Source organism: Ranitomeya imitator, chromosome 2 (genome assembly GCF_032444005.1).
Source record: "Ranitomeya imitator isolate aRanImi1 chromosome 2, aRanImi1.pri, whole genome shotgun sequence".
NCBI classification, from domain to species: Eukaryota; Metazoa; Chordata; class Amphibia; order Anura; family Dendrobatidae; genus Ranitomeya; species Ranitomeya imitator.
The window spans coordinates 295,604,234-295,676,322 of NC_091283.1; the positions used below are offsets into that span (position 1 = coordinate 295,604,234).

The following is a 72,089-nucleotide window of genomic DNA, read 5'->3' on the forward strand; positions in this document are numbered from 1 at the left end:
CAGTGCCGTCGACCAAAAGCGGGCACACCCACCTCTTCAGACAAACAGCACTCTCACGGGTGCTTGCGCCAAGTGGCGATACCACGGCCCCGTGTGGGGAGTTTGGCCATTTAGGGAGGTGTAAACATGTCGTATGCTGGACAATCAGCTGCTGCAAATTACGAGATTGGTAAAGTCATTCAGAGTAGTCCACAGGCAATACCTTTTCATAGGAAAGCTAGGTGTCGGCCGGGCAAGGTGGGGCAAAAGAATTCGAAATCCAGTTGTGGTTCATTTTAATGAAGGTTAGATCATCAACATTTTGTGTAGCCAGACGAGTCCTTTTTTCGGTTAATATTGAACCTGCAGCACTGAATACTCTTTCTGATAGGACACTAGCTGCCGGGCAAGCAAGCTCCTGCAATGCATATTCTGCCAATTCTGGCCAGGTGTCTAATTTTGATGCCCAGTAATCAAATGGGAATGACGGTTGAGGTAGAACATCGATAAGGGATGAAAAATAGTTAGTAACCATACTGGACAAATGTTGTCTCCTGTCACTTTGAATTGATGCAGCAGTACCTGTCCTGTCTGCGGTCATAGCAAAATCACTCCACAACCTGGTCAGAAAACCCCTCTGTCCAACGCCACTTCTGATTTCTGCACCTCTAACACTTCTGGTCTGCTGGCCCCTGCAGCTCGTGTGAGAACGATCACGGGCGCTGTGTGCTGGGAATGCCTGAAGCAAACGGTCAACAAGAGTTGATTGTTTGGTTGCTAATATTAGTTCCAAGTTCTCATGTGGCATAATATTTTGCAATTTGCCTTTATAGCGAGGATCAAGGAGGCAGGCCAACCAGTAATCGTCATCGTTCATCATTTTTGTAATGCGTGTGTCCCTTTTGAGGATACGTAAGGCATAATCCGCCATGTGTGCCAAAGTTCCAGTTGTCAAATCTGCGGTTGTGCTTGGTTGAGGGGCAGTTTCAGGCAAATCTACGTCACTTGTGTCCCTCAAAAAACCAGAACCCGGCCTTGCCACGCCACCAATTTCCAGTGGCCCCGGAAAAGCTTCCTCATTAAAAATATACTCATCCCCATCATCCTCCTCGTCCTCCTCCTCGTCTTCGCCCGCTACCTCGTCCTGTATACTGCCCTGACCAGACAATGGCTGACTGTCATCAAGGCTTTCCTCTTCCTCTGCTGCAGACGCCTGATCCTTTATGCGCGTCAAACTTTGCATCAGCAGACACATTAGGGGGATGCTCATGCTTACTATGGCATTGTCTGCACTAACCAGCCGTGTGCATTCCTCAAAACACTGAAGGACTTGACACATGTCTTGTATCTTCGACCACTGCACACCTGACAACTCCATGTCTGCCATCCTACTGCCTGCCCGTGTATGTGTATCCTCCCACAAAAGCATAACAGCCCGCCTCTGTTCGCACAGTCTCTGAAGCATGTGCAGTGTTGAGTTCCACCTCTTTGCAACGTCTATGATTAGGCGATGGTGGGGAAGGTTCAAAGACCGCTGATAGGTCTGCATACGGCTGGAGTGTACGGGCGAACGGCGGATATGTGAGCAAAGTCCGCGCACTTTGAGGAGCAGGCCGGATAACCCCGGATAACTTTTCAGGAAGCACTGCACCACCAGGTTTAAGGTGTGAGCCAGGCAAGGAATGTGTTTCAGTTGGGAAAGGGAGATGGCAGCCATGAAATTCCTTCCGTTATTACTCACTACCTTGCCTGCCTCAAGATCTACTGTGCCCAGCCACAACTGCGTTTCTGTCTGCAAGAACTCGGACAGAACTTCTGCGGTGTGTCTGTTGTCGCCCAAACACTTCATAGGCAATACAGCCTGCTGACGCTTGCCAGTAGCTGGCCCATAATGGGACAACTGGTGTGCAACAGTGGCAGCTGCGGATGGAGTGATTTGCCGACTGCGGTCTGTGGACGAGCTCTCGCTTCTGCAGAAGGACGAGGAGGAGGAGGGGGTGCGACAGCCAACTGTTTCCTAGACCATGGGCTAGGCAGAACTGTCCCGAAATTGATGTCCCTTGTGGACCCTGCATCCACCACATTCACCCAGTGTGCCGTGATGGACACGTAACGTCCCTGGCCATGCCTACTGGTCCATGCATCTGTTGTCAGGTGCACCTTTGTACTCACAGATTGCCTGAGTGCATGGACGATGCGCTCTTTAACATGCTGGTGGAGGGCTGGGATGGCTTTTCTCGAAAAGAAGTGTCAACTGTGTAGCTCATAGCATGGTTCAGCGTAGTCCATCAGGGCTTTGAAAGCTTCGCTTTCAACTAAACGGTAGGGCATCATCTCTAACGAGATTAGTCTAGCTATGTGGGCGTTCAAACCCTGTGTACGCAGATGCGAGGATAAGTACTTCCTTTTTCTAACCAGAGTCTCATGTAGGGTGAGCTGGACCGGAGAGCTGGAGATCGTGGAACTAGCGGGTGTGCCGGTGGACATGGCAGAATGAGAGACGGTTGGAGACGGTATTGTTTCCGCCGGTGCCCTACATGCAGTGTTTCCTACTACGAAACTGGTGATTCCCTGACCCTGACTGCTTTGGCCTGGCAAAGAAACCTGCTCAGATACTGCAGGTGGTGCGGAAAATGGTGGCCTTAAGGTACCTTCACACTAAACGACGCTGCAGCGATCCAGACAACGATCCGGATCGCTGCAGCGTCGCTGTTTGGTCGCTGGAGAGCTGTCACACAGACAGCTCTCCAGCGACCAACGATGCCGGTAACCAGGGTAAACATCGGGTTACTAAGCGCAGGGCCGCGCTTAGTAACCCGATGTTTACCCTGGATACCATCCTAAAAGTTAAAAAAACAAACGCTTCATACTTACCGTCCGCTGCCTGTCCTCGGCGCTGTGCTTCTCTGTACTGGCTGTGAGCACAGCGGCCGGAAAGCAGAGCGGTGACGTCACCGCTCTGCTTTCCGGCTGCTGTGCTGACAGTGAGTGCAGGAAAGCACAGCGCCGGGGACAGACAGCGGTAGGTAAGTATGAAGCGTTTGTTTTTTTAACTTTTAGGATGGTATCCAGGGTGAACATCGGGTTACTAAGCGCGGCCCTGCGCTTAGTAACCCGATGTTTACCCTGGTTACCAGCGAAGACATCGCTGAATCGGTGTCACACACGCCGATTCAGCGATGTCTGCAGGAGAGCCAGCGACCAAAGAAAGGTCTGGCCCTCTAGCCCCGACCAACGACATCACAGCAGGATTCTGATTGCTGCTGCGTGTCAAACTAAACGATATCGCTAGCGAGGACGCTGCAACGCCACGGATCGCTAGCGATATCGTTTAGTGTGAAGGTCCCTTTACAGTGACGGCAGGGATGTAGCGTTGCTGACTAGCTTCATTGGCCGACGGTGCTACAACCTTAAGGGACGTTTGGTAGTTAGTCCAGGCTTGCAAATGCATGGTGGTTAAATGTTTATGCATGCAACTTGTATTGAGACTTTTCAGATTCTGACCTCTGCTTAAGGTAGTTGAACACTTTTGACAGATGACTTTGCGCTGATCAATTGGATGTTGTTTAAAAAAATGCCAGACTGCACTCTTTCTAGCATCGGATACCTTTTCAGGCATTGCAGACTGAGCTTTAACTGGATGGCCACGCTGTCCTCCAACAGGTTTTGGCTTTGCCACGCGTTTTGTCCCATCTATGGGCCCGGCAGATGGAACCTGTTGCGATGTTGATGCCTGCTGCGGCCCCTCCTCCTCCACTTCAGAACTTCTGCCGCCTGCACCCTGTTCCCCCAATGGCTGCCAATCGGGGTCAACAACTGGGTCATCTATAACCTCCTCTTCTAGCTCGTGCGCAACTTCGTCTGTGTCAACGTGTAAGTCGATGGTAGAGCGTTCGTGACGGGGCAACATAGTCTCATCAGGGTCTGATTCTGGATCAGTACCCTGCGAGGGCAATGTTGTGGTCTGAGTCAAAGGACCAGCATAGTAGTCTGGCTGTGGCTGTGCATCAGTGCACTCCATGTCAGATTCAACTAGTAATGGGCATGGCCTGTTAACTGTTTCACTTTCTAAGCCAGGGACGGTATGTGTAAAGAGCTCCATGGAGTAACCCGTTGTGTCGCCTGCTGCATCCTTCTCTGTTGTTGTTTTTGCTGAAGAGGACAAGGAAGCGACTTGTCCCTGACCGTGAACATCCACTAACGACGCGCTGCTTTTACATTTACCAGTTTCAAAAGAGGAGGCAAAAGAGCTAGAGGCTGAGTGAGGAAGGTAAGCCAAAACTTGCTCTTGCTGCTCCGGCTTTAAAAGCGGTTTTCCTACTCCCAGAAAAGGGAGCGTTCGAGGCCTTCTGTAGCCAGACGACGAACCTGGCTCCACAGCTCCAGACTTGGTTGCAATATTTTTTTTCCCACGACCACCTGATGCTCCACTACCACTACCATCATTACCAGCTGACAATGAACGCCCACGGCCACGACCTCTTCCACCAGACTTCCTCATTGTTTTAAAAACTTAACCAAAGTAACGGTATTTGTTGCTGTCAAACAACTTACACGGTGAGCTATAACTTCAGTATGATTTAGATATCCGTTTACAGGTGGGTGAGACCGCAAGGAAAATCAGGCACAATATTACACACTCTGTTTTCGGTGGCACCAAATGAGAGAGATGCCACACACGCAGGACTGTCACTCAAGCACAAATGTCAATATTGATCTCCCACTTTTTTTTCTCTTTTTTTCAGGGAGAATTTAGAAACCAAATAAAAAAAAATGATTTTTTTTCAGGGAGAATTTAGAAACCAAATAATAAAAAAAAATAGACTTTCTATGGCCCACTATTTGAGAGACAGAGATGGCACACCCAGGAGTCAGGAATGGCACATAAGCAGAAAGGCCAATATTAATCTCCCACTGTTTTTTTTTTAATTTTGTCAGGGAGAATTTAGAAACCAAATTAAAAAAAAAAAAAGGCTTTCTATGGCCCACTATTTGAGAGAGAGAGATGGCACACCCAGGAGTCAAGACTGGCACACAAGCAGAAAGGCCAATATTAATCTCCCACTGATTTTTTTTTATTTTTTCAGGGAGAATTTAGAAACCAAATAAAAAAAAAAAATAGGCTTTCTATGGCCCACTATTTGAGAGACAGAGATGGCACACCCAGGAGTCAGGAATGGCACACAAGCAGAAAGGCCAATATTAATCTCCCACTGATTTTTTTTTTATTTTGTCAGGGAGAATTTAGAAACCAAATAAAAAAAAAAAATAGGCTTTCTATGGCCCACTATTTGAGAGAGAGAGATGGCACACCCAGGAGTCACGACTGGCACACAGGCAGAAAGGCCAATATTATTCTCCCACTGATTTTTTTTTATTTTTTCAGGGAGAATTTAGAAACCAAATAAAAAAAAAATAGGCTTTCTATGGCCCACCATTTGAGAGAGAGAGAGATGGCACACCCAGGAGTCAGGAGTGGCACACAAGCAGAAAGGCCAATATTAATCTCCCACTGATTTTTTTTATATTTTTCCAGGGAGAATTTAGAAACCAAATAAAAAAAAATAAATAGGCTTTCTATGGCCCACTATTTGAGAGAGAGATGGCACACTCAGGATTGGCACACAAGCCCAAAGGCCAATATTAATCTCCCACTGTTTTTTTTTTTATCAGGGAGAATTTATAAACCCCACAAAAAAAAACAGAAAAATAAAAAGGCTTTTGTATGGCCCACTATGTGAGAGAGATGGCACACACAGGGATGGCACTCTAGCAGAAATGCCAGTCTTAATCTCCCACAACTTATTTTTTTAGGGAGAATTAAAGGGACTCTGTCACCTGAATTTGGCGGGACTGGTTTTGGGTCATATGGGTGGAGTTTTCGGGTGTTTGATTCACCCTTTCCTTACCCGCTGGCTGCATGCTGGCTGCAATATTGGATTGAAGTTCATTCTCTGTCCTCCATAGTACACGCCTGCACAAGGCAAGATTGCTTTGCGCAGGCGTGTACTATGGAGGACAGAGAATGAACTTCAATCCAATATTGCAGCCAGCATGCAGCCAGCGGGTAATTAAAGGGTGAATCAAACACCCGAAAACTCCGCCCATATGACCCAAAACCAGTCCCGCCAAATTCAGGTGACAGAGTCCCTTTAAAAAAAAAAAAAAAAACAGGGACTGTCCTACAATTACTATCTCCCTGCAGTAATCTCAGCCAGGTATGGCAGGCAGCAATAAGGAGTGGACTGATGCACAAATTAAATAAAAAGTGTGGACAAACAAACAAGATAGCTGTGCAGAAAGGAAGGAACAAGAGGATTTGTGCTTTGAAAAAAGCAGTTGGTTTGCACAGCGGCGTACACACAGCAATGCAGCTATCAGGGAGCCTTCTAGGGCAGCCCAATGAGCTACAGCGCTGAGGAAAAAAAAATGTAGCTTCCACTGTCCCTGCAAACAAAAGGTGGTGTTGGACAGTGGAAATCGCTACAGCACAAGCGGTTTGGTAGTTAATGGACCCTGCCTAACGCTATCCCTGCTTCTGACGAAGTGGCAGCAACCTCTCCCTAGGCTCAGATCAGCAGCAGTAACATGGCGGTCGGCGGGAACGCCCCTTTATAGCCCCTGTGACGCCGCAGACAGCAAGCCAATCACTGCAATGCCCTTCTCTAAGATGGTGGGGACCAGGACCTATGTCATCACGCTGCCCACACTCTGCGTCCACCTTCATTGGCTGAGAAATGGCGCTTTTCGCGTCATTGAAACGCGACTTTGGCGCGAAAGTCGCGTACCGCATGGCCGACCCCACACAGGGGTCGGGTTTCATGAAACCCGACTTTGCCAAAAGTCGGCGACTTTTGAAAATGAACGATCCGTTTCGCTCAACCCTAATAGTTACCCATATGTGCAGTGGAGTTTTAGCGCGTGGTCACATCATATACCAGTCGGTGAGCCGGCACTTGCATGTAGCAGACTTGGGGAAATAGGCACTGATGCAGTGTACCTTGATCAGAGGCTCTGGCAAATTTGGCTGAACGCTGTGCTGGGATGATTTGGAATTGCCTAATTATGGTGCATCATAATGTGCAAGGACAGGTGCAGGCCGGGTGTTCTGTCTTTTAGGTACCTAAGCGATGAAGCAATAATCAGAGATACACACGCTCGTTATCTGTTCAAGTAGTCTCAAGGTCTTTATTTTCAGGGCAGGGCTTTTAAAGCCCCAAGATCAAAAGGAAATATAGAGTTACATAATAAATTGGCAAGGAGATATGTTATACAATGAGCTGTCATACACATCCTGGTACCAAGATAGATCACATGAGAAGAATGTGGGGTGGGGTGCTTTGCACATGTCTGCGTTTTATGAGATTTTGGCTGAACATTCAGGATTTTTGGGTGGATAAAAACAAAAACAGACATAGAATCGGCGATTGTGAGAAATTCTGACCTCTACAATGTGAAATGTCCGGGAAATTGTCCACAAGGAGAGACAGATGATAACATCTTGCACAATACTTGTTTTTCTGTAATTCTGTTATTTTTCTGTTATATAAACGTGAAGATTAACCATTTATTTAACAGTATCCACACCAGTGTCATAAACAGGGGATTGGGTAGCACCTAGTACAGGAGAAGAGGCAGTGGTGTCACCCACTTGCACCAATCATAGACCTAGGTGCTTAGATGACAGGCGCCTTATCATGCTAATGGGGGTTAGGCTCTTAGGCTACGTTCACATTTGCGTTGTGCACTGCAACGCACAATGCAAACCAAAACGCACGCTAAAACGCATAGTTGCATGCGTCCTTTTTTGCCGGATTTTGGACGCAAAAAAAATGCATCTTGCTGCGTCCTCTGCGCCCTAACGCTTGCGGCAAAAAAGACGCATGCATCGCAAAACGCATGCAAACGCATGTCCATGCGCCCCCATGTTAAATATAGGGGCGCATGGTGAACGTAGCCTTAGTGGTTAGGTCTCAGAACTCTCTTTCTAAAAAGTCCCAGAATGGGGAACTCCTAACTCTTTGATGGAAAAATTCATGAGTGTCAGTCAGGGCCGGACTGGGACTAAAATTCAGCCCTGGCATTTGAAGTTACACCGGCCCACTTGTCACATGGTGACTGTATAATATTTTTGTACACTTGTAGGCAGGGCTGGTTTTAGGCAAAGTGGGGCACTAGGCAAAGTTTAAAATGGGGCCCCAAATGCTAACATACAGTGGGGCAAAAAAGTATTTAGTCAGTCAGCAATAGTGCAAGTTCCACCACTTAAAAAGATGAGAGGCGTCTGTAATTTACATCATAGGTAGACCTCAACTATGGGAGACAAACTGAGAAAAAAAAATTCAGATTGAGATGAAATTTTGTTTCTGACCAAATACTTATTTTCCACCATAATATGCAAATAAAATGATAAAAAAACAGACAATGTGATTTTCTGGATTTTTTTTTTTTGCCCCACTGTATTGCACATCACACAAAAACATTTTGGTTGTATTTACATGCGCTATAAATGAGTTTGATCGACACTACTGAAGTTGTTCAACGCTTGTTTTCCGGCCTCTTTCCACCAGCTGAGGAATAATGATGGGACAGAACGATCACTAATAGATCACTAACAGATCACCATACAGTATCATGTTATCAGCAGCACATCTACAGTTTTTACCGGCGATGTGCTGCTGAGAATAAGGATTTTTGTTCCAGCAAAAACAATCTGAATATGCAGCATTTTACTTGTTTAGTAAAATATACCCCATAGTCCTCCATATATTATAATGTGCACCAAAGTCCTCCATATAGTATAATCATAGTCATCCATGTAGTACAATTCACTTCCCATAGTATTATGCACCCCATAGTTCTTCATATAGTATAATGTATTCCCCATACAGTATAATGCAGCCCACATACAGTATAGTATAATGCAGCCACCACCCTACAGAATATAATCCAGCCACCCCAGAGTATAATGTAGCTACCCCAGAGTATAATGCAGCCACCCCATAGAATATAATGCAGCCCCCTCATAGTTTAATGCAGCCCCTTCATAGAGTATGATGCAATCACCCCTCAAAGAATATAAATATAATACAGCCCCCCATAGAATATAATGTTGCCCCGAATACTATATAAAACAGCCCACCTCCCCACAGAATATAATGCAGCCCCATCAAAGAGTATGATGCAATCATCCCTCATAAAATCTAATACAGCCCCCCATAAAATATAATACAGCCCACCTCCCCATAATATATAATGTAGCCCCCATAGAATATAATGCAGCCCCCCATAGTATATAACAGCCTCCCCCATAGAATATAATATACCCCCCATAGTATATAACACAGCCTCCCCCATAGAATATTATTATTATTATTCATTTTTATAGTGCCATTTATTCCATGGCGCTTTACATGTGGACGGGGCAAATATAGACAAGTACAATAAACATGAGTAAAACAAGGCACACACAAGTACAGGAGGAGAGAGGACCCTGCCCGCGAGGGCTCACAGTCTACAGGGGATGGGTGAGGATACACTAGGTGAGGGTAGAGCTGATCATGTGGCGGTTCAGTAGACTGGGGATCACTGCAGGTTGTAGGCTTGTCGGAAGAGGTGGGTCTTCAAGTTCCTTTTGAAGGTTTCTGTGGTAGGTGAGAGCCTGATGTATTGGGGTAGAGAGTTCCAGAGTATAGGGGAAGCACGGGAGAAGTCTTGGATGCGGTTGTGGGAGGAAGAGATGAGAGAGTAGAGTAGGAGATCATGAGATGATCGAAGGTTGCGTGTAGGTACGTAACGGGAGACCATGTCACAGATGTATGGAGGAGTCAGATTGTGAATGGCTTTGTATGTCATTGTTAGTGTTTTGAACTGGAGCCTCTGGGCAATAGGAAGCCAGTGAAGGGCCTGGCAAAGAGGAGAGGCTGGGGAATAACGGGGAGACAGGTGGATTAGTCGGGCAGCAGAGTTTAGGATGGATTGGAGTGGTGCCAGAGTGCTAGAGGGGAGGCCAGAGTAGGAGGTTGCAGTAGTCGAGGCGGGAGATGATAAGAGCATGTACTAGTGCTTTTGTGGTTTCATGGTCAAGGAATGTACGGATCCGGGAAATGTTTTTGAGTTGGAATCGGCAAAAGGAGGCAAGGGCTTGGATATGTGGCTTGAAAGAGAGGGTAGAGTCAAGGATCACCCCGAGGCACCGAGCGTGCGGGACCTGGGAATATAATATACCCCCACAATAGTATATAACATAGCTACATAGTATATAACACGGCCTCCCAGATAGAATATAATATACCCCCATAGTATATAGCAAAGCCCACATAGTATATAGCACAACCCGCATAGTATATAGCACAACCCGCATAGCAGATAACAGCCCATGTATTAGTATACAGCACAGCCCACACAGTAGTATACAACACAGCCCACACAGTAGAATACAGCACAGCCCATGTAGTAGCATACAGCACAGCCCACATAGCAGTATACAGCACAGCCCACGTAGCAGTATACAGTACAGCCCACGTAGCAGTATACAGTACAGCCCACGTAGCAGTATACAGCATAGCCCAGGTAGTAGTATACAGCACAGCCCACAGTAGTATACAGCACAGCCCACATAGTAGTATACAGCACTGCCCACACAGTAGTATACAGCACTGCCCACAGTAGTATACAGCACAGCCCACATAGTAGTATACAGCACTGCCCACACAGTAGTATACAGCACTGCCCACACAGTAGTATACAGCACTGCCTACACAGTAGTATACAGCACTGCCCACATAGTAGTATACAGCACAGCCCACACAGTAGTATATAGCACAGCCCACATAGTAGTATACAGCACAGCCCACACAGTAGCATATAGCACAGCCCACACAGTAGCATATAGCACAGCCCACATAGTAGTATACAGCACAGCCCACATAGTAGTATACAGCACTGCCCACATAGTAGTATACAGCACAGCCCACACAGTAGTATATAGTACAGGTCACATAGTAGTATACAGCCCAGCCCACACAGTAGTATATAGCACGGCCCACATAGTAGTATACAGCACAGCCCACACAGTAGTATATAGCAAAGCCCACATAGTAGTTTAAAGCACAGCCCGCATCTTTCCTCCCCCCCCAAGAATGGCCCCACAGTCCAGTAAAAAAAAAAAACACTCCTCACCTCTCCTCGTGCCCACATTGCTCCCTGCTCCCGTCTCGGCGGCTGCCGCTGCACTGCCTGGCACTCAGTGAGTGCGCGCGCACCCGCAGTGTCAGAGGCAGAGCGGGGAATGATGGGAGAGGGAGCAACAGTGGACACTCTCTCCTCCATCATTGCATTCAACTGTACCGGCGTCATAGATGCTGGTATAGGTGAATGCGGCGGCGGCGCTGGTGGGGGGTGAGTCGGCGCGCAGCGGCCCACTACTGGCACTGGACCTTCTGGCATTTGCCAGAACTGCCCGATGTCCAGTCCGGCCCTGGTGTCGGTACTCTATGGAACAGTTGCCTGCCTTCTCCCTCTGGTCACCTCACTGCCTCTTTTGGTGCGGTCTATCTATCCCCCTCAGGACTTCTGGCCTTGATGTGCATACCACCCTGAGTCACTGACTTTGTCATTGACCACTTCGTCTTCCACCACTGCATCTTGGTCCTCCTGACTTGGTGACTTAACAACCTGACTTGTCAAAAACTGTGCCTCATCATCTTCCTCCTTAGATGAAATGTGTGTGCTCTAAATTTTGTGCATCATTAAACAGAATGTCCTCTTGTCCCTCTTGGAATATGCAGGTTGAGAGGCCACAATCAAGAAATTATGTTGTAAAAAGCTACACGGAGTGTCCTAGTGTGGGATCACTAACCTCCTGGGACTCAAAATGGAAGGAGGATCAGCATGCTAGAAGCATTATCTGCTATCCAACCGACCACCGGTCCGCACTGTCTTTCTTCAGAAGTGGTGTACCTTACCTTCCTGCAAAGTGGGACAGGAACCTATGTGATGTGGATGGGCAAGTACTTCAGCAACAGGCGTAGTCACATCTGTCCCGCATCCTTGGCATCTGCGTGCACCATCATTAGCACCTCCACTTCCCAGTCCCTTACCTCAAGCATTATGAATTTTCTAATTGCTAGGTCTCTAGAAACCAAGCTTATTTTTTATTCTTAAAAAAATTGGTCACCTGCAGCAGTCAACGCGTTTTTTTTTTTAGTTTGATATCATCATAATGTAACACAAAGCAGGTAAAAGTGTATGGATGACAAATTCAATCCAGAAACATTTCTCAACGCTTATTTGGAGTGTTACATACCACTGAAATGCCTCACAAAGCACATAATACTGTATGGATAACACTATAGTCTATTTTTTCACACACCCCAAAAAAAAAAGAATATGGTCAACTGCCACTGCTACATATTTAGCAACGGACTGCAAAAGCACTAAGCCCCTGTATTCAGCTAATCCCCTTGGTAATGCAACTGTCCCTCACTAGGCTAAATGAAGAATGTATCTGATACAAACAACAAAGCACAAGATTAGCCCTTACAAGGACTGTTAATATGATGGTTCAGCTTCAACACCAGTATCAACACTACAGGGCTCTGATTTGTTATACTGTGTACACATAGGCCTGTACAACCACTCTTACTCCAATAAAAACTCCCTGAGCTATGCACTAGTATCAGTGTGCCGAGCGTGGTGGCACCTGTTCTTTTATAATTCCTTATTATATATTACTGTCCAGCCTATCTATCACAGTAATGCCACTACTGAGATGGCTACGGCATTACCGTGACTGGCAGGCAATCCCCTGCATGTTTATTGGCTGTGTAACAGACACCAAACATGAGGGGTTGGGATTCAAACTTCAAATCTGAGCAACAGCTAATGTTCACCGAGTATTTCCAAGCACCCAGATACTCAAGTGATATCAGTAACACGGAGCACGTTTGCTCATCCCTAGTAATTACCTTTTCTCATTTAATTATATGACTATCTGTTATGTTATTGACAAATTGCACAAAAACATAAGTAGTGTCTCCCAGTCTGAGTTATTTTTGATGGTCAACAAAATACGATTCTCTAGTACCGTATATACTCGAGTATAAGCCGACCCGAGTATAAGCCGACCCCCCTAATTTTGCCACAAAAAACTGGGAAAACTTATTGACTCGAGTATAAGCCTAGGGTGGAAATGCAGCATTTACCGGTGAATTTCAAAAATAAAAATAGATCATTATTTCCCCATAGCTGTGCCATATAGTGCTCTGCACCGTTCATTATTTCCCCATAGCTGTGCCATATAGTGCTCTGCATGTTCATTATTTCCCCATAGCTGTGCCATATATGCTCTGCACCGTTCATTATTTCCCCATATCTGTGCCCCATATAGTGCTCTGCACCGTTCATATTTTCCCATAGCTCTGCCATATAGTGCTCTGCACCGTTCATTATTTCCCCATAGCTGTGCCCCATATAGTGCTCTGCACCGTTCATATTTCCCCATATCTGTGCCCTATATGCTCTGCACCGTTCATATTGCCCCATATCTGTGCCCCCTATATTGCTCTGCACCGTTCATATTGCCCCATATCTGTGCCCCATATAGTGCTCTGTACCGTTCATATTGCCCCATATAGTGCTCTGCACCGTTCATATTGCCCCATATCTGTGCCCCATATAGTGCTCTGCACCATTCATATTGCCCCATATCTGTGCCCCATATAGTGCTCTGTACCGTTCATATTGCCCCATATAGTGCTCTGCACCGTTCATATTGCCCCATATCTGTGCCCCATATAGTGCTCTGCACCGTTCATATTGCCCCATATCTGTGCCCCATATAGTGCTCTGCACCGTTCATATTGCCCCATATAGTGCTCTGTACCGTTCATATTGCCCCATATAGTGCTCTGCACCGTTCATATTGCCCCATATCTGTGCCCCATATAGTGCTCTGCACCATTCATATTTCCCCATAGATGCTCCACATAAATCTGCTGCTGCAATAAAAAAAAAAAGCCATACTCACCTCTCTTGATTGCAGCTCCCGGCGTCTCGTTCCGGCGTCCGGTCCCGGCGTCTCTCCGCTCTGACTGATCAGGCAGAGGGCGCCGCGCACACTATATGCGTCATCGCGCCCTCTGACCTGAACAGTCAGAGCGGAGCGACGCCGGGAAGATGGAGCGGTGCCCGGCGGCTGGAACGGGGACAGGTAAATATGACATACTTACCTAGTCCCAGCGATCCTGGCGCTCCCCGCCTGTCCCACGGTCTTCTGTGCTGCAGCCTCTTCCTCTATCAGCGGTCACCGGCACCGCTGATTAGAGAAATGAATAGGCAGCTCCACCCCTATGGGAGGTGGAGCCGCCTATTCATTTCTCTAATGAGCGGTCCCACGTGACCGCTGAAGAGGGGAAGAAGCTGCAGCACAGAAGACCGTGGGACAGGCGGGGAGTGCCAGGATCGCTGGGACTAGGTAAGTATGCCTCAGCGCCCTCTCCCCCTCACTCGCCGACCCCACCGCTACCGTGACTCGAGTATAAGCCGAGAGGGGCACTTTCAGCCCAAAAATTTGGGCTGAAAATCTCGGCTTATACTCGAGTATATACGGTAATTTATTTTTCACACTCTACAATAGGTATGATAATGGTTTCTCTCTGTGTGGGATTTTTGCTGTTTAAAGAGGATGTCCACTATGTGGACAAACCCTTCTCGCTGGAAAAGGAAAGATTGATCCAGCTTCTACTCTACAAACCATCCGAGACATGTTTAAAATGATGAACTCTTTATTTTGTCAAATTTAAAATATAAATACCTCCTAAAAAAGGGTGAAAGAATAGAACATACAAAACCAATATGGGAAAAATATATTAATTTTTATTAAATAATGTTTAAAAAACACATTAAAAGAGGGGAAAAGAGAAAACACCAGGACAATGCAAAAAAAAACCCATAGTGCAATTATTGGAGTGGGCTCATAGACATAATAATAAATAAATAGAAGGGTACAAATGGTAAATCCTCTAACACATAGCCAACATCTATTTTGCAAACATGCAAAGAGATTAAAATGAGGCAAAAAAGAGGGGAATGAGATAACACAAGTACCCTATAACATAAAACAGTCCATACCCAGTGATATCCTGCAGGCTCCAACGCACGTTTCACCTGGACGTGGCTTTTTCAAGGAGTTAAAATATAGTCATATCAAAAACTCTTTTTTTTTTCTTGGTTGAAACATGTCGAAAAAATGTATTTAAGGATCACAAGGAACATAGTGAAAATACTAATAGAATACCAAATCCGTTTCAAAAGCAAGTGCGTTCTTAAACTTGGTTCACTGTCTCCTTTTGGACATGTCAACCAATAAGGGTAAGGCCGGTGTCACACTTGCAAGAAATACATCCGAGTCTCGCATGTTAATACCCGGCCCTGCTGCCTGCACTCCGGAGCGGAGCATGCGGCTCCATGTATTGCTATGCGGCAGCATGCTCCGCTCCGGAGTGCAGGCGGCAGGGCCGGGTATTAACATGCGAAACTCAGACGTATTTCTCGCAAGTGTGACACTGGCCTAAGTCAGAGAGCTGCAGTGGCTCTAACTTCCTGTTGATGTTCAATACATCTGAAGGCAGGAACAGTGAAGCCAACGCTGATTTTGTAACAACCTCACAAGAGTCCCGGGAACATGAGTGCCAAGAACACTGGAATGACACTAGCACGGAAAGGGAGTATCAATATTTGTAATAGGCCAAACATGAGGAATGACAAGGGCTTTTTCAAGCAATGAACAACCCCTTTTAAGGAATATATATTTTTTGGTTAAAACAATTCTAACAGTCTGAACATGAAAATTGCTTTGCCTCCTTTCCAATTTTTCTGATGTTAAAGAGTTGATTTTAGTGCAAAACATTTCATACATTATGAACATGAAAAAGGTTACTCCCTTGTGTGGATTCTCTGGTGTATAACAAGATGTGATTTCTGGTTAAAATATTTCCCACATTCTGAACAGGAAAAAGGCTTCTCCCCTGAGTGGGTTCTCTGGTGCAAAACCAGAGAGGATTTCTGTTTAAAACATTTCCCACATTCTGAACATGAAAAAGGCTTCTCCCCTGTGTGAGTTCTCTGGTGCTTAAGCAAAGCTGATTTCTCGTTAAAACATTTCCCACATTCTGAACAGGAAAAAGGCTTCTCCCCTGTGTGGGTTCTTTCGTGTACAACAAGATTCCATTTCACGTTAAAACATTTCCCACATTCTGAACAGGAAAATAGCTTCTTCCATGTGTGTGTTTTCTGGTGCTTAACCATGTTTGATTTCTCGCTAAAAGATTTCCCACATTCTGAACAGGAAAAAGGCTTCTCCCCTGTGTGGGTTCTTTGGTGTACAACAAGATTCCATTTCTCGTTAAAACATTTCCCACATTCTGAACAGGAAAATAGCTTCTTCCCTGTGTGTGTTTTCTGGTGCTTAACCAAATTTGATTTCTCGCTAAAACATTTCCCACATTCTGAACAGGAAAAAGGCTTCTCCCCTGAGTGGGTTCTCTGGTGCAAAACCAGAGACGATTTCTGTTTAAAACATTTCCCACATTCTGAACAGGAAAAAGGCTTCTCCCCTGTGTGGGTTCTTTGGTGTACAACAAGATTCCATTTCTCATTAAAACATTTTCCACATTCTGAACAGGAAAATAGCTTCTTCCCTGTGTGTGTTTTCTGGTGCTTAACCAAATTTGATTTCTCGCTAAAACATTTCCCACATTCTGAACAGGAAAAAGGCTTCTCCCCTGTGTGGGTTCTCTGGTGCAAAACCAGAGACGATTTCTGATTAAAACATTTCCCACATTCTGAACAGGAAAAAGGCTTCTCCCCTGTGTGGGTTCTCTGGTGCTTAACCAAAGCTGATTTCTCGTTAAAACATTTCCTACATTCTGAACAGGAAAAAGGCTTCTCCCCTGTGTGGGTTCTTTTGTGTACAACAAGATTCCATTTCTCGTTAAAACATTTCCCACATTCTGAACAGGAAAAAGGCTTCTTCCCTGTGTGTGTTTTCTGGTGCTTAACCAAATGTGTTTTCTCGCTAAAACATTTCCCACATTCTGAACAGGAAAAAGGCTTCTCCCCTGAGTGGGTTCTCTGGTGCAAAATCAGAGACGATTTCTGATTAAAACATTTCGCACATTCTGAACAGGGAAAAGGTTTCTTCCCTGTGTGGGTTCTCTGGTGCTTAACCAAAGCTGATTTCTCGTTAAAACATTTCCCACATTCTGAACAGGAAAAAGACTTCTTCCCCGTGTGTGTTTTCTGGTGCTTAACCAAATGTGATTTCTCATTAAAATATTTCCCACATGCTAAACATGAAAAAGGCTTCTCCCCTGTGTGGGTTCTTTGGTGTGTAACAAGATGTGTTTTGTGCTTACAACATTTAACACACTTGGAACAAGAAAATATTTTTTCCACTGTGTGAATTTTTGGATGTTTAAGAAAAGACTTTTCGATGGGAAAACTGTTTCCATATTCTGAACATGAAAATGGCTTCTTTGATTTAGGAGTATTTCCTTGTTTAATGCTTATTTTGTGACTCTCCTTAGTTGTCACTAATGAATCAGAAGACAGGACCTTTTTCAAAGGATCAGATGAGAGAGCTTTGCTGTAAAGGGATGATGGTATATCTGGAGTAACGGCATTCATTTCAATTGTATCCTGTGGGATCTTAAGAACATCTGATTTAAAAACTGAAGATGTCAGCTGTCTCTCTGATTTCCTGGTACAGTCATCTGCCAAGATATAAACAAATTATTATTTTTGAATAAAATCTCTTTGAATGTCATTTAACATTTCTACTTAAATCGTCTGTAAAAATGGCAAATTACATAAAAATATTGAATTATTCACCAACACAATGACAGTTCACAGTCTAATAGAAAATCTCATAGGATGAACCAGTGGAACATGATGTTCAACTGTGTTCATTCTGCCTCCCAAATATGAAATAAAAAGCCACAAAGAAATGTTATGTCGACGAACATAATAGCACTAAAAACTTCTATTCATCTCACAAAAACAAAGTCCCCACTCAGGTCAATCATCTGTTGGTTTTTTCACTGAGGTTTCGGTAGAAGAAGGGAAATGCCCCAAAATGTATATCTTTACATAAAGATGTGTTTAGTGCATGTTTTGGGTATACCACACAGAGCAACCCCCCCCCCCCCTTCCCCCTTCTAGCCTGCTGTAAAACAAAGCTGCCATGAGCTGGAAAAATGAGTTTAATTAAGGAATGAGGAGATGTACCTTTGCCAGTGGACAATAGACTTGTGACTTCATCCCCCACACTAGAGGCTGGGCACACCTCTTTTAGCTGGTCACATATAAGGGACAAGACCAGGTGGTTCTGTCTCTTTTGCTTTGGCTGCTTCCTGGAATGATCATGGATGTGGATAAGTATACTCTGCATTCCCTTTTCTTACGAGGCCCTGTAATCTCTTGGGCCTTAGGGTTAGTAAGCTATAGATTGGGAAGGCTGATATTGCATGTGTGATTTGGGCAATCAGGCAGTTAATTGTGGATTTTTATATTGTGGTGATATTGTTGTGATATTACTGTATATTGTGGGTTATTACTGTGTGATACTGTTTGGATACCACTGTACACTGTAGTGATATTACTGTATTAGAGCTGTAGTATCCGTATATATATATATATATATATATATATATATATATATATATATATATATATATATATATATATGTATATATATATATATATATACATACACACACACATTACAGACCACCTTATCATTTAAAGATTTTTCTGTATTTTCATGACTATGTAAATTCACACTGAAGGCATCAAAACTATGAATTAACACATGTGGAATTATATACTTAACAAAAAAGTGTGAAACAACTGAAATTTTGTCTTATATTCTAGGTTCTTCAAAGTAGCCACCTTTTGCTTGATGACTGCTTTGCACTCTCTTGGCATTCTCTTGATGAGCTTCAAGAGGTAGTCACCGGGAATAGTTTTCACTTCACAGGTGTGCCCTGTCAGGTTTAATAAGTGGGATTTCTTGCCTTATAAATGGGGTTGGAACCATCAGTTGTGTTGAGCAGAAGTCTGGTGGATACACAGCTGATAGTCCTACTGAATAGTCTGTTAGGATTTGTATTATGGCAAGAAAAAAACAGCTAAGTAAATAAAAACTAGTGGCCATCATTACTTTAAGAAATGAAGGTCAGTCAGTCCGAAAAATTGGGAAAACTTTGAAAGTGTCCCCAAGTGCAGTTGCAAAAATCATCAAGCACTCCAAAAAACTGGCTCACATGAGGACCGCCCCAGGAAAGGAAGACCAAGAGTCACCTCTGCTTCTGAGGATAAGTTTATCTGAGTCACCAGCCTCAGAAAACGCAGGTTAACAGCAGCTCAGATTAGAGACCAGGTCAATGTCACACAGAGTTCTAGCAGCAGACACATCTCTACAACAACTGTTAAGAGGAGACTTTGTGCAGCAGGCCTTCATGGTAAATTATCTGCTAGGAAACCACTGCTAAGGACAGGCAACAAGCAGAAGAGACTTGTTTGGGTTAAAGAACACAAGGAATGGACATTAGACCAGTGGGAATCTGTGCTTTGGTCTGATGAGTCCAAATTTGAGATCTTTGGTTCCAACCACCGTGTCTTTGAGCGACGCAGAAAAAATGAACGGATGGACTCTACATGCCTGGTTCCCACCGTGAAGCATGGAGGAGGCGGTGTGATGGTGTGGGGGTGCTTTGCTGGTGACACTGTTGGGGATTTATTCAAAATTGAAGGCATACTGAACCAGCATGGTTCCATAGTATCTTGCAGGGGTATGCTATTCCATCCGGTTTGCGTTTAGTTGGACCATCATTTATTTTTCAACAGGACAATAACTCCAAACACACCTCCAGGCTGTGTAAGGGCTATTTGACCATGAAGGAGAGTGATGGGATGCTACGCCAGATGACCTAGCCTCCACAGTCACCAGACCTGAACCCAATCAAGATGGTTTGGGGTGAGCTGGACCGCAGAGTGAAGGCAAAAGGGCCAACAAGTGCTAAACTGTTGTGAATTCTGTGGCTGAATTCACTCCTGTGGTCACAAGTGGTACTGCAGCTTCTGAGCTTCCTCCCTCAGGTGTTCTGGTGAGCTCGTTAACTGCTTCATTACTTAACTCCGCCTGATGCTGCTATCCTTGCTCCTTGTCAATGTTTCAGTGTTGGATCTGAGCTTCTCCTGATTGTTCCTGTGACCTGCTGCTCTGTATAGCTAAGTGCTTTTTGCTTTTTTGTTGCTTTTTTTCTGTCCAGCTTGTCTTTTGTTTTGCTGGAAGCTCTGAGACGCAAAGGGTGTACCGCCGTGCCGTTAGTTCGGCACGGTGGGTTTTTTTTGCCCCCTTTGCGTGGTTTTGCTTTAGGGTTTTTTGTAGACTGCAAAGTTCGCTTTACTGTCCTCGCTCTGTCCTAGAATATCGGGCCCCACTTTGCTGAATCTATTTCATCCCTACGTTTTGTCTTTTCATCTTACTCACAGTCATTATATGTGGGGGGCTGCCTTTTCCTTTGGGGAATTTCTCTGGGGCAAGTCAGGCCTATTTTTCTATCTTCAGGCTAGCTAGTTTCTTAGGCTGTGCCGAGTTGCCTAGGTAGTTGTTAGGCGCAATCCACAGCCGCTTTTAGTTGTGTTTAGGATAGGATCAGGTGTGCAGTCTACAGAGTTTCCACGTCTCAGAGCTCGTTCTTGTATTTTTGGGTATTTGTCAGATCACTGTGTGCGCTCTGATCGCTAAGCACGCTGTGTTTCTGGATTGCCTTCATAACACCTGTCATTAGCAAACATAACAGTACAAGGAGCCCAAACTAATGATTCTCAATAGAGGGAAAGAAAAAGTTCTGACATCATTTTTTTTTTTTTTCTGCTCTGTGTTCACTTTTTTTTTTCCCCTAGACATTTGGGTGATTCTGGACACAGGTGTGGACATGGATATTCAGGGTCTGTGCTCTTCAATGGATAATCTCGTTATAAATGTACAAAAAATTCAAGATACTATTGATCAGAAATCTATGTTAGAACCAAGAATTCCTATTCCTGATTTGTTTTTTGGAGATAGAACTAAGTTTCTAAGTTTCAAAAATAATTGTAAGCTATTTCTGGCCTTGAAACCTCATTCTTCTGGTAATCCTATTCAACAGGTTTTGATTATTATTTCTTTTTTGCGCGGCGACCCTCAAGACTGGGCATTTTCTCTTGCGCCAGGAGACCCTGCATTGAGTAGTGTCGATGCGTTTTTCCTGGCTCTCGGATTGCTGTACGATGAGCCTAATTCAGTGGATCAGGCTGAGAAAAATTTGCTGGCTTTGTGCCAGGGTCAGGATGATATAGAAGTATATTGTCAGAAATTTAGGAAATGGTCAGTACTCACTCAGTGGAATGAATCTGCGCTGGCAGCTTTGTTCAGAAAGGGTCTCTCTGAGGCTCTTAAGGATGTCATGGTGGGATTTCCTATGCCTGCTGGTTTGAATGAGTCTTTGTCTTTGGCCATTCAGATCGGTCGACGCTTGCGCGAGCGTAAATCTGTGCACCATTTGGCGGTACTGCCTGAGGTTAAACCTGAGCCTATGCAGTGCAATAGGACTATGACTAGAGTTGAACGGCAGGAATACAGACGTCTGAATGGTCTGTGTTTCTACTGTGGTGATTCCACTCATGCTATTTCTGATTGTCCTAAGCGCACTAAGCGGTCCGCTAGGTCTGCCGTCATTGGTACTGTACAGTCCAAATTCCTTCTGTCCATTACCTTGATATGCTCTTTGTCGTCGTTTTCTGTCATGGCGTTTGTGGATTCGGGCGCTGCCCTGAATCTGATGGATTTGGATTATGCTAAACGTTGTGGGTTTTTCTTGGAGCCTTTGCGGTGTCCTATTCCATTGAGAGGAATTGATGCTACACCTTTGGCCAAGAATAAACCTCAATACTGGGCCCAGCTGACCATGTGCATGGCTCCTGCACATCAGGTAGTTATTCGCTTTCTGGTGTTGCATAATCTGCATGATGTGGTCGTGTTGGGGTTGCCATGGCTACAAACCCATAATCCAGTATTGGATTGGAATTCCATGTCGGTATCCAGCTGGGATTGTCAGGGGGTACATGGTGATGTTCCATTTTTGTCGATTTCGTCATCCACCCCTTCTGAGGTCCCAGAGTTCTTGTCTGATTATCAGGATGTATTTGAAGAGCCCAAGTCCGATGCTCTACCTCCGCATAGGGATTGTGATTGTGCTATCAATTTGATTCCTGGTAGTAAATTCCCTAAAGGTCGATTATTTAATTTATCCGTGCCTGAACACGCCGCTATGCGCAGTTATGTGAAGGAATCCCTGGAGAAGGGACATATTCGCCCATCGTCATCACCACTGGGAGCAAGGTTCTTCTTTGTAGCCAAGAAGGATGGTTCGCTGAGACCGTGTATTGATTACCGCCTTCTTAATAAGATCACTGTTAAATTTCAGTATCCCTTGCCATTGTTATCTGACTTGTTTGCTCGGATTAAGGGGGCTAGTTGGTTCACTAAGATAGATCTTCATGGTGCGTATAATCTGGTGAGAATCAGGCAAGGAGATGAATGGAAAACTGCATTCAATACGCCCGAGGGTCATTTTGAGTATCTAGTGATGCCGTTCGGACTTGCCAATGCTCCATCTGTGTTTCAGTCTTTTATGCATGACATCTTCCGTGAGTATCTGGATAAATTCCTGATTGTTTACTTGGATGACATTTTGATCTTCTCAGATGATTGGGAGTCTCATGTGAAGCAGGTCAGAATGGTTTTTCAGGTCCTGCGTGCTAACTCTTTGTTTGTGAAGGGATCAAAGTGTCTCTTCGGTGTGCAGAAAGTTTCATTTTTAGGGTTCATCTTTACCCCTTCTACTATCGAGATGGATCCAGTTAAGGTCCAAGCCATCCAGGATTGGATTCAGCCAACATCTCTGAAAAGTCTGCAAAAGTTCCTGGGCTTTGCTAATTTTTATCGTCGCTTCATCTGTAATTTTTCTAGCATTGCCAAACCATTGACCGATTTGACCAAGAAGGGTGCTGATTTGGTTAATTGGTCTTCTGCTGCTGTGGAAGCTTTTCAGGAGTTGAAGCGTCGTTTTTGTTCTGCCCCTGTGTTGTGTCAGCCAGATGTTTCTCTTCCGTTCCAGGTCGAGGTTGATGCTTCTGAGATTGGAGCAGGGGCGGTTTTGTCACAGAGAGGTTCTGATTGCTCAGTGATGAAACCATGTGCTTTCTTTTCCAGGAAGTTTTCGCCCGCTGAGCGTAATTATGATGTGGGCAATCGAGAGTTGCTGGCCATGAAGTGGGCATTCGAGGAGTGGCGTCATTGGCTTGAAGGAGCTAAGCATCGCGTGGTGGTATTGACTGATCATAAGAACTTGACTTATCTCGAGTCTGCCAAGCGCTTGAATCCTAGACAGGCCCGTTGGTCGTTATTTTTTGCCCGCTTCGACTTTGTGATTTCGTACCTTCCGGGCTCTAAAAATGTGAAGGCGGATGCTCTGTCTAGGAGTTTTGTGCCCAACTCTCCGGGTTTATCTGAGCCAGCGGGTATCCTCAAGGAAGGAGTCATTGTGTCTGCCATCTCCCCTGATTTGCGGCGGGTGCTGCAAAAATTTCAGGCGAATAAACCTGATCGTTGTCCAGCAGAGAAACTGTTCGTCCCTGATAGGTGGACTAATAAACTTATCTCTGAACTTCATTGTTCGGTGTTGGCTGGTCATCCTGGAATCTTTGGTACCAGAGAGTTAGTGGCTAGATCCTTCTGGTGGCCATCTCTGTCACGGGATGTACGTACTTTTGTGCAGTCCTGTGGGATTTGTGCTAGGGCTAAGCCCTGCTGTTCTCGTGCCAGTGGGTTGCTTTTGCCCTTGCCGGTCCCAAAGAGGCCTTGGACACATATTTCGATGGATTTCATTTCTGACCTTCCCGTTTCTCAAAAGATGTCAGTCATTTGGGTGGTCTGTGATCGCTTTTCTAAAATGGTCCATCTGGTGCCCTTGGCTAAATTGCCTTCCTCCTCTGATTTGGTACCTTTGTTCTTTCAGCATGTGGTTCGGTTGCATGGCATTCCTGAGAATATTGTTTCTGACAGAGGTTCCCAGTTTGTTTCAAGGTTTTGGCGAGCCTTTTGTGGTAGGATGGGCATTGACCTATCCTTTTCCTCGGCTTTCCATCCTCAGACTAATGGCCAGACCGAACGAACCAATCAGATCTTGGAAACATATTTGAGATGTTTTGTTTCTGCAGACCAGGATGATTGGGTGTCCTTTTTGCCGTTGGCTGAGTTCGCCCTTAATAATCGGGCCAGCTCGGCTACCTTGGTTTCTCCATTTTTTTGCAATTCTGGGTTCCATCCTCGTTTCTCTTCAGGACAGGTTGAGTCTTCGGACTGTCCTGGTGTGGATTCTGTGGTGGATAGGTTGCAGCAGATCTGGACTCAGGTAGTGGACAATTTGATCTTGTCCCAGGAGAAAGCTCAACTTTTCGCTAATCGCAGACGCCGTGTGGGTCCCCGACTTCGTGTTGGGGATCTGGTTTGGTTATCTTCTCGTCATATTCCTATGAAGGTTTCCTCTCCTAAATTTAAACCTCGTTTTATTGGTCCGCATAGGATTTCTGAGGTTCTCAATCCTGTGTCTTTTCGTTTGACCCTCCCAGACTCCTTTTCCATACATAATGTATTCCATAGGTCGTTGTTGCGGAGATACGTGGCACCTATGGTTCCATCTGTTGAGCCTCCTGCCCCGGTTTTGGTGGAGGGGGAATTGGAGTATATTGTGGAGAAGATTTTGGATTCTCGTGTTTCTAGACGGAAACTCCAGTATCTGGTTAAATGGAAGGGTTATGCTCAGGAAGATAATTCCTGGGTTTTTGCCTCTGATGTTCATGCTTCCGATCTTGTTCGTGCCTTTCATGCGGCTCATCCTGGTCGGCCTGGGGGCTCTGGTGAGGGTTCGGTGACCCCTCCTCAAGGGGGGGGTACTGTTGTGAATTCTGTGGCTGAATTCACTCCTGTGGTCACAAGTGGTACTGCAGCTTCTGAGCTTCCTCCCTCAGGTGTTCTGGTGAGCTCGTTAACTGCTTCATTACTTAACTCCGCCTGATGCTGCTATCCTGGCTCCTTGTCAATGTTTCAGTGTTGGATCTGAGCTTCTCCTGATTGTTCCTGTGACCTGCTGCTCTGTATAGCTAAGTGCCTTTTGCTTTTTTGGTTGTTTTTTTTCTGTCCAGCTTGTCTTTGTTTTTGCTGGAAGCTCTGAGACGCAAAGGGTGTACCGCCGTGCCGTTAGTTCGGCACGGTGGGTTTTTTTTGCCCCCTTTGCGTGGTTTTGCTTTAGGGTTTTTTATAGACTGCAAAGTTCGCTTTACTGTCCTCGCTCTGTCTTAGAATATCGGGCCCCACTTTGCTGAATCTATTTCATCCCTACGTTTTGTCTTTTCATCTTACTCACAGTCATTATATGTGGGGGGCTGCCTTTTCCTTTGGGGAATTTCTCTGGGGCAAGTCAGGCCTATTTTTCTATCTTCAGGCTAGCTAGTTTCTTAGGCTGTGCCGAGTTGCCTAGGTAGTTGTTAGGCGCAATCCACAGCCGCTTTTAGTTGTGTTTAGGATAGGATCAGGTGTGCAGTCTACAGAGTTTCCACGTCTCAGAGCTCGTTCTTGTATTTTTGGGTATTTGTCAGATCACTGTGTGCGCTCTGATCGCTAAGCACACTGTGTTTCTGGATTGCCTTCATAACACCTGTCATTAGCAAACATAACACTAAGCATCTCTTGGAACTCGTTCAAGATTGTTGGAAGACCATTCCCGGTGACTACCTCTTGAAGCTCATCAAGAGAATGCCAAGAGTGTGCAAAGCAGTCATCAAAGCAAAAGGTGGCTACTTTGAAGAACCTAGAATATAAGACAAAATTTCAGTTGTTTCATACTTTTTTGTTAAGTATATAATTCCACATGTGTTAATTCATAGTTTTGATGTCTTCAGTGTGAATTTACAATTTTCATAGTCATGAAAATACAGAAAAATCTTTAAATGAGAAGGTGTGTCCAAACTTTTGGTCTGTACTGTATATATATATATATGTATATATATAAGAAAATTAGAGCAGCACAAAGAAAGAGTCCGGGTGCAGAGCCCCCCAGGCAAATACCAAACCTGAAATATAAAAATCCAGAAAAATTGGCGGCAGCACACCGTTTGTACTGAAAAGCAGCTATTTAATCTGCCCAGAAGACTGTTTTGTCTCAGTTAGTATATAGTATAAGGAAAAGATAACGTTGAGGCATATTTAGTATATATTAATTATTAATAACCAAGTTCAGCAATAATAGTTAATATCGGACCTCAATAGAGGTGCAAGGAGAGTTCCACCTTTCATAACTATAAATTTAGTATTTGGGGGGGGGGGGGAATACTATCTTTTTACAATTTCCACATTATTAGTGGCTGAAAGGCTCTTGAAAAGTAACATGGCTTCCATTAACCAATCCACCAATAACCACTCTCCCTAAGTCAAGATGAGATGAACCCACTTAATTTACGGTGTGTGAGTGTCTCCTGGAACACAATCTGGGCACTATGTGTTGGGTAATAAAATGGTATATTTGCATTTTTTTTTCTCCTAAACTACTGAGTGCTAATTTCAGGAAAGTGCCTGTGGAATCAAAAATAGTCACTACTCCAATAGATTAATTATCTGAGGGTTACAATTTCTAAAATGGAGTCACTTTATGGAGATTTCTACTGCTCTTGTTTTCTGAAATTATTTCATATTAGGGCTTCTGCAGATGATGTGTCACATATCTTCTGATATCTGCTCCTACGATGCCTGCCTTTGTCACCAGGTGTGTCCTAATTCACATGGCAGGTGGGGCTGGTTATGGAGTTCACGTTGAAACCAGAAGCTCTGGATGATGTAGGCTCAGTTCAGCCACTAAGATTAAGGTGCCTGGGGCAATTAGTGCAATCCAGTCTGGCAGTATGGGTGTATGTGCTGTCCATCTGAAGTAATCTGCTCCCTGATTCAGCCAATTGGATAGCCCCATATTCTACAAAAGCTCGAAGCATATTGATGTAAGCTGCCAGATGCAGCCTTGTTCTCCTCTGGTTCAGTTCTCTATGCTCAGCTCTTGGCTTGTGAATTTGTTTCCTATTGAGATCCTGGCCTGTTTGTTGACTACTATTGCGTCTTCTAATTTTGTATTTTCCCTGCCTTACTGTTTCTGACCCGGCTACCTAACTATTGTTCTTCCTATTTTACACCACCGACCAGCAGGCAAAACTATGGCCCAAGCCTGGGGGGGTCTCTATGCAAGTCCAGATCCATCTAGAGATGTTAATTGGGTGATGAGCAAAACAATCCCTGGGATCGGGAAAATGGAGTAGATAACGCCAAGCCTGTTCATGGTGGCCATCTTTTGAGCGGCCAGGTGGTCAGAAACACTGCTCCCGATACATTGTGTTTGCAAACTATTCCAGTAAGATCTGGATTCAAGTAGCTAAATGGCACTCCCTTCTCAACCCTGAAATGTGCCCAGACAGTAGTGCACAACCATATATAGGATAATTTTGGATTCAAGAGAAGTTGTAAAATAATTTGTGAGATCCATCTGCTATTCAACTTTGTGAAAGTGAGAAAAATGGGGCTTATATTTTGCAAAGAATTCTAAAATTATCACCAAATAAAGTGATACACGTCAGATTTGAAAAATGGGCCTGCATTAGGAACACAAAACTGGCTGTGGGAAATGGTTATCAGAGTATTTTAGACACTAACTATTGTAGTAAAAAAACTGTGACTATAGACAATAACACATCTAAAGAAATGATCAAATTCAACAGTCTTCATCTGCTCTTGCCGCTTACACCTAAAGAACATCTCTAGAATATGCCCTATTCTCACCATGGACTACTAGTCCCGCCTGGACTACTGTAATGCTCTATTAATTGGCCTCCCCCTCACTCGACTTTCCCTTCTCCAGTCTATCCTTAATGCAGCAGCCAGGGTTGTCCATCTAGCTTATCGGTATTCAGACGTGTCCGCTCTTCGTCAGTCTGTACACTGGCTGCCCATTCATTATAGAATCCAATTCAAAGTACTTGTTCTCACCCACAAAGCTCTCCACAGTGTGGCACCCCCTTACATCTCCTCTCTCATTTCGGTCCATCGGCCTATCCGACCACTGCGCTCTGCTAACGACTTTCAACTAACCTCTGCACTAATCCGTACCTCCCACTCCTGACTCTGAGACTTCTCCCGTGCTGCGCCAATCCTCTGGAATGCTCTACCCCAAGATATTAGGAACATCCACAATTTGCATAGTTTTAGGCGCTCCCTCAAAACATATTTGTTCAGAGCGGCCTATCACGTTCCCTAATCAAAGTCATTTTAGATTTGTGGGTGTGTGTAGCCCATTCACAACTTCCATCTATCCCCCACCCCCTGAAGATGGCTGGACCATCATTGTAAATACCTGTACTTTGTATCTCCCCCACCTCATTGTAGATTGTAAGCTCTCATGAGCAGGGGTAGTAGTAGTAGTAGTAGTAGTAGTAGCAGTAGCAGTAGTTCCTCCTCCTCTCTGGAGTAGTTACAGTATGGGGCTCGGTGGTTCTTGGCAATCTAAATTATCATAAGGGCCAATATTTTCTGTCAGATGAGTTTCAAGAAGAAATATTACATAGTTAATAAGAGTAGAAAAAGTATTAGCGCCCCCATTTCAGGGGAGATTGTGCAGTAATCTGAATTCCTTAGGATTGAAAACATAATGGAATTTATGACGTGGAGTGAATCCATGAAACCAGGGCTCGAGCTATGCCAACACATCTCCTGCAGGCGGGAATAAATGTATATTACAGCCATCAGCCACGCACAGCTTAGAGATATATCATGGCACAGGTGTAATGTTTTTATGTTGTTTTTATGTTGTTTATCACAATCCTCTTTTAAGTTAGTCTGCTTTAAAAGAAATTGAAAAGTCAGGATAAAGGGGAAACTCTGTTATTGTACAGAAATTCACACTTGGCCTCACTGCACATTCAATTTTGTCAATCATAAAAGCGAAGTTTGGTCAGAAAGACTGAACCTGGTCTTGTACGGACCATATGAGCACATTCAGCAGCACAGAAGGGGAAAAGGGAGATTCATTCAATAAGATATCAGGGTTCTAGGAAGCCAACAGCATCATTACCTCCGCTTTCTATTACAGGCTCTTTATAATGGTTTTCTTCAATTGATTTTCTAACTTGTCAGCACATTCTACATGAGGTTATTTGTCTTTGTAGTTTACAGATCTGGGCAGGTACCGGTCAGAATTTCCTAATTTCAGGGGGTAGGTGGATCCTCCAGGATATACGTTCTGCAGAAAAGGTCTTTTAATGTCTAAGGCCATTTGAACAGTTTTGGATTGAAGAGAAAGTTGTGGTCTAGAGTCAAAATCGTGATACGGCTGGACTACACCACCGATAAAGCAGCCACAGACGGTGACTGAGAAGAATCTGTGACTTCTCTGCATTTAGTGGTCACTACTCACCTGGGTAGTCATATGTGGGAATCTCCTCTTTACACCGCTCATCACCCCTCACATATGTCTCTGTAGTATTAATATGGGTCAGATCTTCACCCTGAAACAAATATTGTAAAAGTCACAGACAGATGGAGAAGTCACATCTATGATCAGCTCTAATCCTGCCATTTCCACCGTTCTCATTACACAAGTATAAAACATATAATAGGCAGGTAGGAGGGGCAGGGAGTCTCCACGTGGGTAGCATCCAGCTGGAATCCAAGCGAGTTTGCTAGCATGTGTCTGGTGGGTGCCGATCCTGCAGGTGCATTCAGCAAAAGCAGGAAATTGTAGGATACGCCATATGCGATCGGCCGCGCTCACGGGGGGATCGTGGCCGGGTGTCAGCTGACTATCGCAGCTGACATCCGGCACTATGTGCCAGGAGAGGTCACGGACCGCTCCTGGCACATTAACCCACGGAACACTGCGATCAAGCATGATCGCAGCGTTCCAGCGGTACAGGGAAGCATCGCGCAGGAAGGGGGCTCCCTGCGTGCTTCCCTGAGACCCTTCGTACAAGGCGATGTGCTCACCTTGTACCGAGCGTCTCCTCCCTGCAGGCTCTGGATCCAAAATGGCCATGGGGCTACTTCGGGGTCCTGCAGGGAGGTGACTTACCAGTGCCTGATCAGAGCAAGCGCTGGTAAGCCTGCAGCCCTGCATGTCAGATCGCTGATCTGACACAGTGGTGTGCAAAGTGTCAGATCAGCGATCTGATAATACATGGTGATGTATGTAAAGTAAAGTATGTAAAGTAAAAAAGTTTTTAAAAAAATATTCACATGTGTAAAAAAAAAAATTAAAAATTCCTAAATAAAGAAAAAAAATACTGTTCCCATAAGTACATTTCTTTGTCTAAATAATAAAAAAAAAACAATAAAAGTACACATAGTTAGTATTGACGCATCCGTAACTACCTGACCTATAAAACTGTCCCGCTAGTTAACCCCCTTCAGTGAATGCCATAAAAGAAAAACAAGGTAAAAAGCATCGCTTTATTATCATACTGCTGAACAAAAAATGGAATAACACGCGATCAAAGACGGATATAAATAGCCATGGTACCGCTGAAAATGTCATCTTGTCCAGCAAAAAACGAGCCGCCATACAGCGTCATGAGTGAAAAAATAAAAAAGTTATAGTCCTCAGAATAAAGTGATGCAAAAATAATAATTTTTTCTATAAAATAGTTTTCATCGTATAAAAGAGCCAAAACATAAAAAAATGATATAAATGAGGTATCGCTGTAACCGTACTGACCCAAAGAATAAAACTGCTTTATCCATTTTACCAAACGCGGAACGGTATAAACGCCTCCCCAAAAGAAATTCATGAATAGCTGGTTTTTGGTCATTCTGCCTCACAAAAATCGGAATAAAAAGCGATCAAAAAATGTCACGTGCCCGAAAATGTTAATAATAAAAACGTCAAATCGTCCCGCAAAAGACAAGACCTCACGTGACTCTGTGGAACAAAATATGGAAAAATTATAGCTCTCAAAATATGGAGAGGCAAAAACTATTTTTTGCAATAAAAAGCATCTTTTAGTGTGTGACAGCTGCCAATCATAAAAATCCGCTATAAAAGTAACTCAACCCCCCCTTCTTCACCGCTTAGTTAGGGAAAAATAATAAAATTAAAACAATGTATTTATTTCCATTTTCCGGTTAGGGTTAGGGCTAGGGTTAAGGTTAGGGCTAGGGTTAAGGATAGGGTAGGGGCTAGGGTTGGGTCTAGGGTTAGGGCTGGGGCTAGGGTTGAGGCTAGGGTTAGGGCCAAGGTTGGGGCTAGGGTTAGGGTTTCAGTTATAATTGGGGGGTTTCCACTGTTTAGGCACATCAGGGGCTCTCCAAACGCGACATGGCGTCCAATCTCAATTCCTGCCAATTCTGCGTTGAAAAAGTAAAACAGTGCTCCTTCCCTTCCGAGCTCTCCCGCGCGCTCAAACAGGGGTTTACCCCAACATATGGGGCATCAGCGTACTCAGGACAAATTGGTCAACAACTTTTAGGGTCCAATTTATCTTGTTACCCTTGGGAAAATAAAAATTTGGGGGGCTAAAAAAAACATTTTTGTGGGAAAAAAATTATTTTTTATTTTCACGGCTTTGCGTTATAAACTTTAGTGAAACACTTGGGGGTTCAAAGTTCTCACAACACATCTAGATAAGTTCCTTGGGGGGTCTAGTTTCCAATATGGGGTTACTTGTGGGGGTTTCTACTGTTTAGGTACATCAGGGGCTCTGCAAATGCAACGTGACGCCTGCAGACCAATCTATCTAACTCTGCATTCCAAATGGCGCTCCTTCCCTTCCGAGCTCTGCCATGCACCCAAACGGTGGTTCCCCCCCCACATATGGGGTATCAGCGTACTCAGGACAAATTGGACAACAACTTTTGGGGTCCAATTTCAACTGTTACCCTTTGGAAAATACAAAACTGGGGGCTAAAAAATAATTTTTGTGGAAAAAAATGATTTTTTATTTTTTATTAGGGTTAGGGGTGTGTCAGGGTAAAGGGTGTGGTTAGGGTTATGGTTGGGATTAGGGTTAGGGGTGTGTTGGGGTTAGGGTTGTGGTTAGGGGCGTGTTCGGGTTAGGGGTGTGGTTAGGGTTATGGTTAGGGTTGGGATTAGGGTTATGGGTGTGTTTCGGTTAGGGCTGGAGTTAGATTTGGGGGTTTCCACTGTTTAGGCGCATCAGAGGCTCTCCAAATGCGACACGGTGTCCGATCTCAATTCCAGCCAATTCTGCGTTGAAAAGTAAAACAGTGTTCCTTCCCTTCCGAGCTCTCCCGTGCGCCGAAACAGGGGTTTACCAACATATGGGGTATCAGCATACTCAGGACAAATTGGAAAACAACTTTTGGGGTCCAATTTCTCTTGTTACCCTTGGGAAAACAAAAATTTGGGGGCTAAAAAAATTCATTTTTGTGGGAAAAAAATGATTTTTTATTATCACGGCTTTGCGTTATAAACTGTAGTGAAACACTTGGGGGTTCAAAGTTCTCACAACACATCTAGATAAGTTCCTTGGGGGTGTAGTTTCCAATATGGGGTCACTTGTGGGGGGTTTATACTGTTTAGGTACATCAGGGGCTCTGCAAATGCAATGTGATGCCTGCAGACCATTCCATCTAAGTCTGCATTCCAAATGGCGTTCCTTCCCTTACAAACTCTGCCATGCGCCCAAACGTTGGTCCCCCCCCCCACATATGTGGTATCAGCGTACTCAGGACAAATTGGAAAACAACTTTTGGGGTCCAATTTCAACTGTTACCCTTGGGAAAATGCAAAACTGGGGGCTAAAAAATAATTTTTGTGGAAATTTTTTTTTATTTTCACGCTCTGCGTTATAAACTGTAGTGAAACACTTGGTAGGTCAAAGTGCTCACCACACATCTAGATAAGTTCCTTAGGGGGTCTAATTTCCAAAATGGTGTCACTTGTGGGGGGTTTCAATGTTTAGGCACATCAGGGGCTCTCCAAACGCAACATGGTGTCCCATCTCAATTCCTGTAAATTTTGCATTGAAAAGTCAAATGGCGCTCCTTCCCTTCCAAGCTCTGCCATGCGCCCAAACAGTGGTTTACCCCACATATAGGGTATCAGCGTACTCAGGACAAATTGGACAACAACTTTTGGGGTCCAATTTCTTCTCTTACCCTTGGGAAAATAAAAAAATTTGGGGCGAAAAGATCATTTTTGTGAAAAAATATGATTTTTTTTATTTTTACGGCTCTGCATTGTAAACTTCTGTGAAGCACTTGGTGGGTCAAAGTGCTTACCACACATCTAGATAAGTTCTTTAGGGGGTCTACTTTCCAAAATGGTGTCACTTGTGGGGGGTTTCAATGTTTAGGCACATCAGGAGCTCTCCAAATGCAACATGGCGTCTCATCTCAATTCCTGTCAATTTTGCATTGAAAAGTCAATTGGCGCTCCTTCCCTTCCGAGCTCTGTCATGCGCCCAAACAGTGGTTTACTCCCACATATGGGGTATTGGCATACTCAGGACAATTTTTACAACAACTTTTGGGGTCCATTTTCTCCTGTTACCCTTGGTAAACTAAAACAAATTGGAGCTGAAATAAATTTTGTGTGAAAAAAAGTTAAATGTTCATTTTTATTTAAACATTCCAAAACTTCCTGTGAAACACCTGAAGGGTTAATAAACTTCTTGAATGTGGTTTTGAGCACCTTGAGGGGTGCAGTTTTTAGAATGGTGTCACACTTGGGTATTTTCTATCATATAGACCCCTCAAAATGACTTCAAATGAGATGTGGTCCCTAAAAAAAAGGTGTTGTAAAAATGAGAAATTGCTGGTCAACTTTTAACCCTTATAACTCCCTAACAAAAAAAAATTTTGGTTCCAAAATTGTGGTAATGTAAAGTAAAAACGTGGGAAATATTACTTATTAAGTATTTTGTGTGACATATCTCTGTGATTTTAGGGCATAAAAATTCAAATTTGGAAAATTGCGAAATTTTCAAAATTTTCACCAAATTTCCGTTTTTTTCACAAATAAACGCAAGTCTTATCGAAGAAATTTTACCACTATCATGAAGTACAATATGTCTCGAGAAAACATTGTCAGAATCACTGGGATCTGTTGAAGTGTTCCAGAGTTATGACCTCATAAAGGGACAGTGTCCAGAATTGTGAAAATTGGCCTGGTCATTACCGTGCAAACCACCCTTGGGGCTTAAGGGGTTTAGGATATGTTTCCAGCACACCGACCGGTTAAAATGAAAAAAGTTTATTTGGACATGATTAAACATAAAACAATAAAATCAATCTGATGTGTTTCTGGTGCAAAGGTGAGCCTTAGTTAGGTTGTTTTATTTTTAATCATGTCCAAATAAACTTTTTTCATTTTAACTGGTCAATGTGCCGGAAACATATTATTTCCTTTTCCAAAACATTTAATACTGGTGGATAAAACAAGACTGAGCACAAGACCTTCACAGCTGTCTACACATCTTAGGGGAGATCTCATGACACCTTCTCTCCATCTACCTGATGATCCTGAGGAACATTAGGATCTCCTTGTTTACAGTCCTGTGGAAGAAGAGGACGGGGACATCCCTCTGGTGTTGTCCTCTTACTGGACAGATCTGAAGGAGACACATACAGGGACTGAATTCATTCATACATACAGATAATTTTAGGCTGTGTGTATTTTGTCCTGTCTATTACCTGGTGATGTGAGAGGCTGGGGAACCTCCATCATGACATCCTTGTACAGACCTTTGTGTCCTTCTAAATACTCCCACTCCTCCATGGAGAAATAGACTGTGACATCCTGACACCTTATAGGAACCTTCAAAGAATAAACAACTTACAGTACCTCATAGCAAATACAAGGTTAACTTTTACCCACAAAAGAGGTGCAGTGCCCCAGGGTCCTGGTCGTTGCAGTAATATCATTCTCCTCTAGGGGGATTGATGTTACGTTTGGAGGCAATGAAGGAGAATTCTTTGTCAGGTAATACAATGCATGCAACATGTTCACACTCCAGATCAGAAGGGGGAGCTCTAAGCCTGTTTAAGGTGAACTTCCCTATAAGAACATCCTGATCTGGAGGGAAAGGGTTCAGTTCCTGTTAGGGAGACAGAGGGAAAGGAAACAGAGGAGCCCTATGGCCTGAAGTGCTGCAGCTCCTAGGAAACAGATGGATAGAAAGCAGAACATATTGCAGCAAGCGTGAAGGAAAGCAAAGCAAAGGAGAGGATATCAGAGGGAGATCAGCCAGGAGCAGGCTGCCTCCTTCTGAGGCGCAGAAATCCAGTAGCCAGAATACCGAGGGAGTAATGATCTCTACGCTTTACTTCAGAGACTGGCAGGACAACTAATTGCAAGTTACCTGTCCGCACCTACACCCAGGAGGCACGATGCCACCTCTCAGAGGCCGGGGCGTGCTGGAGTCCCTACAAACAGCCTCAAGCCACCGGTCATATGGGTTTGTCCTATCCATCTGGGGGACAGAGAGAGATGTAACATCTTCAACAGTTGTGAGGACCTTATGAGGAGCTTAGCAGTAAGGTACTACAACACACGGAACTAGAGGAAGGCTACTGATTTCTACCTGGACAAGGGGACTCTTGATTTGCCTCCAAACCGGCAGGACTCTGCCTGCCCTGTGATCCGATGCTCTGGACTGTGGATGCTGAAGCCTTCTGTAAAAGGTACAGAGACTGCAACCTTGTGTCCTCGTTCTTCACTGCGCCTCTCACCATCTACACACTGGGAAGCCCTGGGGACATACTTCACCTGTGGGAAGGTATACCATCTAGCTGCAATAACATCACGAACATAAACTTTATCCCTCTAAAGACCTTCCCTTTTAACACGAACGTCCCAAGGGCCATGGACCGGGTCAGCCACCATGACATCCCCCTGAGAACCGAAGGACCCGGCACCGAGTACCCACTGCCCTTGGGGGCGATCCAACTTTGGCGTCACAAACAGGATCCACTTAAGCCTGAAAATCAGGTCATGTGCGCCTAGAGACTGTGCCAGAATTGTGCTTGAACTGTGATTTACAAAAGGACTGTGTGACTAACGAACTGTGATTTGCCACCAAAAATTGCCGCCAAAATCCGCCATTGCCGCACCTCGTGGAGCGCGAGGGGGAGGAGACATACCTTCATGGGCGGAGCTACCAAAAAGAGCGCAAAGCAGGAAGACCGGGTGCCGCGCTGCTGCCTGGAATGCCGGAAGTGAATACGTCATATAGTGCCAAAAGAAGAGACGCTGCAAAGAGCCGAGCGGCGCACCAGAGGAACCGCTACTGATTCCGGAGAGGAGCCCCGACTTCCGCCAGGTTAGCGAGGGGGAAGAACAATGTCTAACCCGGGAGGGGAGTTGGCGGCAGTCGCAGCCACAGACCTAATGGCACCCCCAGGCCTTGCCGTGGACGTGCATGCAGGCCCTGCGATAGATGCAGCCGCAGGCCTTGTATTGCCGCCAGGTCCCGCAGAGCCCGTCGCTCCCATCAGCCAGCCGGGCACCGCCCCAGCTACAGCGGCCATCATGCCCCTCTCCATGCCGTACATCCCTGAAGCAGCCTGGCTCCCACAATATTCTGGAGAATCGCATACGTTAGCTGACTTTAAAGAAAGAATCTGCAGCCTGCTAAAAGTTTATCCCCTGACAGAGCATCAGAAAGTTCACATTATAACAGGACAACTGTTTGGAGTGGCCCTGAGGGAGGTGAAATCCAGGCCAGCTGCGGATAGAGACTGTGCAGCGGATATTTGCTAAGCTTAAAACCACCTTTGACACCCGCACCGCTACAGAAATCAAATTGAAGTTTTATGGGTGGAAGCAGAGGCTGCAGGAAAGCCTACGGGACTATGCCCTTAATCCCCAGGAAGCACTGCGGGCAATCAGGCAGGTTGACCCTAACAAGCGTACAAGATGAAGACAAACTCTTAAAAGAGCGGTTCATTGAGGGACTCCTGTGTAATAACCAAAGGGCCCAACTGCACCTCCTGGCCATGCAGAATCCAGACCTAGCCTTTGCGCAATTCAAAGACAAGGCCATCCAGGTGCTACAGGAACGGCAGCCCAGCCGTGCAGTACCCCCTAGGCATCAAGCCCTCACGTACCACCACGAGGTGGCGACAGATCCTCAAGTCCCTGCTGAGGCCGATGCCCAGATCCTTGAAGAGGATTCTCCTGCAGGACTACGCCTCCAGCTGCAGGAGCTGATCAAGAACTTTGCTGCACTAGCCCAGACTGTGCAGTCCCTACAGAAGGCCCCCAAGAAGAAGATCAAGTTGGCTTCCAGATCGGAGGATGTTCCCTGGCAACGACTGAAGAGGATCCCGCCGACCAGAGGAAGAGACGACGATCGCTATCATCAGGACGGACGACTTATGTGCTGCCGCTGCAATCAGGAAGGTCACATTTCAAGGTACTGTCATTTAAACGAGCAACCCCTGGGGCAGAAGTCCAATCTCCAGGAGTAGGACGACCGGGCCCACAAAACTGGAGAGCCAAGTACGTTGGAGGACGACCTGTAGTCCCCATTGTGATAAACGGTATCCCCATGAATGCTCTGTTGGACACCGGTTCTCAGGTGACAACTATGCCTTACATCCTTTATAAACGTTATTGGGCTGACAGACATTACTCGTGGCCCTGATGATTTCACCATAGTAGCCAGTAACGGTCAGCCATTACCACACGTTGGATACAAAGAGGTCACCGTTAAAGTGGGGCGGTTAGAGTTAAAATCCCAAGGGATCGTGATTGTTGATATTGATCGACGTGAATGTAACCCCATGATGACCATTGGCACTAATGTTATTGAAAATTGTCTGTCGGAGGTTATTGTCTTATCACAACAGGTGGCTGAAACTGCTGGTTCCAGTCAGCAACGCATTTTGCAGAAAGAAATCAGAGCTCTGGTACAGAGACAGCAGGTAAAACTATCTGGTGGAGAAATTGGCCGTGCCACAGTGAGTGATTCAATCCCCATCGCAATACCCCCCATGAGTGAAATGTTAATATGGTGTCGGGCAGCAATAGGCCTCAGAGGTAAAGACTACCAGGCCTTGGTAGAACCTGTGTATTCAGATAGTAGGCCCACAATCCTGACAGCCCGAGGGGTGGTTGAAGTCCGCAAGGGGAGGATGCCAGTACGTGTCCTTAACTGTTGAGAGAAAGAGGTCCACCTAACCAAATATTATGCCACAATTGCCAAACTGTTTACTGTTGATAATAATGTGATACAGGCAACAGAACCCTTGGTCCCGTCCAACCAGGCGGAGGACAATGGCTATGCAGGACAAATGGAAGATTGGTGTCAGAAACTACACGTGGGTACTGACTCTACACCATCACACCAAAAACAAGGGGCTTACAGGGTGGTCCATGAGTATGAGCGGGTATTCAGCAAACACCCACTAGATTTTGGGCAGGTAAAAGGGGTTCATCATCATATCCCCACGGGAAATCATCCACCCATTAAAGATACCGTCCTATACCTCCAGCTCATTATCAGTGTGTCAAAGACATGTTGCGAGAGATGAAGGAGGCTGAGATAATTAGAGACAGTTGTAGCCCCTGGGAAGCTCCATTAGTCCTTGTCAGAAAGAAAGAGGGCACAATGAGGATGTGTGTAGATTATAGGCAGATAAACCGCATTACACACAAGGATGCATACCCTTTGCCTAGAATAGAAGAATCATTAGCTGCTTTAAAATCTGCTAACTACTTCTCTACCTTGGATCTCACCAGTGGGTACTGGTAGGTTCCTGTAGCAGAGGCGGACAAAGAGAAGATGGCATTCACCACACCAATGGGTCTCTGTGAATTCAACTACATGCCATTCGGACTGTGCAACGATACAAGAACTTTGAAACCGTCTTGCTGTATCTGGACGATGTCATTGTCTTCTCCAAGACTTATGGGGACCATCTGGAGCACCTGGCCGAGGTGTTCGAAGCCCTATCCAACTTTGGCCTAAAGGTAAAACTATCCAAATGCCATCTGCTAAAGCCTAAAGTGCAGTACCTGGGCCATGAAGTGAGTGCCGAAGGAGTGGCCCCAGACCCTGACAAGGTCACTGTGATCAGAGACTGGCCGAAGCCCAGAAACCTTGAAGTCCGGCAGTTCCTTGGGTTGGTAGGCTACTACCAAAGATTTATCAAAGATTTCACCAAGAAAGCCGCACCACTACAAGACCTGTTAGTGGATCAATCTAAGAAAGCCAAGGGTAAGAATACCCCATTTGACTGGGATGACAAACTGGAGAGATCCTTCACTGATTTGAAGTTGGCTCTGACGGGAGATGACGTACTGGCTTACCCTGAATATGACCAACCGTTTGTGCTGTACACAGATGCCAGCAACATGGGACTAGGAGCAGTGTTGTCACTGGTCCAGAAAGGCAAAGAGAGGGTAATTGCCTACGCCAGCAGGAAATTTCGTCCCACTGAAAGGAACCCTGAAAACTACAGTACCTTTAAGCTGGAGTTCCTCGCCATCGTCTGGCCAGTGACGGAGAGATTCAAGCTCTACCTGGCCTCGGCAAAATTCACCATCTTTAGGGATAACAACTGACACACTTCGACACACCAAAACTTGGTGCCCTGGAGCAACGGTGGATGGCCCGGTTGTCCAATTATGATTTCACCATCAAGTACCGGGCAGGGCACAAGAATGCGAATGCCGATGCATTGTCCAGAATGCCCAACTTGCCAGAGATGGGAGAAGATTCAGAAACATTCGAAGAAATAGAATTGCCAGCCTTCTATCGCCCCAAGGCAACTCAGTATTCTCATCATGTGAGGAACCGGCACAGAAACAAGCCTGAAGCCACACTGAATCCCCTGCCCCACCATGGATCGGCAAAGACCCAGGACAGTGACCCTGCGGTCCGTCGGGCAAAATAACTCCTGACGCAGGCAGGTTCACACCCTGGCCCAGATGACCCATAAGAGACGCAACAACTGTGGAAGGAGAAAGGCAAACTATTTATCTACGATGGTAAGCTGTGCCAGAGAAGCATCGACCCATGCACTCATGAGTTGGTTTGGCAGATAGTGATCCCAAGACAAGAAGCGACATCTTGTCTTGGGATCAGTATCTGCCAAACCAACTCATGAGTGCGTGAGTCGATGCTTCTCCGGCACAGCTTACCATCGTAGATAAAAAATGGACCAAGGTTTAAAAATGGACATTGCGGTAATGGACAATACTTACCCAAAGACATTTCTTGTAAATAGTTTGGCACCTCCAAGGTGCACCTTGGTTCTGCCCACTTTGCCAGCGTGGGTAGAGCCTATCCTTGCTTCATCTGACCAAAGACAACAGATGTACTTTTACAAACTTGTTTTGCAACGTTCAAGTTTCCTCACCTCCCATAAAGGGAAGCCAAAGTTTTATAATTGTTCCATTTATTTAGTAAATTGTTGTTTTCTTTTCTCAGTCCCGGAGTACTGGATTTAATGGGGTGGGGGGGGGGGAGGAAGTGCAGCGCCCCGGGGTCCTGGTCATTGCAGTAATATCATTCTCCTTTAGGGGGGAGTGATGTTATGTTTGGAGGCAATGAAGGAGAACTCTTTGTCAGGTAATACAATGCATGCAACATGTTCACACTCCAGACCAGAAGGGGAAGCTCTAAGCCTGTTTAAGGTGAACTCCCCTATAAGAACATCCTGATCTGGAGGTTCAGTTCCTGTCAGGGAGACAGAGGGAAAGGAAACAGAGGAGCCCTGTGGCCTGAAGTGCTGCAGCTCCTAGGAAACTGACGGATAGAAAGCAGAACATATTGCAGCAAGCGTGAAGGAAAGCAAAGCAAAGGAGAGGATATCAGAGGGAGATCAGCCAGGAGCAGGCTGCCTCCTTCTGAGGCGCAGAAATCCAGTAGCCAGAATACCGAGGGAGTAAGGATCTCTATGCTTTACTTCAGAGACTGGCAGGACAGCTAATTGCAAGTTACCTGTCCGCACCTACACCCAGGAGGCACAATGGCACCTCTCAGAGGCCGGGGCGTGCTAGAGTCCCTACAAACAGCCTCAAGCCACCGGTCATACGGGTTTGTCCTATCCATCTGGGGGACAGAGAGAGACATAACATCTGTAACATCTTCAACAGTTGTGAGGACCTTATGAGAAGATTAGCAGTAAGGTACAACACACGGCGCTAGAGGAAGGCTATTGATTTCTACCTGGATAAGGGGACTGTTTATTTGCCTCCAAACCAGCAGGACTCTGCCTGCCCTGTGATCCGGTGCTCTGGACTGTGGATGCTGAAGCCTTCAGTAAAAGGTAAAGAGACTGCAACCTTGTGTCCTCGTTCTTCACTGCGCCTCTCACCATTCACCATCTACACACTGGGAAGCCCTAGGGACATACTTCACCTGTGGGAAGGTATACCATCTAGCTGCCATAACATCACCCCCCCTTAAAGCAGCGTCGGTCACCCTGACGGAATACCACAGGTGGCTTCACGAACATAAACTTTATCCCTCTAAAGACCTTCCCCTTTAACACGGACGTCCCAAGGGCCACGGACCGGGTCAGCCACCGTGACATCCCCCTGAGAACAGAATTACCCGGTACCGAGTACCCACTGCCCTAGGGGGCGATCCAGAGGCACACGTCAATTCCAGAGAGTCCTTCCCGGAAAACATCCAAACATTCAAGTAGAAAATGAAGACAGCGCGTCAAACGTTGGTGAAAAATCGCAGTTCCACAGAGGGCAGAATAAAGGAACTGCGATTTTTCATCAACATTTGAGGCGCTGTCTTCATTTTCTACTTGTACCTTATAGGAACCTGACACATACAATGATAACATCATTCCCCTCAATCCCTTCATAGCATTAAGGTACCTTCACACATAACGATATCGTTAATGATATCGTTGCTTTTGGTGACGTTGCAACGATATCGTTAAGGAAATCGCTATGTGTGACAGCGACCAACGATCAGGCCCCTGCTGTGCCATCGTTGGTCGCTGAACAAAGTCCAGAACTTTATTTCGTCGCTGGATCTCCCGTGGACATCGCTGGATCGGCGTGTGTGACACCGATCCAGCGATGTCTTCACTGGTAACCAGGGTAAACATCGGGTAACTAAGCACAGGGCCGCGCTTAGTAACCCGATGTTTACCCCGGTTACCATCCTAAAAGTAAAAAAAAACAAACAGTACATACTTACCTACCGCTGTCTGTCCCCGGCGCTGTGCTCTGCACTCCTCCTGTACTGGCTGTGAGCGTCGGTCAGCTGGAAAGCAGAGCGCTGACGTCACCGCTCTGCTTTCCGGCCGCTGTGCTCACACAGCCAGTACAGGAGGAGAGCAGAGAAGCAGGGCGCCGGGGACAGACAGCGTTAGGTAAGTATGTACTGTTTGTTTTTTTTACTTTTAGGATGGTAACCAGGGTAAACATCGGGTTACTAAGCGCGGCCCTGCGCTTAGTTACCCGATGTTTACCCTGGTTACCGGCATCGTTGGTCGCTGGAGAGCTGTTTGTGTGACAGCTCTCCAGCGACCAAACAGCGACGCTGCAGTGATCCGGATCGTTGTCGGTATCGCTGCAGCGTCGCTTAATGTGAAGGGGCCTTTACTGTATAATGTCCCAGCATTCCCAGCAGTGTCACCTCTCCAGTCAGCAGCTCAATCATCTTGTAGGCGAGTTCTAGGATCTTCTGGTCATTGATGTCCTCATGTATCAGGGCGTGAGGTGGAGGCTCCGTGATTGGGCTCAGGGGTCTTCCCCATCCGTCAGACACAGGGTCCTGACAGCACTCACTAGAGGTCTTCTTCACTACTGTGTAATCCTGGTTATGGAGAGACACATTAATAAATCTCACTAAAGACATTTCCAGAGTCCTCACCTCTCCATCTCCCATAGATAAGAATGATGTAATGTGACGTCATCAGAATCTCTTACCTCTCCAGTAAGCCGGAAGAGGATCTCTAGGGTGAGGTTTAATATCCTCTCTGCCATCTTGTCTCTGTCCATATCCATCTGTGATGGGTAAATCAGGAAAATTTTCTTTGGTAGAAGATCTTCACTGAGAGGATCCGATATTGTAGAGACCTGAATGAGAACAAGATGAACTGATGTAACATCATAAAGATCCTGTGTAATAATACAATTACCGGAGATAATAAGGGAAACATATGAGGAGATTTATTAGTTTACAGTATTTAGTTTTCTTCTTTACATCTACTAATAAAACCTATATATTTTAGGCCACAGACAACAAGCAGTTTCTTCCTCGGAGTCGGCAGCTGAATACGTTTCTCACAGACTCATCTTCCATAACGCTAATTCTCGCCTCATTAAGGCTACGTTCACATTTGCGTTGTGCGATGTTGCGTCGGATACGCAACGCACAACGCAAACAAAAACGCACCAAAACGCACGCTAAAACGCATAGTTTTGCGACGCATGCGTCCTTTTTTGCCGAATTTTGGACGCAAAAAAAATGCAGCTTGCTGTGTCCTAACGCTTGCGGCAAAAAAAACGCATGCATCGCAAAACGCAGCACAACGCATGTCCATGCGCCCCCCATGTTAAATATAGGGGCGCATGACACATGCGTCGCCACGGTTGCGCCCGACGCAACGCAAATGTAAACGTAGCCTTACCGACACTGGAATTGGAATTAGCAATACTGCAGGAGATATTCATTACACGTGACAGGAGAAATAACTACTTCATGATGAGGACGACATCTTCATCTTCTACTACAGCTCTAGAAACATATTTGTCACAGTCCGTCACTGACTCCAACACCCAAACCAAACAGGTGTTAACATGTTACAAAAATTAAATGAGGAATGGAGGTTCTGGGAAAACATTATATTGTATGTGGGGGATGTTGATCCTGTGGGAACATTACACTGTGGACAGGAACCAAGAAAAGGCTCTGTAATCCATCAAGAATGGGGATAAGTGACGATTTATTATCTATTGGTTTGAGTGATAGCAGATTGTATTATTGTTAGCAGTGGGTTAATCAGCGTGATGTCCACAACGAGCAACAGAGAATGTTCATTTATTAAGAATCAAGAACATCCAGCTTACAACATGAGAACAGGATCAATCTGGTTTCTGAGAGAGAGAGAGAGCTGCTGCTGTGACCTTTCAGCTTCAGCTGCACACACAAGAATGTGCTCAGAAAGAAAAGGGGAGGAGGAATATCCTGTCTGTAAATGAGGACTCCCTTTTTTTTTTTTACTTTGTTGACATGTGAACAATATGCATGCAGATATATAAATCACATCATACTAAACAAACAATAGTTGTTGCAATACATACAGATCAATATGCATTAGGCCAACACCCCCACTCAACAACTACCGTACTTATTCTGTCAGTCCCATAGTGGTTCTCAATTCTTGGAACCTATGTCATGGCAATGGCTTGGTCAAAATATCAGCTAACATTTTATCAGTTTCACAATAAACAAATTGAATTACGCCACGATCTATTAAATCACGTAGATGATGACATCTGACGTCGATGTGCTTAGTTCTAGCACTGATCTTTTCACTGCATGCAAGTTTAATGCATCCTTGGTTGTCCTAATATATCACCGTTGGCTGAGTTAACGGTTTACCAAGATCATCCATCAGTTGTCTTAGCCAAATGATCTCCTGACTTGCATAGGCTGCGGATACATACTCAGCTTTTGTAGATGACAAAGCAACAGACATTTGTTTTCTACTAGACCAGGAGATTGAACTTTCTCCAAGTTTAAATACGTATCCGCTTATGGATTTACGATCTTGCGAATCACCAGCCCAATCTGAGTCAACATAGCAGATGAGTTTTAGATTTCTTGCTGCAGATATTTTTAAATTTACACCTTGTGTCCCTTTTAAATATTGGAGAACTCTTTTAACGGCATTCCAGTCCTTTTGGCGCGGTTTCTCCACATATCTGCACAATATTCCAACTGCTGTTGTAATATCCGGTCGAGTCATAGTTGATATATATAGAAGTGCCCCCACTGCCTGTCGATATTTCTCGTTGTTAGGCAACAGGTCATCTTCTTCCAGTTTCAGATAGGATGATTCCATTGGCATTGATACACCTTTGGCTTCCTTCATTCCGAACTGATCCAAAATTGAATTAATCTTTGCACTTTGATTTAAAAGAAAACTTCCATCTTCCTCTCTCTGGATGTGGATTCCTAGATAATATGTCACATTTCCTAGGTCTTTCGTTTCAAAATGCTGGTTCAAAATTTTAGTAATTTTCCCAATTTCAGCTTCTTCTTGATGAACTACAATTACATTGTCCACATATAAGAGAATATACATCCATTTTCCATCTGTATATCTCGTTGTACAGGCATGGATCCGCTTGACCTCTTTTAAATCCTTCTTCTAACAAGACTTTGTTCATTTTAGTGTTCCATGCTCTCGCCGATTGCTTAAGACCATAAAGAGATTTTTGTAGTTTGCAAACAAGATTCTGTTCACCTTCCTTTACATAACCTTCAGGTTGAGTCATGTATAAGTCCTCCTCAATGTCACCATTTAAAAATGCAGTTTTGATATCCAAATGTCTGACAAACATCCTTTGTACTGCAGCTACCGCCAACAATGCTCTAAATGTTGTCTGCTTAGCGACCATATTTTTGAGAATATCTTTTTGCGACCAACCTTGCTTTAAATCTGTGGACTTTACCTTCAGAATCATATTTGGTTTTAAATACCCATTTGCACTTAATTGCCTTTTTATCCTGTGGTAACTCAGTGAGTTTCCAAGTTTGAAGTTGATGAAGCGAGTTCATTTCTTCATTCGCGGTATTGATCCACCTTGTTCTTTCATGGGCGGGTAGTTTCTGCATTTCATCCCATGACTGTGGTTCTGACTCAGGCAGTGTCTTCACAATGTAGGATAAACGTTTAGCTGGTATTCCTTTGTTTGATCTTGACGACCGTCTAATTTCAGGTTCACTTAGGGTACCGTCACACAGTGGCACTTTGATCGCTAGGACGGCACGATCTGTGACGTTCCAGCGATATCGTTACGATCTCGCTGTGTCTGACACTCTACTGCGATCAGGGACCCCGCTGAGAATCGTACGTCGTAGCAGATCGTTTGAAACTTTCTTTCGTCGCTGGATCTCCCGCTGACATCGCTGAATCGGCGTGTGGGACACCGATTCAGCGATGTCTTCACTTGTAACCAGGGTAAACATCGGGTTACTAAGCGCAGGGCCGCGCTTAGTAACCCGATGTTTACCCTGGTTACCAGCGTAAATGTAAAAAAACAAACAGTACATACTTACCTACCGCTGTCTGACGTCACCGCTGTGCTTTCCGGCTGGCCGCTCACTGTCAGTGCAGGAAAGCACAGCGCCGGAGGACAGACAGCGGGAATGTAAGTATGTACTGTTTGTTTTTTTTACGTTTACGCTGGTAACCAGGGAAAACATCGGGTTACTAAGCGCGGTCCTGCGCTTAGTAACCCGATGTTTACCCTGGTTACCAGGGGACTTCGGGATCGTTGGTCGCTGGAGAGCTGTCTTTGTGACATTTCTCCAGCGACCACACAACGACGCTGCAGCGATCGACATCGTTGTCGTATCGCTGCAGCGTCGTTCCAGTGTGACGGTACCCTTAGACCTTTTGTTGTTCCTTCAGTAGTTGAAGAGTCCAGCCAGACTTCTACATTCTTTTCTTTGTAGTCTTGTAATTGTGATTGAGATTGTTGTTGTTGCTTCATCTGGACTACTGGCATAATGTCATAAAACTTGGGTGACACGAAGTTTTCATCAAACACTACATCTTTACTTATTGTGACTAGGGTTGAGCGAAACGGATCGTTCATTTTCAAAAGTCGCTGACTTTTGGCACAGTCGGGTTTCATGAAACCCGACCCGACCCCTGTGTAGGGTCGGCCATGCGGTATGCGACTTTCGCGCCAAAGTCGCTTTTCAATGACGCGAAAAGCGCCATTTCTCAGCCAATGAAGGTGGACGCAGAGTGTGGGCAGCGTGATGACATAGGTCCTGGTCCCCACCATGTTAGAGAAGGGCATTGCAGTGATTGGCTTGCTGTCTGCGGCGTCACAGGGGCTATAAAGAGGCGTTCCCGCCGACCGCCATCTTACTGCTGCTGATCTGAGCATAGGGAGAGGTTGCTGCCGCTTCGTCAGAAGCAGGGATAGCGTTAGGCAGGGTCCATTAACCACCAAACCGCCTGTGCTGTAGCGATTTCCACTGTCCAACACCACCTTTTGTTTGCAGGGACAGTGGAAGCTACATTTTTTTTCCTCAGCGCTGTAGCTCATTGGGCTGCCCTAGAAGGCTCCTTGATAGCTGCATTGCTGTGTGTACGCCGCTGTGCAAACCAACTGCTTTTTTCAAAGCACAAATCCTGTTGTTCCTTCCTTTCTGCACAGCTATCTTTTTTGTTTGTCCACACTTTTTATTTAATTTGTGCAGCAGTCCACTCCTTATTGCTGCCTGCCATACCTGGCTGAGATTACTGCAGGGAGATAGTAATTGTAGGACAGTCCCTTTTTTTTGTTTTTTAATTCTCCCTAAAAAAATAAGTTGTGGGAGATTAAGATTGGCATTTCTGCTAGAGTGCCATCCCTGTGTGTGCCATCTCTCTCACATAGTGGGCCATAGAAAGCCTTTATTTTTTTTATTGGGTTTATAAATTCTCCCTGAAAAAAAAAAAACAGTGGGAGACTAATATTGGCCTTTGGGCTTGTGTGCCAGTCCTGAGTGTGCCATCTCTCTCCAATAGTGGGCCATAGAAAGCCTATTTATTTATTTTTTTAAATTTGGTTTCTAAATTATCCCTGAAAAAATAACAAAAACCCGTGGGAGATTAATATTGGCCTTTCTGCTTGTGTGCCAGTCCTGACTCCTGAGTGTGCCATCTTTCTCTCAAATAGTGGGCCATAGAAAGCCTATTTTTTTTTTTATTTGGTTTCTAAATTCTCCCTGAAAAAATAAAAAAAAAAAACAGTGGGAGATTAATATTGGCCTTTCTGCTTGTGTGCCAGTCCTGACTCCTGAGTGTGCCGTATCTCTCTCAAATAGTGGGCCATAGAAAGCCTATTTTTTTTTTATTTGGGTTCTAAATTCTCCCTGAAAAAATAAAATAAACAGTGGGAGATTAATATTGGCCTTTCTGCTTGTGTGCCAGTCCTGACTACTGAGTGTGCCATCTCTCTCTCTCTCAAATAGTGGGCCATAGAAAGCCTATTTTTTTTATTTGGTTTCTAAATTCTCCCTGAAAAAATAAAAAAAAACAGTGGCAGATTAATATTGGCCTTTCTGCTTGTGTGCCAGTCCTGACTCCTGAGTGTGCCATCTCTCTCTCAAATAGTGGGCCATAGAAAGCCTATTTATTTATTTTGTTATTTGGTTTCTAAATTCTCCCTGAAAAAAAAAAACAGTGGGAGATTAATATTGACATTTGTGCTTGAGTGACAGTCCTGCGTGTGTGGCATCTCTCTCATTTGGTGCCACAGAAAACAGAGTGTGTAACATTGTGCCTGATTTTCCTTGCGGTCTCACCCACCTGTAAAGGGATATCTAAATCATACAGAAGTTATAGCTCACCGTGTAAGTTGTTTGACAGCAACAAATACCGTTACTTTGGTTACGTTTTTAAAACAATGAGGAAGTCTGGTGGAAGAGGTCGTGGCCGTGGGCGTTCATTGCCATCTGGTAATGATGGTAGTGGTAGTGGAGCATCATGTGGTCGTGGGAAAAAAAATATAGCACCTAAGTCTGGAGCTGTGTAGCCAGGTTCGTCGTCTGGCTACACAAGGCCTCGAACGCTCCCTTTTCTGGGAGTAGGAAAACCGCTTTTAAAGCCAGAGCAGCAAGAGCAAGTTTTGGCTTACCTTGCTGACTCAGCCTCTAGTTCTTTTGCCTCCTCTTTTGAAACTGGTAAATGTAAAAGCAGCGCGTCGTTAGTGGATGTTCACGGTCAGGGACAAGTCGCTTCCTTGTCCTCTTCAGCAAAAACAACAACAGAGAAGGATGCAGCAGGCGACACAATGGGTTACTCCATGGAGCTCTTTACACATACCGTCCCTGGCTTAGAAAGTGAAACAGTTAACAGGCCATGCCCATTACTAGTTGAATCTGACATGGAGTGCACTGATGCACAGCCACAGCCAGACTACTATGCTGTTCCTTTGACTCAGACCACAACATTGCCCTCGCAGGGTACTGATCCAGAATCAGACCCTGATGAGACTATGGTGCCCCGTCCCTAACGCTATACCACCAACTTACACGGTGACACAGACGAAGTTGCACACGAGATAGAAGAGGAGGTTATAGATGACCCAGTTGTTGACCCCGATTGGCAGCCATTGGGGGAACAGGGTGCAGGCGGCAGTAGTTCTGAAACGGAGGAGGAGGGGCCGCAGCAGGCATCAACATCGCAACAGGTTCCATCTGCCGGGCCCGTATCTGGCACAAAACGCGTAGCAAAGCCAAAACCTGTTGGAGGACAGCGTGGCCATCCGGTTAAAGCTCAGTCTGCAATGCCTGAAAAGGGATCCGATGCTAGAAAGAGTGCAGTCTGGCATTTTTTTAAACAACATCCAATTGATCAGCGCAAAGTCATCTGTCAAAAATGTTCAACTACCTTAAGCAGAGGTCAGAATCTGAAAAGTCTCAATACAAGTTGCATGCATAGACATTTAACCACCATGCATTTTCAAGCCTGGACTAACTACCAAACGTCCCTTAAGGTTGTAGCACCCTCGGCCAATGAAGCTAGTCAGCAACGCTACATCCCTTCTGTCACTGTAAGGCCACCATTTTCCGCACCACCTGCAGTATCTGTGCAGGTTTCTTTGCCAGGCCAAAGCAGTCAGGGTCAGGGAATCACCAGTTTCGTAGTAGGAAACACTGCATCTAGGGCCCCGGCGGAAACAATACAGTCTCCAACCGTCTCAGTCTGCCATGTCCACCGGCACACCCGCTAGTTCCACGATCTCCAGCTCTCCAGTCCAGCTCACACTACATGAGACTCTCATTAGAAAAAGGAAGTACTTATCCTCGCATCCGCGTACACAGGGTTTGAACGCCCACATAGCTAGACTAATCTCGTTAGAGATGATGCCCTACCGGTTAGTTGAAAGCGAAGCTTTCAAAGCCCTGATGGACTACGCTGAACCACGCTACGAGCTACCCAGTCTACACTTCTTTTCGAGAAAAGCCATCCCAGCCCTCCACCAGCATGTTAAAAAGCGCATCGTCCATGCACTCAGGCAATCTGTGAGTACAAAGGTGCACCTGACAACAGATGCATGGAACAGTAGGCATGGCCAGGGACGTTACGTGTCCATCACGGCACACTGGGTGAATGTGGTGGATGCAGGGTCCACAGGGGACATCAATTTCGGGACAGTTATGCCTAGCCCACGGTCTAGGAAACAGTTGGCTGTAGCCGTTCGCACCCCCTCCTCCTCCTCCTCGTCCTCCTGCAGAAGCGAGAGCTCGTCCCCAGACCGCAGTCGCCCAACTACTCCATCCGCAGCTGCCACTGTTGCACACCAGTTGTCCCATTATGGGGCAGCTACTGGCAAGTGTCAGCAGGCTGTATTGGCTATGAAGTGTTTGGGCGACAACAGACACACCGCGGAAGTTCTGTCCGAGTTCTTGCAGAAAGAAACGCAGTTGTGGCTGGGCACAGTAGATCTTGAGGCAGGCAAGGTAGTGAGTGATAACGGAAGGAATTTCATGGCTGCCATCTCCCTTTCCCAACTGAAACACATTCCTTGCCTGGCTCACACCTTAAACCTGGTGGTGCAGTGCTTCCTGAAAAGTTATCCGGGGTTATCCGACCTGCTCCTCAAAGTGCGCGGACTTTGCTCACATATCCGCTGTTCGCCCGTACACTCCAGCCGTATGCAGACCTATCAGCGGTCTTTGAACCTTCCCCAGCATCGCCTAATCATAGACGTTGCAACAAGGTGGAACTCAACACTGCACATGCTTCAGAGACTGTGCGAACAGAGGCGGGCTGTTATGTTTTTGTGGGAGGATACACATACACGGGCAGGCAGTAGGATGGCAGACATGGAGTTGTCAGGTGTGCAGTGGTCGAAGATACAAGACATGTGTCAAGTCCTTCAGTGTTTTGAGGAATGCACACGGCTGGTTAGTGCAGACAACGCCATAATAAGCATGAGCATCCCCCTAATGCGTCTGCTGATGCAAAGTTTGACGCACATAAAGGAGCAGGCGTCTGCAGCAGAGGAAGAGGAAAGCCTTGATTACAGTCAGCCATTGTCTGGTCAGGGCAGTGTACAGGACGAGGTAGCGGGAGAACAGGAGGAGGATGATGGGGATGAGTATATTTTTAATGAGGAAGCTTTTCCGGGGCCACTTGGAAATTGGTGGCGTGGCAAGGCCGGGTTCTGGTTTTTTGAGGGACACAAGTGACGTAGATTTGCCTGAAACTGCCCCTCAACCAAGCACAACCGCAGATTTGACAACTGGAACTTTGGCCCACATGGCGGATTATGCCTTACGTATCCTCAAAAGGGACACACGCATTACTAAAATGATGAACGATGACGATTACTGGTTGGCCTGCCTCCTTGATCCTCGCTATAAAGGCAAATTGCAAAATATTATGCCACATGAGAACTTGGAACTAATATTAGCAACCAAACAATCAACTCTTGTTGACCGTTTGCTTCAGGCATTCCCAGCACACAGCGCCCGTGATTGTTCTCACACGAGCTGCAGGGAGCAGCAGACCAGAGGTGTTAGAGGTGCAGAAATCAGAAGTGGCGTTGGACAGAGGGGTTTTCTGACCAGGTTGTGGAGTGATTTTGCTATGACCGCAGACAGGACAGGTACTGCTGCATCAATTCAAAGTGACAGGAGACAACATTTGTCCAGTATGGTTACTAACTATTTTTCATCCCTTATCGATGTTCTCCCTCAACCGTCATTCCCATTTGATTACTGGGCATCCAAATTAGACACCTGGCCAGAATTGGCAGAATATGCATTGCAGGAGCTTGCTTGCCCGGCAGCTAGTGTCCTATCAGAAAGAGTATTCAGTGCTGCAGGTTCAATATTAACCGAAAAAAGGACTCGTCTGGCTACCCAAAATGTTGATGATCTAACCTTCATTAAAATGAACCACAACTGGATTTCGAATTCTTTTGCCCCACCTTGCCCGGCCGACACCTAGCTTTCCTATGAAAAGGTCTTGCCTGTGGACTACTCTGAATGACTTTTCCAATCTCGTAATTTGCAGCAGCTGATTGCCCAGCATACGACATGTTTACACCTCCCTAAATGGCCAAACTCCCCACACGGGGCCGTGGTATCGCCACTTGGCGCAAGCACCCGTGAGAGTGCTGTTTGTCTGAATAGGTGGGTGTGCCCGCTTTTGGTCGACGGCACTGCCTCTGGGTCCCTCATAGTACAATAAAGTGTCTCTGGCGGTGGTGGTGCGCACCCAACGTCAGACACACTGTTGTAACATGAGGGGCCCTGGGCCTGCACCGCCGGCCGCAAGAGCGTTCCCCCACCCCCAGCTCAAACATTGCTCTACCACTTGCACAATTATCTCTCACAGTTCCACCAATGTTTAGTCTATGCGCTGACATCCTTAAATTCCTGCCACTGACAATAACATTGTGTTGACATGTATGATGGTACTTAACAGAGTCAGGGGCAGTGTCCTATATTTACCCAAGTAAATACCTTGCGCCAAATTACTAGGTCTGAAACACCGCAGAGGAGCCCACCCCTGTACCTAATGATTGCACCCTTTTGTGTTTTTGTTTTGTTGTAATGCGAGACATTAACATGTATTTATTGTTTGGGACTAGTAACTGGCAGACACTCATTACAATCGGCCTCCGCTGACAACACCAATGCTGCCTGTGTACCCCTGCAAGAGAATTCCAAGTGTCTACAGCCATATTTTATTATGTTAGGCCTACTACGCCTGTCTGCGGTCCCTCCTTCCACTAGTCCTCCACTGACCAGACCACTGCTGCCCGTGTACCCCTGGAACCAATTTTAACGTGCCTACAGCCCAATTTTATTATGTTAGGCCTTCTAAGCCTGTCTGCGGTCCCTCCTTCCACTAGGCCTCCACTGACCAGACCACTGCTGCCCGTGTACCCCTGGAACCAATTTTAAAGTGCCTACAGCCCAATTTTATTATGTTAGGCCTTCTAAGCCTGTCTGCGGTCCCTCCTTCCACTAGGCCTCCACTGACCAGACCACTGCTGCCCGTGTACCCCTGGAACCAATTTTAAAGTGCCTACAGCCATATTTTATTATGTTAGGCCTTCTAAGCCTGTCTGCGGTCCCTCCTTCCACTAGTCCTCCACTGACCAGACCACTGCTGCCCGTGTACCCCTGGAACCAATTTTAACGTGCCTACAGCCCAATTTTATTATGTTAGGCCTTCTAAGCCTGTCTGCGGTCCCTCCTTCCACTAGACCTCCACTGACCAGACCACTGCTGCCTGTGTACCCCTGGAACCAAATTTAACGTGCCTACAGCCCAATTTTATTATGTTAGGCCTTCTAAGCCTGTCTGCGGTTCCTCCTTCCAATAGATCTCCACTGACCAGACCAATGCTGGCCGTGTACCCCTGGAACCCAGCTGAAAGTGCATGGAGCCTACTTTTTTTCTTTGTTTTATATTTATAAAGCCCAGATGAACTACGCTGTACCACGGTTCAAGCTACCCAGTCGACACTTCTTTTGCGAGAAAAGCCATCTCAGCCCTCCACCGGCATGAAAAAGTCTGCATTGTCATAGCACTCATGCAATCTAACAGTAGAAAGGTGCACCTGACAAGAGATGCATGGACCAGTAGGCATGTCCACAAAAAGTTACGTGTCCATTACGGCGCACTGGGTTAATGTGTTGGATGCATGGTCCACAGGGGACAGCCTACAAAGTCTGTCTGCGGTCCCTCCTTCCACTGGTCCTCCGCTGACCACACCACTGCTGCCCGTGTACCCCTGGAACCAATTTTAAAGTGCCTACAGCCTAATTTTGTTATGTTAGGCCTACTAAGCCTGTTTGTGGTCCCTCCTTCCAATACTCCTCCACTGACCACACCACTGCTGCCCGTGTACTCCTGGAACCTATTTTTAATTGCATAGAGCATCCTTTTTTTAATTGTAGGCGTACAAAGTCTGTCTGCGGTCCATAAGTGAAATAGTCCTCCACTGACCAGACCAATGCTGCCTGTGTACCCCTGTAACCTTTTTTAAACTGCATTGAGCCACATTTTTGGTTTAAGGCCTACTACCTGTGTCTGTCTGCGCCACTCAATACAGCTGTCCTTTGAAAAAAGCTGAGTGTCAATAGTCTGGTTTTCAGCCTCTAGGAATTTGAAAACTGCATTGGGGCTACTACTTCGGTAGGGCCTACTAACGGTGTCTGCCGCTCCAAGGTGTTCCCCAGGTTTCCTCACCATTGCTTCAATCTTCTGACTCTCGTTTAGTAGTTGTTGACAACAACACTGCATTAGGCCTTCAAATTGGGTATGGGGTGTAGAGACGGTGTGTTCCACTCCAAGGTGTTCCCCAGGTTTCCTCGCCATTGCTTCAATCTTCTGACTCTTCTTAAGTAGTTGTTGAAAACAACACTGCATTAGGCCTACAAATTGGGTATGGGGTGTAGAGACGGTGTGTTCCACAACAAGGTGTTCCCCAGGTTTCCTCGCCATTGCTTTAATCTTCTGACTCTTCTTAAGTAGTTGTTGAAAACAACACTGCATTAGGCCTACAAATTGGGTATGGGGTGTAGAGACGGTGTGTTCCACTCCAAGGTGTTCCCCAGGTTTCCTCGCCATTGCTGCAATCTTCTGACTCTCGTTTAGTAGTTGTTGAAAACTACACTGCATTAGGCCTACAAATTGGGTATGGGGTGTAGAGACGGTGTGTTCCACTCCAAGGTGTTCCCCCAGGTTTCCTCTACATTGCTTCGATCTTCTGACTCTTCTTAAGTAGTTGTTGAAAACAACACTGCATTAGGCCTACAAATTGGGTATGGGGTGTAGAGACGGTGTGTTCCACTCCAAGGTGTTCCCCAGGTTTCCTCGCCATTGCTTCAATCTTCTGACTCTTCTTAAGTAGTTGTTGAAAACTACACTGCATTAGGCCTACAAATTGGGTATGGGGTGTAGAGACAGTGTGTTCCACTCCAAGGTGTTCCCTGTTGTGAGTTCTCTTTTTGGGCTCCCTCTGGTGGTTACTGATGGTACTGGGTGACTTGTCTTTCCTGGGTCTCTGGGTTCCACCTGTTCCATCAGGATATGGGAGTTTCCTATTTAACCTGGCTTTGCTGGCATTTCCTCGCCGGTTATCAATGTATCCAGTGTGTCTTGTTACTTCTGCTCCCTGCTCCTAGAACCTTCTGGTCAAGCTAAGTTTGGATTTTCCTGTTTTTGTGTTTTGCTTTATTTGGTTTTTAGTCCAGCCTGCAGATATGTGACTCTTTGCTGCTGGTTGCTCTAGTGGGCTGAAATTGCTCCTCATGTACCATGAGTTGGCACATGAGTTCAAGTAATTTCAGGATGGTTTTTTGAAGGGTTTTTCGCTGACCTCGCAGTTCACTTTTGTATCCTCTGCTATCTAGCTTTAGCGGGCCTCATTTTGCTGAAACTGTTTTCATACTGCGTATGTGCTTTCCTCTCATTTCACCGTCATTATATGTGGGGGGCTGCTATTTCTCTGGGGGATTTCTCTGGAGGCAAGAGAGGTCTGTGTTTCTTCTAATAGGGGAAGTTAGATCTTCGGCTGGAGCGAGACGTCTAGGATCATCGTAGGCACGTTCCCCGGCTACTTTTATTTGTGTGTTAGGTTCAGGGTCGCGGTCAGCTCAGGTTCCATCGACCTAGAGCTTGTTTGTATCTGTGCTTGTCCTTTAGTGATCCCCTGCCATTGGGATCATGACAGTATAACCGGCCCACAAAGTGTTAATTGTATTGGCTGAAGTAGGAGGATAAGTAGTCTGAGGAAGTTTTTTTTTTTTTTTCTCTTTCCCTCAGAGTTTGCTGCCTAGCCTTATTGCAGCCTGGCTACTTACTCCTCCTCTTAATCTTTGAATGGCTCTGATCCCAGCTGTTTATCATGGACGTCCAGAGTTTGGCTTCCAGCCTGAATAATCTTGCCGCTAAGGTTCAAAATATACAGGATTTTGTTGTACATGCTCCTATGTCTGAACCTAGAATTCCTGTCCCAGAGTTTTTTTCTGGAGATAGATCTCGTTTTCTGAATTTTAGGAACAATTGCAAGTTGTTTCTTTCTTTGAAATCTCGCTCCTCTGGAGACCCTGCTCAGCAAGTCAAGATTATTATATCTTTCCTGCGGGGTGACCCTCAGGATTGGGCATTTGCATTGGCACCAGGGGACCCTGCGTTGCTTAATGCGGATGCGTTTTTTCTGGCATTGGGTTTGCTCTATGAGGAACCTAACCAAGAGATTCAGGCTGAAAAAGCTTTGTTGGCCCTTTCTCAGGGGCAAGATGAAGCAGAAATTTATTGTCAAAAATTTCGGAAGTGGTCGGTGCTTACTCAGTGGAATGAGTGCGCCCTGGCTGCAAAGTTCAGAGATGGCCTTTCTGAGGTCATTAAAGATGTTATGGTGGGGTTCCCTGCGCCTACTGGTCTGAATGAGTCTATGACTATGGCTATTCAGATTGATCGGCGTTTACGGGAGCGCAAACCTGTGCATCATTTGGCGGTGTCGTCTGAACCGTCACCTGAGATAATGCAATGTGATAGAATTCAGTCCAGAAGTGAACGGCAAAATTATAGGCGGAAAAAAAGGTTGTGCTTTTATTGTGGTGATTCAGCTCATGTTATATCAGCATGCTCTAAACGCACAAAAAAGGTTGATAAGTCTGTCGCCATTAGTACTTTACAGTCTAAGTTCATTCTGTCTGTGACTCTGATTTGTTCATTATCATCCATTTCCGTCGATGCCTATGTGGATTCAGGCGCTGCCCTGAGTCTTATGGATTGGTCATTTGCCAATCGCTGTGGGTTTAGTCTGGAGCCTCTGGAAGTCCCTATTCCTTTGAAGGGAATTGACTCTACACCTTTGGCTATGAATAAACCTCAGTACTGGACACAAGTGACCATGCGTATGACTCCTGTTCATCAGGAGGTGATTCGCTTCCTGGTACTGTATAATTTGCATGATGTCCTAGTGCTTGGTCTGCCATGGTTACAAACTCATAATCCAGTCCTTGACTGGAAATCAATGTCTGTGTTAAGCTGGGGTTGTCAGGGGGTTCATGATGATGCACCTCCGATTTCTATCGCTTCATCTACTCCTTCTGAGATTCCTGTGTTTTTGTCTGACTATCGGGATGTTTTTGAGGAGCCTAAGCTCAGTTCGCTTCCTCCTCACAGGGATTGTGATTGTGCTATAAATTTAATTCCAGGCAGTAAATTTCCTAAAGGTCGTTTGTTCAATCTGTCAGTGCCAGAGCATACTGCTATGTGGGATTATGTTAAGGAGTCCTTGGAAAAGGGACATATCCGTCCATCTTTGTCCCCTTTGGGAGCAGGTTTTTTTTTCGTGGCCAAAAAAGATGGTTCCTTGAGGCCTTGTATAGATTATCGTCTTTTGAATAAGATTACCGTAAAATATCAGTATCCTTTGCCATTGTTGACTGATTTGTTTGCTCGCATTAAGGGGGCTAAACGGTTCACTAAGATTGATCTTCGGGGTGCGTATAATCTTATACGAATAAAGCAAGGTGATGAGTGGAAAACCGCATTTAATACGCCTGAGGGCCATTTTGAGTATTTGGTAATGCCTTTTGGACTTTCTAATGCTCCTTCAGTCTTCCAGTCCTTTATGCACGATATTTTCCGTGAATATCTGGATAAATTTAAGATTGTGTATTTGGATGATATTTTTTTTTCTGATGACTGGGAGTCTCATGTTCAGCAGGTCAGGAAGGTGTTTCAGGTCCTGCGGGCCAATTCCTTGTTTGTAAAAGGCTCAAAGTGTCTCTTTGGAGTCCAGAAGATTTCTTTCTTGGGGTATATTTTTTCCCCTTCTACTATTGAGATGGATCCCGTCAAGGTTCAGGCTATTTGTGACTGGACGCAGCCTACATCTCTTAAGAGTCTACAGAAGTTCTTGGGCTTTGCTAATTTCTATCGTCGTTTTATAACTAATTTTTCTAGTGTTGTTAAGCCTTTGACGGATTTGACTAAGAAGGGTGCTGATGTTGCTAATTGGTCTCCTGCGGCTGTGGAGGCCTTTCAGGAACTTAAGCGCCGGTTTTCTTCTGCTCCTGTGTTGCGTCAGCCAGATGTTTTGCTCCCTTTTCAGGTTGAGGTTGATGCTTCCGAGATTGGAGCGGGGGCGGTTTTGTCACAGAGAAGCTCCGATGGCTCAGTGATGAAGCCATGCGCGTTTTTTTCTAGAAAGTTTTCGCCGGCTGAGCGGAATTATGATGTTGGTAATCGGGAACTTTTGGCCATGAAGTGGGCATTTGAGGAGTGGCGTCATTGGCTAGAGGGTGCTAGACATCGTGTGGTGGTCTTGACTGATCACAAAAATTTGATTTACCTTGAGTCTGCCAGGCGTCTGAATCCTAGACAGGCTCGTTGGTCACTGTTTTTCTCTCGTTTCAATTTTGTGGTTTCATACCTGCCAGGTTCAAAGAATGTGAAGGCGGATGCTCTTTCTAGGAGTTTTGTGCCTGACTCCCTTGGAAATTCTGAGCCCTCTGGTATCCTTAGGGATGGGGTGATTTTGTCTGCTGTCTCCCCAGACTTGCGACGTGCTTTGCAGGAGTTTCAGGCGGGTAAACCTGATCGTTGTCCGCCTGAGAGACTGTTTGTTCCGGATAATTGGACCAGTAGAGTCATCTCCGAGGTCCATTCTTCTGCGTTGGCAGGTCATCCTGGAATATTTGGTACTAGAGACTTGGTGGCCAGGTCTTTTTGGTGGCCTTCCTTGTCGAGGGATGTGCGTTCTTTTGTGCAGTCTTGTGAGGTTTGTGCTCGGGCTAAGCCTTGCTGTTCTCGGGCCAGTGGATTGTTGTCACCTTTGCCTATCCCGAAGAGGCCTTGGACGCACATTTCCATGGACTTTATTTCGGATCTCCCTGTCTCTCAAAAAATGTCCGTCATCTGGGTTGTGTGTGATCGCTTTTCTAAAATGGTTCATCTGGTACCCTTGCCTAAGTTACCTTCCTCCTCTGAGTTGGTCCCTCTGTTTTTTCAGAATGTGGTTCGTTTGCATGGGATTCCTGAGAACATCGTTTCTGACATGGGATCCCAGTTTGTGTCTAGATTTTGGCGGACGTTCTGTGCTAAGATGGGCAATGATTTGTCCTTTTCGTCTGCATTCCATCCTCAGACAAATGGCCAGACTGAACGAACTAATCAGACCTTGGAAACTTATTTAAGGTGTTTTGTTTCTGCTGATCAGGATGACTGGGTTACCTTTTTGCCGCTGGCCGAGTTTGCCCTTAATAATCGGGCTAGTTCTGCTACCTTGGTTTCTCCTTTCTTTTGTAATTCGGGGTTTCATCCTCGTTTTTCCTCTGGTCAGGTGGAACCTTCTGATTGTCCTGGAGTGGACATGGTGGTGGATAGGTTGCATCGGATTTGGAGTCATGTGGTGGACAATTTGAAGTTGTCCCAGGAGAAGGCTCAGCAGTTTGCTAATCGTCGTCGCCGCGTGGGTCCTCGACTTCTTGTTGGGGACTTGGTGTGGTTGTCTTCTCGTTTTGTTCCTATGAAGGTCTCTTCTCCTAAGTTCAAGCCTCGGTTCATCGGTCCCTATAGGATCTTGGAAATTCTTAACCCTGTGTCGTTTCGTTGGGATCTCCCTGCATCGTTTGCTATTCATAATGTGTTCCATCGGTCGTTGTTGCGGAAGTATGAGGTACCTGTTGTTCCTTCGCTTGAGCCTCCTGCTCCGGTGCTGGTGGAGGGAGAATTGGAGTATGTTGTGGAGAAGATCTTGGATTCTCGTGTTTCCAGACGGAAACTCCAGTATTTGGTCAAGTGGAAGGGTTATGGTCAGGAGGATAATTCTTGGGTGGTTGCCTCGGATGTTCATGCTGATGATTTGGTTCGCGCTTTTCATAGGGCTCATCCTGGTCGCCCTGGTGGTTCTGGTGAGGGTTCGGTGACCCCTCCTCAAGGGGGGGGTACTGTTGTGAGTTCTGTTTTTGGGCTCCCTCTGGTGGTTACTGATGGTACTGGGTGACTTGTCTTTCCTGGGTCTCTGGGTTCCACCTGTTCCATCAGGATATGGGAGTTTCCTATTTAACCTGGCTTTGCTGGCATTTCCTCGCCGGTTATCAATGTATCCAGTGTGTCTTGTTACTTCTGCTCCCTGCTCCTAGAACCTTCTGGTCAAGCTAAGTTTGGATTTTCCTGTTTTTGTGTTTTGCTTTATTTGGTTTTTAGTCCAGCCTGCAGATATGTGACTCTTTGCTGCTGGTTGCTCTAGTGGGCTGAAATTGCTCCTCATGTACCATGAGTTGGCACATGAGTTCAAGTAATTTCAGGATGGTTTTTTGAAGGGTTTTTCGCTGACCGCGCAGTTCACTTTTGTATCCTCTGCTATCTAGCTTTAGCGGGCCTCATTTTGCTGAAACTGTTTTCATACTGCGTATGTGCTTTCCTCTCATTTCACCGTCATTATATGTGGGGGGCTGCTATTTCTCTGGGGGATTTCTCTGGAGGCAAGAGAGGTCTGTGTTTCTTCTAATAGGGGAAGTTAGATCTTCGGCTGGAGCGAGACGTCTAGGATCATCGTAGGCACGTTCCCCGGCTACTTTTATTTGTGTGTTAGGTTCAGGGTCGCGGTCAGCTCAGGTTCCATCGCCCTAGAGCTTGTTTGTATCTGTGCTTGTCCTTTAGTGATCCCCTGCCATTGGGATCATGACAGTTCCCCAGGTTTCCTCGCCATTGCTTCAATCTTCTGACTCTTCTTAAGTAGTTGTTGAAAACAACACTGCATTAGGCCTACAAATTGGGTATGGGGTGTAGAGACGGTGTGTTCCACTCCAAGGTGTTCCCCAGGTTTCCTCGCCATTGCTTCAATCTTCTGACTCTCGTTTAGTAGTTGTTGAAAACTACACTGCATTAGGCCTACAAATTGGGTATGGGGTGTAGAGACGGTGTGTTCCACTCCAAGGTGTTCCCCAGGTTTCGTCTCCATTGATTCGATCTTCTGGCTCTTCTTAAGTAGTTGTTGAAAACAACACTGCATTAGGCCTACTAGTTGGGTTGGGGCCTTCTATCTGTGTCTGCCGCTCCTTGCAGTTCTCCTACAGAGAACAAAGCTGTGCCGCCGGTTTACTACTGTTGCCAATTTTGAACTGCATTTAGAATACTTACTGATTTGGGCCTACTCTCTGTGTCAGCCTCTCATTCCAGTTGTCCTCCACTGAACAAAAGAATGCCCCCTGGTTAGTCCTGTTACCAATTTTGAACTGCATTTAGCCCACTTTATTCTTTGGGCCCATATCTGTTTCCCCCTCATCCTGCCCATTGCCCAGCCAGTGATAGATGAGTCTGCTGGTACATTGACCCGTAACGAAACATTCCCCGTGCAAGATTGTGACCCTGCTGAAAGTCAGGTCCCCCTTCCCGCATACCATACCACCTTACACGGGGACAAAGAGGAAGGTGCAGATGAAGGTGCAGGTTCCTTCATCAGGTGGGGGGAGGAATACTCGTTGGCGACGTCACTGGCACAGGGCCTCTCATAGTACGCAAAAGTGTTGCTGCCGGTGGGAGGCGCCCCCGCCGTGCAAACACACCGCTGTACTTTGAGGGGCCCTGTGCCAGTGCCAATGCCAACGAGTGTGCCCCCCCTGCTTGCTCAGGATCACAGCACTTGCAAAGTTGAAATACTTACCTCTCCCTGCTCCACTGCCGTGACGTGGTCCAGATGTCATGGGCCCACTAATTACTTGAACCAGCCCTACCCCCCACAACTTTAGCCAAATGACCCCCAATTTCAAATGCCTTACAATTATTATAAGCTAAATTACGATTGACAAGCTTCAGTAGCAAGAATGGATGTTTTTGCCAATACAATGGGCTCTGTGTTGTGAATTCTGTGGCTGAGTTCACTTCTGTGGTCACAAGTGGTATTGCAGTCTCTGGGCTTCCTCCCTCAGGTGTTTTGGTGAGCTCGTTGGCTGCCTTGCTATTTAGCTCCACCTGAGTCTGTCTTCCTTGCTCCTTGTCAATGTTCCAGTGTTGGATCTGAGCTACTGCATCTTTCCTTGGGCCTGCTGCTCTGCTAGATAAGTGCTTCTAGTTTGTTTTCTGTTTTTTCTGTCCAGCTTGCTATTAACTTTTGCTGGAAGCTCTGAGAAGCAAAGGGGTGCACCGCCGTGCTGTTAGTTCGGCACGGTGGGTCTTTTTTGCCCCTTTGCGTGGTTTTCGTTTTAGGGTTTTTTGTAGACTGCATAGTTCTCTTTGCTATCCTCGCTCTGTCTAGAATATCGGGCCTCACTTTGCTGAATCTATTTCATTCCTACGTTTGTCTTTTCATCTTGCTAACAGTCATTATATGTGGGGGGCTGCCTATTCCTTTGGGGTATTTCTCTGAGGTAAGTCAGGCTTGTATTTCTATCTTCAGGCTAGTCAGCTCCTCAGGCAGTGTCGAGTTGCATAGGTAGTTGATAGGCGCAATCCACTGCTGCTTATAGTTGTGTGAGGATAGATCAGGTACTGCAGTCTACAGAGATTCCACGTCTCAGAGCTCGTCCTATTGTTTTTGGTTATTGCCAGATCTCTGTATGTGCGCTGATTACTGCACGCTGTGTTGCCTGATTGCCAGCCATAACAGTACAAGGAGCCCTCCAATGATTTCCAATAGAGGGAAAAAAGAAATCCTGACATCATTTTTTTTTCTTAGCTCTGTCTTCAGTCTTTTTTTTCCCCTAGACATTAGAGTGCTTCAGGACACAGCTGTGGACATGGATATTCAGGCTCTGTGCTCCTCAATGGATAATCTCGTTGTAAATGTACAAAAGATTCAAGATACTATTGATCAGAAATCGATGCTAGAACCAAGAATTCCGATTCCTGATTTGTTTTTTGGTGACAGAACTAAGTTCCTGAGCTTCAGAAATAATTGTAAGCTATTTTTGGCCTTGAAACCTCATTCTTCTGGTAATCCTATTCAACAGGTTTTGATTATTATTTCTTTTTTGCGCGGCGACCCACAGGACTGGGCGTTTTCTCTTGCACCAGGAGATTCTGCATTGAGTAATGTTGATGCATTTTTCCAGGTGCTGGGATTGCTTTACGATGAGCCTAATTCAGTGGATCAAGCTGAGAAAAATCTGCTGGCTTTATGCCAGGGTCAGGATGATGTAGAAGTGTATTGTCAGAAATTTAGGAAATGGTCAGTACTCACTCTGTGGAATGAATCTGCACTAGCGGCTTTGTTCAGAAAGGGTCTCTCTGAAGCTCTTAAGGATGTAATGGTGGGATTTCCTATGCCTGCTGGTTTGAATGAGTCTATGTCCTTGGCCATTCAGATCGGTCGTCGCTTGCGCGAGCGTAAATCTGTGCACCATCTGGCGGTATTGTCTAAGAGTAAGCCTGAGCCTATGCAGTGCGACAGGACTATGACTAAAGTAGAACGGCACGAACACAGACGTCTGAACAGACTGTGTTTCTATTGTGGTGATTCTACTCATGCTATTTCTAATTGTCCTAAACGCACTAGGCGGTTCGATAGCTCTGCCGTTATTGGTACTGTACAGTCCAAATTCCTTTTGTCCATTACCTTAATGTGCTCTTTGTCATCATATTCTGTCATGGCGTTTGTGGATTCAGGCGCTGCCCTGAATCTGATGGATTTGGATTATGCTAAACGTTGTGGATTTTTCTTGGAGCCTTTGCGGTGTCCTATTCCGTTGAGAGGAATTGATGCTACACCTTTGGCCAAGAATAAGCCTCAGTACTGGGCCCAGCTGACCATGTGCATGGCTCCTGCACATCAGGAAGTTATTCGCTTTTTGGTACTGCATAATTTGCATGATGTGGTCGTGTTGGGGTTGCCATGGCTACAAACCCATAATCCAGTATTGGATTGGAACTCTATGTCGGTAACCAGCTGGGGTTGTCAGGGAGTACATGGTGATGTTCCATTTTTGTCTATTTCGTCATCCATTCCTTCTGACATCCCAGAGTTCTTGTCGGACTTTCAGGATGTATTTGAAGAGTCCAAGTCTGATGCCCTACCTCCGCATAGGAATTGTGATTGTGCTATCGATTTGATTCCTGGTAGTAAATTCCCTAAGGGTCGTTTATTTAATTTGTCCGTACCTGAACACACCGCTATGCGCAGTTATGTGAAGGAGTCCCTGGAGAAGGGACATATTCGCCCATCGTCGTCACCATTGGGAGCAGGGTTCTTTTTTGTAGCCAAGAAGGATGGTTCGCTAAGACCGTGTATTGATTACCGCCTTCTTAATAAGATCACTGTTAAGTTTCAGTATCCCTTGCCATTGATTTCTGACTTGTTTGCTCGGATTAAGGGGGCTAGTTGGTTTACTAAGATTGATCTTCGTGGTGCGTATAATCTGGTGAGAATCAGGCAGGGAGATGAATGGAAAACGGCATTTAATACGCCCGAGGGTCATTTTGAGTATCTGGTGATGCCGTTCGGACTTGCCAATGCTCCATCTGTTTTTCAGTCTTTTATGCATGACATTTTCCGTGAGTATCTGGATAAATTCTTGATTGTTTACTTGGATGACATTTTGATCTTCTCAGATGATTGGGAGTCTCATGTGAAGCAAGTCAGAATGGTTTTCCAGGTACTGCGTGCTAATTCCTTGTTCGTGAAGGGATCAAAGTGTCTCTTCGGTGTGCAGAAAGTTTCATTTTTGGGGTTCATCTTTTCCCCTTCTACTATCGAGATGGATCCGGTTAAGGTTCAGGCCATCCAGGATTGGACTCAGCCGACATCTCTAAAAAGTCTGCAGAAATTCCTGGGCTTTGCTAATTTTTATCGTCGCTTCATCTGTAATTTTTCTAGCATTGCCAGACCATTGACCGATTTGACCAAGAAGGGTGCTGATTTGGTTAATTGGTCTTCTGCTGCCGTGGAAGCTTTTCAGGAGTTGAAGCGTCGTTTTTGCTGTGCCCCTGTGTTGTGTCAACCTGATGTTTCTCTTCCGTTCCAGGTCGAGGTTGATGCTTCTGAGATTGGAGCAGGGGCGGTTTTGTCACAGAGAGGTTCTGGTTGCTCAGTGTTCAAACCATGTGCTTTCTTTTCCAGGAAATTTTCTGCTGCTGAGCGTAATTATGATGTGGGCAACCGAGAGTTGCTGGCCATGAAGTGGGCATTCGAGGAGTGGCGTCATTGGCTTGAGGGTGCTAAGCATCGCGTGGTGGTTTTGACTGATCATAAGAACCTTACTTATCTTGAGTCTGCCAAGCGCTTGAATCCTAGACAGGCCCGTTGGTCGTTATTTTTTGCTCGTTTTGATTTTGTGATTTCATACCTTCCGGGCTCTAAAAATGTGAAGGCGGATGCTCTGTCTAGGAGTTTTGTGCCCGACTCTCCGGGGTTATCTGAGCCGGCGAGTATCCTCAAGGAAGGAGTCATTGTGTCTGCCATCTCCCCTGATTTGCGGAGAGTGTTGCAGAAATTTCAGGCTAATAAACCTGATCGTTGTCCGGCCGAGAAACTGTTCGTCCCTGATAGGTGGACTAGTAAAGTTATCTCTGAACTTCATTGTTCGGTGCTGGCCGGTCATCCAGGAATCTTTGGTACCAGGGAGTTGGTTGCTAGATCCTTCTGGTGGCCATCTCTGTCACGGGATGTGCGTGCTTTTGTGCAGTCCTGTGGAATTTGTGCTAGGGCTAAGCCCTGCTGTTCACGTGCCAGTGGGTTGCTTTTGCCCTTGCCGGTCCCGAAGAGGCCTTGGACACATATTTCGATGGATTTCATTTCTGACCTTCCCGTTTCTCAAAAAATGTCGGTCATTTGGGTGGTCTGTGATCGCTTTTCTAAAATGGTCCATCTGGTGCCCTTGGTTAAATTGCCTTCCTCCTCTGATTTGGTGCCTTTGTTCTTCCAGCATGTGGTTCGTTTACATGGCATTCCTGAGAATATTGTTTCTGACAGAGGTTCCCAGTTTGTCTCGAGGTTCTGGCGAGCCTTTTGTGGTAGGATGGGCATTGACCTATCTTTTTCCTCGGCCTTCCATCCTCAGACTAATGGCCAGACCGAACGAACCAATCAGACCTTGGAAACATATCTGAGATGTTTTGTTTCCGCTGACCAGGATGATTGGGTGTCATTTTTGCCGTTGGCTGAGTTCGCCCTTAATAATCGGGCCAGCTCGGCTACCTTGGTCTCTCCATTTTTCTGCAATTCTGGGTTCCATCCTCGTTTCTCTTCAGGACAGGTTGAGTCTTCGGACTGTCCTGGTGTGGATTATGTGGTGGACAGGTTGCAGCAGATCTGGACTCAGGTAGTGGACAATTTGACCTTGTCCCAGGAGAAGGCTCAGCTTTTCGCTAATCGCAGACGCCATGTGGGACCCCGACTTCGTGTTGGGGATCTGGTTTGGTTATCTTCTCGTCATATTCCTATGAAGGTTTCCTCTCCTAAATTTAAACCTCGTTTTATTGGTCCGTATAGGATTTCTGAGATTCTCAATCCGGTGTCTTTTCGTCTGACCCTCCCAGACTCCTTTTCCATACATAATGTATTCCATAGGTCGTTGTTGAGGAGATACGTGGCACCTATGGTTCCATCTGTGGAGCCTCCTGCCCCTGTTTTGGTGGAGGGGGAATTGGAGTATATTGTGGAGAAGATTTTGGATTCTCGTGTCTCTAGACGGAAACTCCAGTATCTGGTCAAATGGAAGGGTTATGCTCAGGAAGATAATTCCTGGGTTTTTGCCTCTGATGTCCATGCCCCAGATCTTGTTCGTGCCTTTCATGTGGCTCATCCTGGTCGGCCTGGGGGTTCTGGTGAGGGTTCGGTGACCCCTCCTCAAGTGGGGGGTACTGTTGTGAATTCTGTGGCTGAGTTCACTTCTGTGGTCACAAGTGGTATTGCAGTCTCTGGGCTTCCTCCCTCAGGTGTTTTGGTGAGCTCGTTGGCTGCCTTGCTATTTAGCTCCACCTGAGTCTGTCTTCCTTGCTCCTTGTCAATGTTCCAGTGTTGGATCTGAGCTACTGCATCTTTCCTTGGGCCTGCTGCTCTGCTAGATAAGTGCTTCTAGTTTGTTTTCTGTTTTTTCTGTCCAGCTTGCTATTAACTTTTGCTGGAAGCTCTGAGAAGCAAAGGGGTGCACCGCCGTGCTGTTAGTTCGGCACGGTGGGTCTTTTTTGCCCCTTTGCGTGGTTTTCGTTTTAGGGTTTTTTGTAGACTGCATAGTTCTCTTTGCTATCCTCGCTCTGTCTAGAATATCGGGCCTCACTTTGCTGAATCTATTTCATTCCTACGTTTGTCTTTTCATCTTGCTAACAGTCATTATATGTGGGGGGCTGCCTATTCCTTTGGGGTATTTCTCTGAGGTAAGTCAGGCTTGTATTTCTATCTTCAGGCTAGTCAGCTCCTCAGGCAGTGTCGAGTTGCATAGGTAGTTGATAGGCGCAATCCACTGCTGCTTATAGTTGTGTGAGGATAGATCAGGTACTGCAGTCTACAGAGATTCCACGTCTCAGAGCTCGTCCTATTGTTTTTGGTTATTGCCAGATCTCTGTATGTGCGCTGATTACTGCACGCTGTGTTGCCTGATTGCCAGCCATAACAGCTCTGTACATGTTTTCCTGGCCTCTACTTACTGCCGACTATGCTCCCCCATTGACTTGCATTGGGTTTCGTGTTTCGGTCGATCCCCGACTTTTCACGATAATCGGCCGATTCCACTCGACTCGACTTTTGAGATAGTCGGGTTTCGCGAAACCCGGCTCGACTCTAAAAAGGTCAAGGTCGCTCAACTCTAATTGTGACCTTGTTTGTCTCTGGGTGTAAAATTCTATAACCTTTCTGGGTTTCACTGTAGCCTACCAGGATGCCTTCCTTGGCATGAGATTCCCACATAGTTTGTTTTTCTTTGGGAACATGTGCAAATGCTTTGCTTCCGAAAATCCTTATGTGTTGTAGTTTTGGTTTTGTACCATTCCACTGCTCAAATGGAGTTTTCTCTGTCGCTTTACTTGGTAGTCTGTTCTGAAGATAACAAGCCGTGATAATAGCTTCGCCCCAATATACTGTAGGCAAATTTGCATCAAATAACATACTCCTTGCGCTTTCACAGAGTGTCCGGTTCCTTCTTTCTGCTACACCATTTTGCCCAGGGTTGTATGGTACAGTAGTTTGAAATATGATTCCATTTTTCTTTAAAATGCTCTGTGTTTCATTACTTGTATACTCAGTTCCATTATCTGCACGTAAAGTTTTTGGCATTCTTCCAAACTTGTTGTGTACGTCAGCTAGATATATTCCAAGTTTCTCTGGAACTTCATTTTTGCTGTGAAGTAAATAGACAACTGTATATCTTGAATTGTCATCAATAAATGTAAGAAAATATCTCTTCTTTTCAGGGGTCTGAGTACGCATTGGACTACAGATATCCGTGTGTACTAAATCTAGTGGTTGTTCTGTTCTTGTAGTACTTTTCTTAGGAAAGGCCTTTATGGACATTTTCCCTTTGATACAGCTGGAACACCTCATTGTCTGATTACATGAATCAATTGTAATATTATCAGCTAATTGTTCTTGAAATAACTTTCTTATTGCTTCTGGGTCTCTATGCGCAAGCCGCCTGTGCCATACATGAATACAGTTCTTGTGCAGTTCTTGCTTAGCTGTGCATACACACTCTTTACATTTCAACTGATACAGTTCATCTCTGATTTTTGCTTTTGCTAATGTGTGACCCTCCTTTGAGATGATGCAACTATCTTCCTTAAATGTAACTTCATTACGTTATTTTGTGAGCGTTTTCACAGATAATAGATTACTTTCAAGACTAGGCACATATAGTACATCTTTTACATGGATCCTTCTACCTTGTGTGGCAGAGATGTTACAATCAATATAACTGTCTCCTATGCCTTCTGAGTTAATGCACTGACCGTTTGCGATTATCACTTTCTCTGACTTATTTTGGTTAAGCTTAGTAAAGAAGTCTGTCATTGGTCATCTGACTGGTTGCACCAGAATCTATACACCACGCATGCTTTGATTTAAATGCATTGACTGATGTGAATGCAGCTTCAGTATTTGCTGAATCATTGTTTCCAGATACAGCACTCTTAACTCTCTGTTGGCTGTTTTGCTTTTTCAGCTGATTCATTTTAGCTTTCCAGACTCTGCATTCAGCTTTTAAATGACCTGGCTTCTTGCATACAAAACATTCACGTGTCTCTTTAGGGTGGTTTCTGCTGGTGGGCACATCGTGTGTTTGTAAAGCAGGTTCCTTGTTACACAACTTGCTGCTCACATTTTCTGCCTCTTATATTCATCTACAAGCTTTCCTCGGACATATTCCAATGCCAGCTCATCATCTGGGCGTGCATCTAGTGCAGTTACAAGCGTGTCATAGCTTTCTGGGAGACCACTAAGTAATAGTGCTGCTACATGGAAGTCCTTCATACCTTCCCCAATGCCCCGCAGGCACTCTACGGTCTCCAGAGTATTTCTAATGTAGTCCTGCATGTCCTGGTCATTGTGTAGCTTAGACTGATACAGCTTTCTCATTAGATAGAGTTTATTACTTAAATTTATTCTCTCATGTACTTTCTGCAACTGCTCCCACATTTCCTTTGGAGATTCACACTTATACACATGCACAATCTGATCATCCTCTATACTGAGTGATATGGTGCTCTGTGCTTTCTGATCCATTTCTAGCCATTCCTGTGGTACTGGGTCAGGCTTAGAGTCCTGAGTGTATTTCCACGTACCTTATCTTATCAGCAGCATCTTCAACTTGAATTTCCAGGATTGGTAGTTCTGGTTATTCAGGCTTGGCACTGTAAACTTTGATGAGTTGCTGCTGGCGGACATTTTACTTCTTCTCAGTTTGCTGTTGTCTTTCTATCTCTGTGCTCTGGAGGTTTGGGATTGCTTTGACTCCTGGGCCCATAACCTGTTAGCAGCGGGTTAATCAGCGTGATGTCCACAACGAGCAACAGAGAATGTTCATTTATTAAGAATCAAGAACATCCAGCTTACAACATGAGAACAGGATCAATCTGGTTTCTGAGAGATAGAGAGAGAGAGCTGCTGCTGGTGCTGTGACCTTTCAGCTTCAGCTGCACACACAAGAATGTACTCAGAAAGAAAAGGGAAGGAGGAACATCCTGTCTGTAAATGAGGACACGCTTTTTTTTTTTAACTTTGTTGACATGTGAACAATATGCATGCAGATATATAAATCACATCATATTAAACAAACAATAGTTGTTGCAATACATACAGATCAATATGCATTAGGCCAACAATTATCATTAGTGTGTCAGGGATGGAGGAACTGGGGAACATTATACTGTGTGGAGGCCCCGTACTATGAGAGTAATACATGTTTCCTTGGTTCCCGTCTTTCATAGTTGGGTCGTTTGTATCTATCAGCGGAAAAGGAACAAAACCATTGTGATTCTTAAAAGGAGACAGCACAAACCCCCCCTAAATATAACATTTTATAACAACCCCACAATCTGTGACTCTTCAGGGTAAATCGCTCTCTCACCATTGGATTAGAGCTGATACTATGAAGCTAAAGGGACTAAACAGACTTTCTGTCACCTCCATAAAGGGGCACTTTACTGTGTTTGTCAGAACTGTCCGAGGATTATTAGAGGTGATAGTTTCCCCCAATTAGAAGGGACACCTGTGGATATTGGGGTCTTTACCTGCTACGGTTCTGGTGTGGACCCTCCACCCGCAGAGCCACACTCCACATAGAGAATAATGGAGCCTCCAGCACCGACCTCGACCTGCAGAGCCGCACTCCACATAGAGAATAATGGAGCCTCCAGCACCGACCTCCACCCACAGAGCTGCACTCCACATAGAGAATAATGGAGCCTCCACCACCTACCTCCACCCGCAGAGCCGCACTCCACATAGAGAATAATGGAGCCTCCAGCACCGACCTCCACCCACAGAGCCGCACTCCACATAGAGAATAATGGAGTCTCCACCACCAACCTCCACCCGCAGAGCCGCACTCCACATAGACAATAATGCAGCCTATACCACTGACCTCCACTCGCAGAGTCGCACCCCACATAGAGAATAATGGAGCCTCCAGCACCGAACTCCACCCGCAGAGCTGCACTCCACATAGAGAATAATGGGGCCTCCAGCACCTACCTCCACCCGCAGAGCCGCACTCATAGAGAATAATGGAACCTCCAGCACCGACCTCCACCTGCAAAGCCACACGAGGAGTCAGGGGTCACATGATCAGGGGCCTCAGTGTATGAGCACCAGGGGGGACTCATTAGGGAGATTTACACTAAACCCCCACGTGGGCAGTATTGTGGTTGATTATAACATGACAGACATGAACCCAGCAAACTTAAATGCCTTCATAGTCACCACCAAAACTTTCAGGTCCTGAATGGAAAAGCGTGCTGAACCTTCTATGCCATCAGAAGACAACTATACCACCTCAAACCACCAGTGAGAGTTTGGCTTTAGATATTCGATAGCGTCATCACTCCTATACTGCTGCATGGTGGCGAGGTTTGGGGCCCAGCGACTTACCCAGGCCACACAAAGTGGGATTCCAGCCCAACTGATGTCTTCCACCTGGAGTTCTGCAAATATCTCCTCCAAGTACATTGCAGCACCTCAAACAGAGCCTGTCGGGCAGAGCTGGGCCGATTCCCCTTACGGCCTGCTATAAATAAGAGGGCGCTATCACACCAGGTGCACATACAGAGCAGTAACCCCAGCTCCTACCATCATAAAGCCCTACTGAGCCAAAGCCCAGAGCAAGATATAAACCCCG

General features: G+C 45.6%; 1 protein-coding gene across 1 annotated transcript; it reads right to left on the reverse strand.

Moving 5' to 3' along the window:
- Nucleotides 1–15,522: 15,522 nt before the first annotated feature.
- Nucleotides 15,523–43,185, reverse strand: LOC138663288 (zinc finger protein 605-like). Its single transcript, XM_069749465.1, has 6 exons — nt 43,041–43,185; nt 42,748–42,927; nt 34,829–34,952; nt 34,649–34,746; nt 29,595–29,685; nt 15,523–17,753 (listed from the first exon to the last, which is right to left on the reverse strand). Exons 1-6 carry the CDS (start codon nt 43,116–43,118, stop codon nt 15,916–15,918), a joined length of 2,409 nt encoding a protein of 802 aa, XP_069605566.1. The 5' UTR covers nt 43,119–43,185; the 3' UTR covers nt 15,523–15,915.
- Nucleotides 43,186–72,089: the final 28,904 nt, after the last annotated feature.

Coding starts and splice junctions, on each gene's coding strand:
- LOC138663288 (XM_069749465.1), bottom strand. CDS start 43,118: ATGGATATGGACAGAGACAAGATGGCAGAGAGGATATTAAACCTCACC. Junction 34,953..42,747: donor TTGAGCTGCTGACTGGAGAG/GTGACACTGCTG, acceptor TATTCTTTGAAG/GTTCCTATAAGGTGTCAGGA. Junction 29,686..34,648: donor ATGTTCCTCAGGATCATCAG/GTAGATGGAGAG, acceptor TATTTGTTTCAG/GGTGAAGATCTGACCCATAT.